A 60,948-nucleotide genomic window follows, 5' to 3' on the forward strand; every position below is an offset into this window, starting at 1 on the left:
TCGTTGGTTGACTTTTTTGATTACATTGGATGCCATTTTGTCACAGGAAAGATTTGCCTCTAGGATGGAACCTAGTTATGTAATTTCATCTTTCCTTGTGACAATATTGTCACCCACTGTAACTGAGAAGACGTCGGTCTTGCTGAGTTTGTTATTTGAACCGAAGAGAATGGACTCTGTTTTACCCAGGTGTAATGATAGTTTGTTATCAGCGAGCCAGGTGCAGATTCTGCCTAGAGATGGTATTTCCCAGAATGCACTGCAAACCTTTCGCAAATCTAAAGAAAAAGAAAATGGCGGTGCGGTACCAGTAATTTAGACAAATGGAAGTATTGATTTCTTCGTAATGAATCATTAAAAAAATATACAGTCAACTGGATTATGTTAGTTTTTTACACATATGTTGGATTATGTAATTGGTTTGTCATGACAAACCAATAAAAAATCGCGAATTAACCGGTGGTTATATTAACAGATTGCAGAATGGGTACAATACAGTACGGCTCAATACACACAATTTGGATGCAGACCAGAGAAAGACTTTCGTCTTGTTTACATCAGGGTCCCCCATTTTCAATTCATCATAACATTTATGACATACAGATAAACAGTACTGTTACATCCAGATATTTATGACAGACAAGATATACAAATGTACAGTACTGTTTAAGAGACAGAGTTTCTAAAAGCGAGTATATACATTTGAGGGGGAGGAAAATAGATAGCTTCTTGGCCCTGTTTCAACGCATGGTTGACAAAATGCCAGAACAATTCTGCCCTGTCAAGGCAGACCGCAGTAACTCAAAAAAAGTCAGAATTGAGTTATGAGTGAAATTGAACTTGTCAATAAATGTTTTATCTTGTGACCAAGTTTCAGATGTTAATGTCGCTCAGTTTTGGAGATATGGGGTTTTAAAAACTGCAGTAACTACAAAATCACACTCAAAAACCAGGCAGACCGCAGTAACTTCCAAACAGTGAAAAATGGCTTTAAAGTGTTTTGACTTGCCATCCAAAATGTGTTATAGGTAGATAGATGATAGTACCCAGATTTAACATGTATTAATGAAGTAATCTTTAGGCATACAAAAATATGACATAATTATTTTAATTAACCCCCAAAAAGCAGATACTGCACTCTGCTGCACAGTTCCCTTAAATAATTATACAGGTAATGTACAGGCAAAGTGCAGTAACTTCAAATACAATGTTGTTTTCCCTCCAGCTTTCATAACTTAACCTAGCCATTTTGAAAATGAAATTTAACACCTGAATATATTGGAATGATGATGATCCAAATAAAATGGCTAGGTTAAGTTATGAAAGCTGGAGGGAAAACAACACTGTATTTGAAGTTACTGCACTTTGCCTGTACATTACCTGTATAATTATTTGAGGGAACTGTGCAGCAGAGTGCAGTATCTGCTTTTTGGGGGTTAATTAAAATAATTATGTCATATTTTTGTATGCCTAAAGATTACTTCATTAATACATGTTAAATCTGGGTACTATCATCTATCTACCTATAACACATTTTGGATGGCAAGTCAAAAAACTTTAAAGCCATTTTTCTCAGTTTCACTTTTTTGAAGTTACTGCGGTCTGCCTTGACAGGGCAGAATAGTGTGGGTACTGTATTTATTCAAATGTATTTTCTACAATTGTTAATATTTGCAGTGGATTTGTATTCTCTTTACATATACATGCAAATTACTAGAATTTATATCAAGAGAACCTTGAAGTAAAAAGTTAATATGTACTACCACTACCAGTACCATGTAATAGACTGCAGTACTCTGTATTAAGCTGCAATACCATGTTGTACCCTGTACTACCATGGTCATATTCTGTATCATGTAGTACGCTATACTGCCATGTAGTACCATGCAATACCATGTAGTACTACTATGCTTTATTATAGTCTCACCCATTCATTTTCTATTTGACTGACATACTCTATGAATATAAAGAACCTGACTAACATTTGATTAAACTTGTGCTACAAAATAACAACACAAAATGTCAAGAGTTTGATACCAAAAACCTTTTTATATACAAGCATAAACACTGAAGACATTTGTTATAATTTACATGTTATGCAGAGAAAGCTTCATGGTCCTTCTGATGTAAGCTACCTGTAAGTAATGTAAACAGTCAGCGTGTGGGTGAGTTGCGTCATTACGCTGTCGGCAACTGAGTGCTAGTGCTGTCCCATTTCGTAGTGCAATTCACCCCTTGTGGCTCCGCTCTGAAGGGTGACTCGAGGGGTAGGGCCAAGGGGTAGGGCCAAGCCGTAGGGCCAAGGGGCGGAATGGGACGCAGCCATAGTCTTCAGTCCTCCTCAAGTATTCTTCACCTTGATTGACTCCAGGTGTGCACCCCTGGAGAGTGCAGGTGGAGGAGAGAAAGGGAGACAGAGAGAGAGAACAGGACACGTCCACAACCTGTGGGCAATAATGCACATGCAGGGCCTAGCCACACGTAACACTATCTGTTCATTTATAATCAATTACCCCAGTCTGCTCTAGCTCTTCACTTATAATCAGTCTGCTATGTTGTCAATATGCTGCAAACTGTTGGAATTTGGAGTCAGGCATGGGCTACCTGAGAGCCTGGGGCGTGAAGGTTCAGGGTAGAGCCGCAGGCAGAGTCCTCTGATCCACAGAATCAACAACATGGCATACAGTGTAGCGGCGACATACACCACCTGGAAAACATGGCCATGTTACAGTTCTCTCAACAAGTATGGGCCACTAATTAACATTACTAGGAATCGGGGGGGGGGGGGGGTCTGTTTGAAAGTCATTAAAATGTAAATTATTACAATAACTAGGATAGGCTTATCTCCGTCTTTTATTTAAATGACCCATCATTAGCTGGTTCGAGTGTGAATATATGAATAGCTAATTACAAGCAGTGTACAGTGGCCTACATAAGTGAGTGAGTTTGCATCACCCTGTCAAATACTGAGGATATGGAGCAGTAGCATACAATAAGCTCTGTAGCATTATTGGAATGATTTCTCCCAAGTCACCTTTACTCAGTTGAAGTATAGATTTGATTCAGGACACTTGACATTGTGATGAGATCAACTTTATTATCCCCGGGTCGGAAATAGTGTTATTGTCAAAAGCAGTTTTACTAATCTAAACAAGTGACAAAGACAGAATTTGACACATTTCTGCTTGAATGCCCAACCACAAACAATAGCTGGCATTCCAGTGTGTGACTCAGTTGCTCTAAACCGCCAGTCTCCTTGTCCCCATGGGTGTAATTTGTCCGCCATCTTGGTGCCTGGTTGACACCAGTGGGGCTATAGATTGGAAGTTTCAGAGCATTATTACTGCCCCTGAGAGCTCCTGGAGGTCACCCCCAACACTAGATCAGAAGGAGGGAGCTACAGCTAGACAGGCCAACCTCACCTAACCCCGTTCTATTTAAACAATAGAAGAGCCGCCCTGCCCCCTCTCTTTCTCTCTTTGTGTGTCTTGTCTCTCTTTCTTTGTGTGTCTGTCTCTCACACTGGTTGGCCTCCATGTTGATGTGTAACACATAATCACAGGCAGCGTGGCCATTTAACATTGTACCAGTTTTGCAAGATTTTGAAAAGTGACAGCGCTCACACTGTGTCTTTTAGAGTTGTCTTTGTTGCTGTGCAGATGGACAGAACACATCCTATGTACTTATTCAGGACCTTCATTCATGGCTTTAGACTGCGAGTAAAATAGTCACATATAAAACCTTTTTTTGGGGAGGGGGGGGTCATATTTGCCTTGGTGGCACTAGTGCAAGTGGGGGAGAAATCACATGGCGACTCATTAGTCAACGTCAAATCAGTTCTAACATGTTGTAGTACCTACTAAATAATTATACATCAAATAAATGGCAGTTGTTCCGCTTCAAGTGTTTTTATTCAATGGTAGCAGATCCGATTTCACTAACATTTTGTCTCAAATTTGGGGGACATTTGTAGACCACTAGAGGGATCTTTTAGAATGTTTGACAGGTGCCGGTCAGAACTCACAATGTGCCCAAATCAAACTCTTTATCATGGGCAGTATTTCTGAGATAGTGCCTATAGGAACCAGGTCTGCAGGATCCTTCAGGTTTTTTTTTTACACACTCCTCATCAAAAATCGTATACTTTTTTACTTTTACTTTAGTACTTTAGAGGACTTTTTCGTTTTCCCAGAGTACTACTCTATCGGGGCATTTCTGTCTTTACTTGAGACGGATGCGTGTTCTATTGGAGGAGGGGGCTGGTCCTGGTGGCGTCTATTCGAATAGATGCGTCCTGGTGTGGGGTGTAGAGGTTAAAGTCTGGAGAGACTCACTGAAGCAGCAGTGGGGGAGGTTAATTGACGCAGGTGTAGCTGGTATGGGTAATAATTACCCCTCCCTTTTATTCCACAGTGAGACTGGGACAGAGGAAGGCAAGCAGGGACTTTAAGTTGTACCTTTTGGTTTAGTTACTGTGTGAAGTGTGTAAATAAAGGCCACCACGTGTGGGCGTTACGCATCAAGCTTTGTCTCCGTGTGTTGATTTGGTCCGAACCCAAGGGGGTAGCGCCAACAACTGCACTTCCAATGTCTCTTTCCAGAAATCACGACACAGTGATTATTCCACAGACTTCGATGTGAACAGTTTCATTAAGAACAATTATGGTGGGTGAACTTTAATTTTACTTAAAAAATTGTTCCTAATGAAACTGTTCACACCTAGATTTCAAGTTCAAGTTCAAGTTCTTTATTTGTCAAATACACAACAATACAGGGGCATTGCAGGTAATGACATTTTTGTGTTTCGAGCTCAGACCCAACAGTGCACAATTAAGATTACCTTGCGTAACTACCATCTCTATGGCAGATGTCTCCAAAGCTCTTCAAATCACACCAAAACTATCTGGATGGATATATAACACTCCGGGTAAGAGGGGGGGGTGAACTGCGCCTTTAATTTGGATGCTCCAATCAGGATTTTTGGAGCTGATCACCTATCATTGAAAGCAATATCGGCCGATCACCAATCGACAGCTACATAACGGCAAGTTCTAGAAGAGTTTATATAACTGGCTTGCTTGGTTAAAAGGAAACAAACAGTAAATAAATACAAAGCAAAAATAGCATTTGAATGTCTCAGTCAGCTCATGGCAAAGTTATAAAGTTATAAGGTTCAGACTTGGTCCTTCTGCACAAGCACGACACTGCACCAGGCACCCTTGATGGTCCCCGACTGTAATACACTGGCTACAGTACATGTCACAGCTGGTCAAATTAATGTAGTGAGATGGACTTAGATCCCTCAGGTGACAGTATATCATATAATTTCATGATATGAATTTGACGTGAATTTCTTCAATTGATTGTCCAATTGATTTTGTAACCTGAAATATTGGCAAAATGTGTTTTTGAGTATAGAAGAGGGTATATGTTTCAGGATTTACAGGAGTACAATGTCATCTGTATATGATCTTATGATTAGTTGAACCTATGGTGAAACCAATAATAGAGTTTGCTTGTCAGATAACTAAAGCTACTGATTCAATGAAAATGCCAAAGAGGAGGGGTCTCATCCCATGGCAGTGCATAAAGAAACAAGATATTTAGCTGTAGGTAATTGGTAAATTTGGTAAATAAACTGTCTAGTATTTTTAGAAGCTTGTTGACCTTTAAAAAAAACAGCTTGGTCTTTCAGGTTTTCTTAATACCATCCTCTCAGAACTGCCCGGAACAGAGACAAATGTCAACGTCTGTAACATGTACTATTCTATAACCTTCAGATTTGTCTGAAGATGCTCGCTGTGTGTGTGTGTGTGTGTGTGTGTGTGTGTGTGTGTGTGTGTGTGTGTGTGTGTGTGTGTGTGTGTGTGTGTGTGTGTGTGTGTGTGTGTGTGTGTGTGTGTGTGTGTGTGTGTGTGTGTGTGTGTGTGTGTGTGTGTGTGTGTGTGTGTGTGTGTGTGTGTGTGTGTGTGTGTGTGTGTGTGTGTGTGTTTTAGTACTCGAGACCCACATTTTGTTGGTTTTGAAATCTACTGAATGTGTACTCTGTCTGGACTTGGTCTCAGACAGTGCAGATTCTAATGTTATTTCAACAGTCGACTGCTAGGCAGCCGGGTAGCACAGCGGACTAAGCGTCTGTCTCCCACTGCAGAGACACTGGTATCGAATCCGGCTGTCAGCGGTGCCTCCGGCTTGGCCCATACTGGCTCAATTGGCAGAGTCAGCGGGAGGGAAGCTGGTGGGTGGTAATCTGGTCGTTGTAAACAGCGACTCCTACAGGTCGGTCAGGGCGTCTGCACAGCGAGGGAGGGAAATGGTGAAGGTAGTGTGACCTCCCACGCGTTACACTTCACCAATGAGAGTCCTCGCTGCCAGGTGAAAAGAGGCTGCTGGCTGACTCCTATGTATCGGAGGAAGCATGTGATAGACTTCAGGGCTCCCTAGACCGACCAGTGGGGGGCACATGCGCGCAATGGCCAGGAAGGGGAGGGGGGAATTGGCATAAAAACGACTAAATTGGGATGGGAGGAACATACAGAAAAATAGGAGGAGAAAAAGTGGATAAAAAAAACAGTCGACTGTTATCATCATGATTAGATCCCCCCTCCCATATAATGGTGACTGACAGGCATTTTGTTAGTCAGTGGTTAGTTATTTGGGTTACCCCCCCCCCCCCACACACACACACATACAGTACACACATCTAATTGTATTGTTATGTTTCGCTTTTTTCATAACCAATTAGCAGAGAAATTGGGTCAATTTTGAGGTGTGTGTGTGTGTGTGTGTGTGTGTGTGTGTGTGTGTGTGTGTGTGTGTGTGTGTGTGTGTGTGTGTGTGTGTGTGTGCGTGTGTGTAGGTGTGTGTGTGTGTGTGTGTGTGTGTGTGTGTGTGTGTGAGTGGGTGGGTTTGTGTGTGTGTGCATGCATGCGTGCACACACAAAGGCGCACAAACACACACATAGGCAGACACAGTGTTCGTAGAAGCTATTTTAGTCTCTTTTCTGTCATCATATACTGTATACAAAGACTTCTGACATCACATGGACTTGGACGTGAATGTGAGTCTTTAGAAAGAGGGGACGCACACCTCGAAACCAATGTCGAAAGATACTGTATATTACAACAACACATGGGTTAAAAAAAAAAACACTGATGACGAGGATGAGGATGATCACGGCGGTGATGGACATCATCATGGTCGTCATCATAATTGTGGCGGTGAAGGTATCGTAGCCGCTGTCAGGTTGCCTTGCCGATGATGAGGATGCTCATGAGGAAGACCATGATGAAGAAGATCCACATGAAGAACCTATCCATCACCTTGGCGATCTTCTTCCACTCCGCTCCCTTGGCGTTTGTGGCTCTCTGCTCACGAAAGCAGTTGGTGATGTACTGGATGTTTTTCATTACCTGCAAACAGAGAGAGATGGATACAGAGCAGAGGGGGCTCAGGTTTGGGCCAAGTAGCCCCATATGCTCCCTTGTGCTCTACCAAACATATTATGGTCTTCCCTAGTCTTTATATGAATTTGGAGGTCGGAAATGTTATTTAGACTCTGGGGGGGGATGACATACGTACACCTTGCCGTTTTGGCCAGGGTTTTAAGTCTTTTAAGATTAACAAGCCTAAACAAGCTGTTCAGAGGTATTGCCCTTGGTGGTGTCACAAGGGGACACTAGCAAGGGATTAGCTTTGATTAATCAATTATCTGGGCTTTTTGGAGCCAGAAAACACTGCTTACCCCAGTTTGTAAACATTAATTAAAAATAAAATGTATTCTTGGGTGTGGGGTTTTGGCGCCCCCTATGGGTCATCTTTATGTGAACATGGATTATGAACATGTTATCAGTCCTGAACGAAGAGTCTGCTTCACTGTGCTCCTTCACTCACACATCTGATATTAAATGCAATTCTTAGTAACTCAAACCTGCTAGAATATGCACATAAAGATAGAAAGAGAGCATGCAACAAAGTGCCGTACTGTATTGTACCCATTCTGCAATCTGTTAAATAAAGTTTTCATTCATTCATTCATTCATGAGATAGAGAGACAGGCCTATAAGCATCAACATACTGTATAAGTGCTATTATTTACATGGGTAGAAGCAATAGATAGATTTGATCTAAATAAAGCTGTTAGAATTGGAATTAAGAAGAACTGCATTTGTTAATTAGATGCCTAAGTGAAGTAAAGGAGTATGCTGAGATTGGGTTGACATATGGATTCAGTTTTATGATGATTTGACAAACTGGTAATAAATTATGCCAATTTTGTACTAGACTACACACTTTCTAAAGTTGATCAGTTACTGGCGGACATACGATTCATCCAATTCATCTGACAATTTATGTGTGTGTAACTATATGGTGCTACTAAAGTTGGTGTTTATAGGGCAAAAGTATAATAGCTAAATGGTGGAAATGCAATAAAGCAGAGCATGAATGGTCCCAGTGGAAAAGTTGTAGAACAAAGACACTGGACATATTATAGTTCCATTTCAATCTGATTTACTGGTGTAAATATGAGTCTTAGCCCGTTTATTAATCAGCACAAATCCTTTACATTACCCCTGGCCATTTTCCTGAGCATAGCGTACTTAGAATAGAACAATTTTGCCTTATTTACCTTTTTTAAAGATGCAAACATTTTACTGTATATGTAATGTATATATAACATAACACATACATAAGGAGCAGCAGTGGCTCAGAAGGTAGGGCAGTTGTCTGGTAATTTGAGATTCTGGCTTTTATGTCGAAGTGTCCTTGATGCTTAAACCCCTAACTGCTCTCGATGAGGTTGTTGGCGCCTTGCATGGCGGCCTTTTCTGTCCGTGTGTGTGGATGTGGGGCACCAATTGTTAAGCAATTTGGGTGGTGGGAAAACTAATTGAAAAGCACTTTATAAAGTCCATATACCATTTATTATGGTGATAAACTACAGAATTATATAGAAGAAACCTACTCAAAATGGGAGCATGTCTATGTTCCCCGGGTCCTATGTTCCCCGGTAGCGATAGATAGTCAGACCACCAGCCCTGATTCCAAACTCTAACCTTAACCGACTTCGAAAGAGGGCCTAAGCATAACCAGTTCGAAACAAGGCGGACATTAATAATTAATAAAATAATAAAAATGTATACAATTTTCAATCAATCAATCAATCGGGGAACATAGGACCCGGGGAACATAGGGATGACCCCCTCAAAATGATCTCCTGGTCATGCTAACAAATTGGACGACTCGTAAACAAGTCATGCTTGGCCCATGAAGGTCTCTCTCTCTCTCTCTCTCTCTCTCTCTCTCTCTCTCTCTCTCTCTCTCTCTCTCTCTCTCTCTCTCTCTCTCTCTCGCTCTCTCTGCATGTCTACTTCCTTGTTTATGTTAAACTCACCGCTTTCAGCAACACAATACGAGCATTGATTTCTTTGACAAGAGGCCGCCGTGACCAGGGGATACATTTAACATAGGTATCATCCATATTGTCCATCACCATACCGGTATGGTCCTGTAAGCTGTGGGAGTTAGTCATTTAAGTTTGACATGTCATTATATCGCCGGCCTTCTGGTCAATATGAGTGTCTGGCCTCCTCGCTGAGTAGTGGCTCACCATGGGAGCACACCTTGTACATCTGGTAGCTGTGGGACTTATGGTTCCTGCACTGGTTAAAATAATGAGTCAGTGACTCAGTCAGTCAGTTACTGTCAGTCAGAGGACAGTTGTGTGTAAAGGCGGTGTTAAGTGTAAGTATTAATATTTGCATGTAACTGCACTTTAACTGTTCCACAGTAAGAGGGCGCTATAGGCGTAAGGAGACGCAGCTATTGTAGCTGACGTCAGGTATCAGGTATAAGGGATTGTTCCCTCCCCCTCTGTCTCTCTCTCTCTAGTGGTGCAATGTACATATGAAAATAAACCACGCCAGTTAAGGCTAAAGAAGACCTCGTCGTCATGACCAGTTATTGCTCCCCATGTGACTCTGTCAACAGGCGGCTCTATGCATTGTGAAAAGACAAGATAGAAAGTGTCTTAAAACAACAGTACATAGTAAGACGGTATGTTGTGGTGATTCACCTTTTTATGTTGAAGGCAGGTGCAGGGGCAGGCTGGCATGTGGTACTTTTCGGAGATGTAGGGCAGGCCCCCATTCAGGTGCTGGAGGTTCAGTAGTGGAGGGGCCTCGTAGTCCAGGTTGTCACATCCAATCTGGTGGTACCGTCGCGGGGGGCCCCTCTGCCCCTCACCGCCCTCCCCTCTAGAGGAGTGCTTGGGCTTGCTGTGGTTGTTGTGGTTGTTGTAGTGGTGGAGGCTGTTGTTGGCGTGGCCGTTGGCCTGACGAAGGTTGTCGTGGTTTTGGTGGTGGTTGCTGTGGTGATTATTGTACTGGTGCGGGTCATTGTCGTGGTAGTAGAGATTGTCATCGGAACAGTCGTCATACCCAAGGCCACCCATTGGTTCTTCAGAGTAGAGTGGGGTTCTCTCGCTCTCCGGTGTGGTGCAGTTCTCCCCCACCTCGTAGACGAAGAGGATCTTGGACATGTAGTCTATGATGAGCACTTTGGCCCAGCGGGGGACTGGCTTGGCCTCAGCACCACAAAAATGAATGTTCATGATGAAGATTGTGAGAGAGGTGGAGGCTGTGATCATAGTCATGGTGGCTATGTAGTACTTGCCTGAGGGAAAGAACAGACAGATTGGTGTTAGCCTACTTGAAGGAGGTAGATGGAGATGGATGCAGGCATGCACACACACACACACACACACACACACACACACACACACACACACACACACACACACACACACACACACACACACACACACACACACACACACACACACACACACACACACACACACACACACACACACACACACACACACACACACACACACACACAATTTCATATTGATATCAGAAGGGCCCCAGTTAGTCCCACTCCTGCTAGAATGCTCAATAAGCTCATGTGTTGGCATTGCAACAATGTAATGTTGCCACCTCCACTCTCAGAAGCACTTGGTAGAATAAGATCAAATTCTGGTATCGCCAACATACCATGTAGCCAAAATGAGGGATACTGAGGGCAAATCACAGAGCCAATTTTTTTTTTTTTCTTAGAAAGTCTTCTACTTCCGTTCGTAAGCACAGAATTTAGAATGTGTGCACGCACAAAAAAAACGGGATTTATCACACGTGCGTACACAGGTCCTACGCACACCTGTCTTGATAAATATCACTTTGATCCTACGCTGCGGCTCGTGCACAGTTTCACGTATTTGCATACAACAACCGCCCGTAATTAACCATATACGGTAATGGAACACCCCCATGAAATGTGGAAAAGTGGACTAAGCCGAGGGAAGCGTGTTATGGAGAAATACACGACAGGCTGACAGACATGTACATGGTGATGTCGGATATTAACTTCCTAAAAGACAATTGCTGCCTGGACACCGCAAACACTAATAAAGACCATTAACCACTGTTTTGCCGTTGCCCGTTGGTGTCATAATGCATGCTGGAATAAGAATGCCTTTCTTCATTTCTTTTTAATATTAATAATTATTATATTACAATAAAAGACAGCTCCGTCTTTTAATACACACATATATTGTACAGTAACGTCAAATAAATACGTACAGTCCCCGCTGAAATAAAGGTTCTGCACGCACGTACCAGCAGTGATCTACAGCATAAAAGATAGCCACTTTATACTATTCTGAGTAGATAATTCATCTGTATCGCAACAGAGTCACGGATCTGGTCGGGGCAGGTAGCATTATGTCGGGAAAATCTTTATGAAATAAACAAATGTGAATTAAAGAATTTAAAACAAAGTTTAGCATATTAAATCGTTTTATAAGCTTATAGCTTTTTTCGTGCTGATTTGAGAAGGGTCCAGCTGCAGAGCCGGAGAGCAACGCTCTCAGGGCCAAGATAGCACTTATACTATTTTGAGAGAGACAGCAGAGAGACAGACAGCAGAGAGACAGACAGACAGACACTGTTCCACAGTGTGTGTGTGTGTGTGAGAGAGAGAGAGAGTGTGTGTGTGTGTGTGTGTGTGTGTGTGTGTGTGTGTGTGTGTGTGTGTGTGTGTGTGTGTGTGTGTGTGTGTGTGTGTGTGTGTGTGTGTGTGTGTGTGTGTGTGTGTGTGGTGTGTGTGTGTGTGTGTGTGTGTGTGTGTGTGTGTGTGTGTGTGTGTGTGTGTGCGTGCATGCGTGTGTGACACACACACACACTGTGGAACAGTGTCTATCTGTCTGTCTGTCTGTCTGTCTCTCTGCTGTCTGTCTCTCTGCTGTCTCTCTCAAAATAGTATAAGTGCTATCTTGACCCTGAGAGCGTTGCTCTCCGGCTCTGCAGCTGGACCCTTCTCAAATAAGCACAAAGCTTTTGAAAGCTTATTTCCGCATTGAAACTAATGCATGCAACTGAGGAGCGCATATGCCGTCCGTCTGCAGTAACGATATTCTACCACCGGGCATCAGCTACGCATGCTCCGAGCTGTGCGTAGATATAAGCAGTGATGCAGTCGTAATATGGGCAATGCCCAAACGCCACATGCACGCGCATACATGTTCTCGGTTGCGCACAGAACAGATGATTATTATGCATAACAATGTTTTAAATGTAATTGTAGTTACAATTTCTTTAATTGAATTAACTTAAACTAGAAAAGTAAATACAAACTAAATTAACAATGTAACTTAGAGTTATTTACAGAAGGACAGTTTCCTTCAGACTGAAGCACAACTTGTCTCATCCTTCCAGTCGGGCACCAACCCCCCACCAATTGGTAGCCTACAGGGCTTGTATTTTGGTTTGGCACTTCTCGTTGATTGGTATCCTTCCTATTATTATGCAAAGTCTAGGTTATAAGTGCCGGCCGGGTACTTATCGCACGGCGCGACGAGTCCAGTGACAATTGTGAACGCATTTTTGTGCGCGCGTGCACATCATTGCGCGCACTTCTGCCTCAGTGACCTACACCTAAACGGCGTTTAACCGCATTTGTGCACGACTGCATGCCTGGATATAAGCACAAAGTCAAGCACAGCGTTGCGTTGTTATTATGGGCTGAGCCGCCACGCAGGATAATGACGCCGCGCGCACGCGCGCGTGCACACGCACGCGCGGCCCCGCGCGCATGCGCATATGTTCCCTCGCGCACAATAATACACTTTGTTTGTATAGCCTTTCATACAGAAACTGCAGCTCAAAGTGCTTCACAACAGAATTAAGACAGGCATAAAATGAGCACATAAAGTGCAGACATATAAAATCAGTTTTTCACATTAGGATCTAACATCCCAACAGGCAACCTTGTTTATGGTTTGATTCAGTTTTAATATAAATAATAAAAATAAAGAGAAGATTAATTAATTATCTACTCAGTCCCGAAGTTTGTGATGTAGATATGGAATGTCCCGGGTTGCTGCTGTTTGCAGAGTGTGTTGTTGTCCGGGGGTGAGTGGTGGTGGGTGGGGGGTTGAATCAAAACAGTTGTCAATTCGGAATTGACGGCTGTTTTGATTTGGCCCTTCGTTCGCCGTCGTTCACCTTTGGACGGCGGTGCACTCTGTGGGCAGCGGCAACTTGGGACGTTCCATATTTACATCACAAAGAGTCCCAGACTGGTTGAAGACACCAGCCTATAGCGGCTATTGTTATGATAATGCGAGGTAGCGCCGCAGGTAAACACAACGATCCGAGCCGAGCGCAGCGCGTTCTCGCGAGCGCGTGCATGTGCGTGCACGCGCTTCTGCTCAAATCTTTAATACTCAGTGAGGTACCACTGAGTGGTACCCCGTGCCATGAACAACGCATGCCTGGTCAAGCACAAGTTCAAATTGATAAGTCCCACACTTTGCTTAGAAATGATCGTACGCACGGGTTAAGCACATATCTGTGCGTACGCAACATTGATAAATGAGGGCCCTGGAATGAGGGCCTGAGAATAAGTAAAATAAAGTAAAAGCAGCCTGCAACGAGTAAGTAGATGGAATAACACAATTGAATCTCAATTCTGCTGCCTTTATAGATACAAGGCTTTGAATCTTAATACACCAGTCTTTATAGATACAAGGCTTTAAATGTCAATACTGCAGCCTTTGCAGATACAAGGGTTTGAATTTCAATATTGCAGCCTTTATACATACACATCTTTAATAAAAAATGTTGGAGCCTTTATAGATATTTATTTGAATCTCATTAATATACTGCAGCCTTTACAGATACAAGGCTTTGCATCTCATTACTATACTGCAGCCTTTATAGACACAAGGCTTTGAATCTCAATACTGCAGCCTTTATAGATACAAGGCTTTGAATCTCAATACTGCAGCCTTTATAGATACAAGGCTTTGAATCTCAATACTGCAGCCTTTATAGATACAAAGCTTTGAATCTCAATACTGCAGCCTTTATAGATACAAGGCTTTGAATCTCAATACTGCAGCCTTTATAGATACAAGGCTTTGAATCTCAATACTGCAGCCTTTATAGATACAAGGCTTTGAATCTCAATACTGCAGCCTTTATAGATACAAGGCTTTGAATCTCAATACTGCAGCCTTTATAGACACAAGGCTTTGAATCTCAATACTGCAGCATTTATAGATAAAAGGCTTTGAATCTCAATACTGCAGCCTTTATAGCTACAAGGCTTTGCATCGCAATACTGCAGCCTTTATAGACACAAGGCTTTGAATCTCAATACTGCAGCCTTTATAGATACAAGCAGGGGCGTAGCTGGGGGGGGGGGGGGGGGGGGTAGCTTAGGATGATTCCAAGGGCCCAGCACTGGGCCCCCCCCCAAAAAAATTATTTTTTTTACTAGACATCACTCAGGTGTATTATTGATGCTCTCATTGATACTATGTTTGTTTCTGAAGTGTGTGTGTGTGTGTGTGTGTGTGTGTGTGTGTGTGTGTGTGTGTGTGTGTGTGTGTGTGTGTCATGTGTGTGTGTGTGTGTGTGTGTGTGTGTGTGTGTGTGTGTGTGTGTGTGTGTGTGTGTGTGTGAGATATATAGAGAGAGAGGGGGGGCTTTGGTAGACTATTGCATTGGTCCATTCATTGAAGATGAACGCAATGCGACATCCTTTACTAGGCTCACCCACCAACAGTGCAGGTGCTGAACTGCTGATCCGAATGTATAGATAAAAACCATATTATGCGTTTTCATCAATAAAAAAATGGCCAAAAAAATGTCCGCTTACGCGCGCTCGCATTCACTAGGGGCCTACAAATACATTATTTCATGGGGCCCAGAATCTGGAGCTACACCCCTGGATACAAGGCTTTGAATCTCAATACTGCAGCCTTTATAGATACAAGGCTTTGAATCTCAATACTGCAGCCTTTATAGATACAAGGCTTTGAATGTCAATACTGCAGCCTTTATAGACACAACACACAAGGCTTTGCGTTCACCTATGTAGGGCACGTTCTCGGAGGGCGGCATGCTCTCGGCCACCATCAGCTGGAACACGGTGAGGGCCAGCAGCACCGTGACCCCCAGGGAAACCTTTTCCCCCGAGTCGGCGGGCAAGTAGAAACCCAGGGGAGCGAGGAAGGAGATGAGGAAGCAGGGGAGGAGCAGGTTGAAGATGTAGAAGGCGGAGCGGCGCTTCAGGTGGAGGGTGTAGGTGATGTCTGGGTAAGGGTCGGAGCAGCAGCCGTACATGATGACGTTCTTCACCGCCGGCATGCCGTGGCACTCCCACTCAACGTTCTCCACGAAGTCTGACAGCTCCCCGCTGGGCATGCCCATGGCTATATCCACCTGGGGAGAGGACAGACATAGAGGGTTGTTCAATTGACATATTTCAATCTCCGCCCTCTTTTCTTGATCCTCTAATCGCAACTGTTGGTTCCCTTGGACAAACCTTTTTTGTCAGAGGAAAGCAACAGTTGTGATTGGAGGATCAAGAAAAGAGGGTGGTTTTGAGATACAGTAGGTCAATTGAAATACAGGAATGCACACATACAGTATATGATATATATATATATATATATATATATATATTAATATGCAATATATAATATGCATGCACACACACACTTTTACGTTCCCCATTATCTTAGTGTATGTGTGTGAATATATGTATTTGTGTGTACATATGAACAAATGTAGTGTGCAATGGTTAATAGATAAAGTGTTGTCAGGTAGAATCGGTAATGCCATCCAATAGTGATCTCTAGGCAAAATAGTCCCTTTTGGTATTGCACTTTGTTTACATTCTTTGTTTTGATCTGATGTGTGGGTTGGAGTTGCTGGCCACACCTTAGGCTCTGCCAAGATAGGTCTGGAAAATACCTAGTAAAATAAGTTACTATATTGATATATATATATATATATAAATACTATATAATAGTAATATAGTACTGTAACTTATTATACTGTGCATTTCTACAGAGGTGTGGCCAATCATCAAATTTGCTGATGACACAGTAGTGGTGGGCCTGATCTCTGCCAACGACGAGAGGGCCTACCTGGAAGAGGTAGAGAATCTGTCACAGTGGTGTCAGGAGAACTGCCTCTCCCTGAACGTCAGCAAAACAAAAGAGATGATTGTGGACTTCAGGAGGTCGGGGGTCAAGGATTACAGCCCCCTCAGCATCGACGGGGCACCGGTTGAGAGAGTGAACAGTTTCAAGTACCTCGGAGCCCACATATCCGAGGACTTGACATGGACCACACACATTGACAGTGTTGTGAAGAAGGCACGACAACGCCTCTACTTCCTTAGGCGCCTAAGGAAGTTCCAATTCAGTCAGAAGATCCTTAAGAACTTCTACTCATGTACAATAGAGAGCATCCTGACTGGCAACATCACCTCCTGGTTTGGGAATAGCACTGCACAAGACCGTAGCAGACTACAAAGAGTGACACGTTCAGCCGAACGCACAATTGGAGGGGGGCTTCCCACCCTCCAGAACATTTACAACAAGCGGTGCAGGGGCAAGGCTAAGAGAATTATCAAGGACTCCAGCCACCCGAACAACTGCCTCTTTGAACTACTGCGGTCAGGCAAGCGATACCGGAGTCTTAAGGCGAGCACAGAAAGACTCAGAAGAAGCTTCTATCCCCAGGCCATCAGGCTGCTCAACGAACAATAAACACTATGCAACAACCATCAAATGCACACAGCACACACACCCACACGCACACACTCACTTAAACAAACAACACACTGCAGCACCCACTCTACACACTTTAGATCACCTAAACACACTTTACACTTTATATTTATTGGTAAAGGATTTGCACTACAACTCGTACACCAGGGGTGGGCAATTATTTTTCCCGGGGGGCCGAATGAGCAACTGAAAATATGTTGGAGGGCCGGGCCAAAATTCCAAACTCAATTATGCATAATATACATTTTATTTCTATATAAAAAGCAGTAAATGGCATTGTTTTGACCCCTGGTAAGAGTGTATGTTATTATTTGGCAATTAAAAGGTGAGGTTAGCTTTCAAAAATATCATTTATTCAAATAGAATTTATTTCCAAAATGATAAAAAAAAATGTGAAACATTAATAACAAAGGGCATGTATGAAAAAGTGCTATACAAATAAAGTTATTATTTTGAGTTTCATATACTATTGAAACAAGGATTTTCTTAGCTTTCTAAAGACATCACATCATCTTATAGCCAAAATAAACAAGACATGTCACTGAACTGTGTAAAGAAAAGTGTCCCAGTAGCCTTTTTTACTTTACATGCCTATATTAAACATTTAATGTTTTCAGAACTGTGCAAAAAAAATATATCAAGTGTCCCATTTCACTTGTTATATTTCCACATTTTAGTGTTCTTCAGCTCTTTTTTTTTTCATTCAGTGTGATAAATCCAGTCTCTGTTGAGCTTTAACAAGTCCATCAAAGTCAGGTTGCATGTCTGAGGTGGAGATGCGAAGCACAGCTGCCAGATGTTCATCAGTGAGAGAGGATCTGTACCTGGACTTGGTAAACGTCATGACTGAGAATGTCTGTTCTTCACATATAGGTGGATCCAAAGAGAACCAAGATCTTCTGAGCATGTCTCCTCATGTTTGGAAAGTTCTCCTTGAGAGCAGAGTAGAACTCTAGCAGTGATGCTGACTTAAAGTGCTCTTTCAGTAGTGAATCAGACTGCAGGTCAATGAGTTCAAGCTGAACATCAGTGGTTGCACTATCAACACTGCAGGTAAAGGGAGAGGAAACCAGCTGCATTTTTTTTTAACACTTTAACCGCCGCGGACAAGAATACACGTCATTCGGAGCCATGCTCATTCTGCCGAAGACGCCGTAACTCGTCTTTGATGTCAATATTTCAAAAATCTGTCATCTTTCTGGAGCCCTGAGATGTACTGGTGAGCTCCACTCAACTGTCTAACGGTTCGAGAGCGCCATCTGGAAGTGCCCATCCATATGTGCTCTGGGCACTCGCGATCGGTAGCCGGACTCCATCTCAACACACTGGATGATCAATCGCTCGCCCTAACTCAATAAACAACGTTATTTGGACGTATATAGTATTATACAACCTGGAAATGGTTCATCAGGATCAACATCCCATAATCGAAAACGGTCTACTCCACGCTGATCGTCCAACGGCGCGAGGAACATATGGTAAGATTCAGCGTTATTTTCTAACCTATTCCATATAAACTGCTATGATGAACATATGACCCACTCTGGATGAATCATCTAACGCTGCCCACGGAATTATAAACGATCCCCCGCCCATCCGGTCATCATCAGATCATACGTAGATCATTCTAGAAGTACGTCCAGTTGACATTTTTCATCTTGCGCCGATCGCTACCAAACTGTATTTCATCATCAATATAATGCATTTAGGGCTATAAATCACGTTCTGAAGAAAGCTGCAGAAAACGATAAAAACATACTTATACTTCAGACCATATTTTAGTATGAATATGTGAATGAAAAAGTTTAACGTTGCTACACCCTGAACAATACATATAGGACATTGAATGGGCCATAATAATGGCAATGTAGCAATAGAATTTAACAAGTTATAGCCCTGCAAAGAAGGGGAACTTCTCCATAGACAAATAGAGCTGGCGAGGGATGGTACATTATGAATTTAACCCATGGCGATCAAAGTGTTAAAAAAAAAATTTATTATCATGTAATCTTTCGCGGGCCGGTCAGAATCATCCCGCGGGCCGTATCCGGCCCGTGGGCCGTACAATGCCCAGGTCTGTCGTACACCTTACTGTAAATTGTACCTAAATTGTACCTCATCCCATTTCTGCTCTGCACTATATAGTATTGTATATTAGTACATTGCATAGAATATTGTATATTGTATGGTAACTCAGTTACTTCTATTCTGCATCGAACATTGTACATATGTCTATACTGAACACTGTGACCTTTTGTACTTCTATTTTACATGCTATACCATTTTATTTCATACTATCTTGTCTAGCACAGTCTCTGGAGTGTAACAGTAAGAAGCATTTTGTATAAAAGTATTCTGTACTTCTGTATGACAACTATTAAAGAAACTTGAAACTTGAACTATAGCAACCCCATCCCTATCCCCATTCAACTCCAACCCAAACATCAGACCAAAACAAAAGAATGTAAACAAAGTGTAATACCCAGCGGGGCTATTTTCTCGCTGTTTGACACTATTACAAATTCTACCTTATAAATGTGCATGTAAATTGTGTGCTGTGAGAGTTGTCTGCCCCTCTGTCTATATCTGGAGATGCCTGTAGACATGTCAGCATGTAAATATAATCCTGTGTTTTCTCTTATCTCATATCTTAAAGCATACAACCAAATATCAAGTGAACTAAAAACAATAATAATGATCTACACTGAATTGTTGATAAATGAGGGCCCTGGTCTTAAATCTTAGAATTCTAGGACTCTATAACTTTCAATGGCCCGTAGCCATCTTCGAGACATCCTAATTTCTCAAAATTCGAATCACACAGGTGAAATGCCCCCTTTAACAATGGCGATGGGTAATAGATTAACTGTCGTCTCGTCTTATATTTTCATAATATAAGAACACAAGAGGGATGCTTGTAAATATTGGTTCTGTGAGAATGTTAGCATGCCCAAATTATGGTAGTGACCAAAACATTAAAACATTATGGAAATACCACTTTTTCGCAAGGGGTGTGCAGACCTGGTTGCCGTTGTAGGTCCAGGAGCCGAAGGTGAGGTTGCACTGCTGCCAATCGAAGGGGAAATAGGACACGTCCACAACACAGGAGCTCTTGGTGATGGCTGGAGAATCCCAGGTGATCTCCCCATTGTAACGCAGCACCACGTTGGTGTCGGCAGAACCAGATGACTCCTCGTCTGCCCTGTACAGAGAGAGAGAGAGAGAGAGAGAGAGAGAGAGAGAGAGAGAGAGAGAGAGAGAGAGAGAGAGAGAGAGAGAGAGAGAGAGAGAGAGAGAGATTGTATACCATGTATTGAGGTGTATCCATAGGCATGTGCATCATTCTAGTCACAGACGAATAGACATAAATACACTTCATGATTGCATGCATACACATAAACACTGAGTGCATACATATATACACACACACACACACACACACACACACACACACACACACACACACACATACACACACTACTTCACATACACAGGTTAAAGAATTATACTGGTGTTTGCAATCGTTGACATTAACTGTCTCTTTCACTAATTCATGGTGGTGTCTGCACACAGGCAGTGGTTTTGGAGATATCACAGTGTTTCCATGCCTCCGGAAGAAGCCACTCATTCTTGTACAATATGAAAAACAACTTCCACAGACTTGAAGATTGAGTTAGATAATCGATCACATCACAGTGAACATGACTTTGAACTTTGTTATCTCCACAAGGCTACAGTATGAGGCTAATCTATTCATGAGGCTGATTTTGGTGACCCGCATATAGTAGTGCTAACATCAGGCCAAATCCTTCTGTCTGCCCATGATATATCTATATATCTCGACAAATCATGACCGCTTTCCCATTAAGTTTGCTGTGCACATGTATGACCCCTAGAGGAAGAAACCTGTTGACTTTGGTGACCCTGTTACCTTTCCTCTAGCGCCACCATCAGGCCAAGCCTTCCATTTTCATAGCACACATCCACTAGTTATGCAGTCACACATTTTGTTGTGAATATTGATGATCCCTGGATGGATAAACCTTTTGATTTTGGTGACCCTGTGACCTTTCTTCTACTGCCACTATTGTGGCCTGGGTCTGTTGAGACTGGCAATATCTGCAACTCTTCTGTTTCTGTCATCTACCCAGTAAAATGTTGCATGTGAAAGGTTTTTCCATATACTGTAGCTTGCTAGCATTTATATTAGCTTGCTAGCATTCAAAGACCTCCGATTGGATTTATTGTCTATAGCGAGCGTTCAAAGCAAACACCCCCCCCCCCCCCTTTCATGTCTTGTGAACCATTTGTCGTAGAGACTTGCGGGGGGGCACCATTGGACTCAACAGGGAGATGATTTGTTTGCCCCGTGTCCTACTCTTAGGTTGGCGGCATTTGTAGTTGTTTAATATTAAAATGTTCTTTTGTTTTCTTTTGTTCATCATCTCTCTCTCACTCTCTCTCCCTCCCTCCCTCTCTCTCCGTCACTGACTTGTTGTAGAGGACGATGTCGGGCCTCCAGACCAGGTCGCTGGGGATGCGGATCACCTCCAGGTCGTCATAGTCCTCCTTATTCCACTTCAGGTTGGCATCGTGCCACACCTGCCTGATCCACAGGTAGGTGGTTAGAACCTGGTTCCTCTCATCCTGCATACACACAAACACAGTGTTTTTTTTATTAATTCATTCGTTTTAATTTTTATTCTGTTCTGTTTTCAACAAAAAAAATATTTTTTGTTTGTTATTGTAATATCGATGGTATGTCAGGGGCAAGATTAAGACGTTCTGAATAGGTATTGTGCATGACTCACAGTCATGCACACATCCCAGTCTCAATGAATATAATGCATCAATGCCTCCTCGTGCTTGCTGTGTTGACAAATTTGACCAAATTGACAAAGACTAAAACTAAAGAAATGTTCTGTATAGTTTTATTTAATTTTTGTTTGTTTTGTAAGTACACAATACTTTCAGTTAGTTTTCATTTTTTATTTCAGTTAGCTAAAATGTTTAGTTTTTTCACACCTAGTTTTAGTTGACTATAATAACCTTGGTTAATATAAGACTCAGAGACACTCACACATAGAAAGGTAAAGTTACATGTGGGAGGTACAGACTGAGGCACGGCTGGGTAGCATAGTGGACTAAGCACTCGCCTACCACCGCAGAGACTCTGGGATCTAATCCAACTGTCAGCGGTACCTCCGGCTTGGTCAGTCGTCCCTACTAACACAATTGACGGTGTTAGCGGGTGGGAAGCCGGTGGGGTATGTGTCTTGGTCGTTGTAAACTGCGACTCCTACTGTTCAGCAGGGAGGGGATCTGGGGGAAATAGCGTGAACCTCCGCACGCGTTACGTTCCCCCAGTGAAACTCCTCGCTGTCTGAAAAGAAGCGGCCGACGACTCCACATGTATGGGAGGAGGCATGTGGTAGTTCTACACCCTCCCCAGGCCGACAGTGGGGCAATGCGCGCAGTAACCAGGAAGGGAATTGGCATAACGACTAAATTGGGATGGATGAAAAAATACAGAAAGCCCAGGCTGAGACAAATAAGAAGCAACTGGCAACTTCTGTCATCAGCTCTGGAAAAATATGCAGACCTAGGACTATACGAAATTAATGGAGTGAGACATAAAATAGTTTATACCAGTAAAGGTAGAGGTGGCTTATTTGATTAACGATCAACTTTGCCATGTTTAGGGTCTTAGAAATGTATTACAACATGAGGTGCTATTCTTCAAGAGGCCAGGAAACACCCTCCAACCGTGGGTAATCATACCCTCAGATTCGCCGCGGACTTCAGCGATTACACCGCCAGGCATCGCAGGGCCTTCTCTAAGGCTATGAGATACGCTCGTGAGAAGGGCATCAATGTTTTCCTACTCTACCCTGCAACTTTGAAAGTCAAGATGGGCCGCGGAGTTGTTTCCTGCAACCGCCTGTTCACGTCGCCGACCGAGGCGGAGAGCTTCCTTCGACGCGGCTTGATGGCCCCCCCGGCCGATGGGGGCAAGCCGGCCTCGGCGGAGCAGGCTACGGGCATCGGGGAATAACAAGCCCCGGAGCCTTGGTGTGCTAAGTACGAGGCGTGCTTATTTTCCGGCTCTCCAAGCTAACACTGACGTTACCACTCGCCTACCGCAGCTTTTCAGACCAACAGAACGGTAACGCTCATGGTTTATCTACGCTGTATTATTTCAGCAACGGGTATGCATATTGACTATTTTCAAGTGTAATTCAGACGACCTGTGTTTATAACGTATTTGCTTTTTATCGTCTGCACATTGAACTCTGCATTGAACTTCACATATGTAGCACCCTGAATATGTAGCTATTATTCAGAAGTGCTGACTTGCCTTTTATCTCCCCTTTGTGCACAAAGACATATTAACTAGTTTCCATGGATATTCCCTCGAACAATGACGCAAGTTTCCCCTCCTCTCACCGGCTGGAATATGGATTATAAACAGTAAACTAAATCATATTCTATCCACTCAGTGCTTCCTGTGGGGCTAGTTGGTGGTCCAGCAGGGGGCGGCGGTGGCAGGCAGAGCGCACAAGAGAGAGACGGAGAAGGAAGCAAGTCAACGGGAACGGAAGTGAGGAGGAGCGCTCTCTTCGACAGTGGACTTGGACCTGGTCGGTCGTGTCTTGACAGAGCCCCCGTTGTGGACCACACGGGGTAAACGTATTGAACTTGAGTATATGACGGGTTATCCTAGAAGTATCCGTGATAGTGTGTGAGTAAGAGAAACCGAACCCAAGGACTAACGTCCATAGATAAACGTGTTATAGTAGCAGTGTGTGCGGTGTATTAGCTTGCTGCTAACGGCTATATTGACTCCAGTATACTACCGGGCGCGAGACGCTGAAGAGACCGGTGGTGTAGCCAGCCACGTTGCGTTAGCAGTATAACCGAATAGCAGGAGGGCTGTCTGGGACCCACAGAGTAGCTTCAGTTAAGGTAGGGCCAGAGTATTGTCGCGCGTTGACCCAGCGCCGGCCGTCAAACAACCAGTCTTCGCCGGCGTTCGACATCTGCTCTGCACCGGCTGTCTTCAGCCCAGCACGGGAGTTCGTCCCGACCAGCCGAGGTCGCCAGCACCCAGCACGCGCTCTCAGCCCGCTACTGCTCCCTCTGCTCCAGCCCCGCTTGCTAGCGCCCGTGACGAGAGCGTTCGACGCCATCTTGCTACCCGGACAGTGGTGGCGCGGCGAGGCCGCCATCTTGGTTGAGTACATTAGGGCTTCGGTGCCCAGGATCTTATTGCACAGTACACAGTGTGATGCGGCCTACGGGTGAAGCTAACGTTGCTAACTACAGTTCATAGGGGTACCCCATAAACATTACATGCCGGCATTAGTATAGGACTTTTGTTTTGGTACAGTGGGCCCACCTTTTCATTTTCTTTGAGTGTGATAACGTGTTTGTTCTTTAATAATATTTTCCCATCTAATTAACCCTTTCTCTGTGGGGAGGTTACAGACCTGTTGTATCATAAGTAAAGCCTTAGAGAGGTATTATCCCTACCATATAATTAAAGCCTGAGAGAGGTATTATCCATGGTACTAACCCAGACGTGGGTGATGAGTCAAGCACATTGAAGTATATTATCCCGGGTACTAACCCAGAGGTGGGTGTATAATATAAGTGTCTATAAGGTATTGAGTTACAAATTGAGTCATAGTAGGACTTCATTCTATTTGACCATTCCATTAAATCTTTGTAACTGAACAGTACAATTAACATAAAGAATTAGATGGGGTTCTGTGTGCGTGTCCATTCCTGAGCCTATTATTAACTCTTTTGGTGTGGGTAACGTTAATACAATTAACCCTTTCCTATCCAACTTTCCCCTTTTCATTATAAGGTTTCTAATGTCACTGAGGGAGGGTACTGCTTGCGGGGGGAACTAAGTTATTTATTTACAATTCAGTCACTAGAGTGTGGGAGGGTTAAAGGAGTAATTGGGGGAAGTGAGAGCGAGTTGGGGAGTACTGCTGACCGCCCTGGAAGGGAGAGGAAGACCAGAGTACCAGACCAGGTTGGTAAATCCCGGGCCCCATCCACTCCCACTGCCGGCCTCCAGTTGATGCTCCAGACCCAAAGACGAAGGTGCAGTCAGACGGAGCTCTACTGTGTCTCGCTACCCAGTGGCTGTGCACACCCGTTCCCACGAAGGAGGGATAATCCACCCTGCTACACATAGATTGTTTTTATGCATATTGTCTTTTTTCAAGTTTCACTCATACGAACTGTGTTTTACAAGTTTCACTCAAACGAACTGTGTTTTAACGTATCTGCCGGCCGAGGGTGATGGACCCTGCTCGACGGAGCTGTCTACGTGAATCAGGGTATAACAGGCCCTGAGCCTGATTATGCTAAGTTCAAGGCGTGCTGGTTATCCAACTCTCCTAGCTAACACTACCGTTACCACGCGCCTACCATAACTTTGCGCTCCAACAGAACGGTAACGCTCAAGGTTTATCTCCACTGTATTATCTCAACGAGGGGTATGCATATTGCCTTTTTTCAAGTTTAACTCAGACAAGCTGTGTTTTAATGTATCTGCTTTTTATCGTCTGCACAATGGGCCTCATGCATGAAGCGATATAAGAACAGATTTCGTTCTTAACTAGCATTTCCTCTTACTTTGTTCTTACCTGGGATTCAGCAAAGTTTTCTTATTGTTGCTTTTTTCTCAGGCAAGAACAAATTATAAGAGTGGTCGAGAGCACTCTTACCGAAATAAGAAACTCTTACAAAAAAAAAAAAAATAGGCATACCATTGGTTAATTGCCCCCAAATACGATTTTAAAAATACAGAACTTTTCAATAATAATAATATTATTATAACTTATTGCGTGCATACTATCTGAAATGGATTATATATTGCTGTTAGAACAGTTATGCTCTGGCCGCCCAAGCCATTGATTGATTGAAGATTTTATTAACAGATTGCACAATGGGTACAATACAGTAGGGCTCAATACACACAATTGTTAAGGGGATGCAGACCAGAGAAAGACTTTTGTCTTGTTTACATCAGGGTCCCCCATTTTCAATTCATAATGACATTTATGACATACACAACATACAGATATACAGATATATATCATGACATTTATGACATGACATACAGATATGCAGTACTGTATACGTAGCATAGAACGCATATCGCTGCTGGTGGGACAAAACCTCATAAACCTCCAAAAACCCCTCTGTATTACTGCTGAATGATGTTTTTGAGTGTGCAGTGCATCCACAGCTAAAGAGATTGGTTTTATCGGGTATCACAGTGGCTAAAAAGCTGATAGCATCACGATGGTTCCAACCGGAAAAAATTTGCCGAAAGGTCTGGATTATTACATATCTCGATGTGATTTATCAAGAAATATCTACAGCAAGAATTTTGGGTCTCAATGAATCCAAAATGACAATGTGGTTAGAAGTGGTGGAGAGAATAAAAGCTAGCATATAATGGTAGTGTCTGGTTAGGAGCGAGGGATAATGGATGGATTATCCAATGGGGGGTACGAGCTGGAGCATATGTGTGTAGGGTATTAGATAGCAGGTATTAGGGGTATATCCTGTATAAGACATTTAACTAAATGGTGATTTCATTGGATGTGCACTGTTAATAATGCTTGTATATCTTATCGTGTGTTGTCATGTGTGTTTATACGTTTGTTTAAAAAATTATAAAAAAATAAAATACAAAAAAATAACTCCAAAAACCCAACTTTTCAGCAGATGAAAAAAACTAACACAGATTTGGGGGCGAATAGAGTTACGAGGTTTAGACAGATGATTGGTTTAATGCTTTCCCATTGTGTAGACTTTGTAAAACCACACACACATGAAGGATGATCTACTGAGTTGATAAAAAAAAAATATATGGAGTTAGGATGTTTTGTCCCGCCAGCAGCGATATTTAGAGATCGTCTATATCAGTGGTTCCCAAACTTCTGTTTTATGCGGACCACTAGATTGTTATCAAGAACATTTGCGGACCACCTCGTATGCAAACAGTAAAACATAAATAAATAAACAACTGACTTAAACCCAGTAATACACCCTCTTCTTGGACCAAGTAAGGTTTCGTCGATAATCCAATGTACAGTTACCCCCACCCGCCTACCCATCGCCCCCCACCCCACCCCACCCATCCACCCACCTCCAATGTACAGTCCCCCCCCCCCCACACCCCACCCCACCCAAAAAGTGGCTGGCGGCTAACGTTCGGCTAACTAGCTCTGGTGTTGTGGTCGTGGTAGCTACATGCTAAGCTAACGTTAATCACATCATATCGAACCGATAGGAGTTTATCTTATCTAATCTTACGTGGTGGTACCACGTGTGCCACTACCCGATCAAACATCCACGTAAGATTAGATAAGATAAGCTCCTATCGGTTCGATATGATGTGATTAACGTTAGCTTAGCATGTAGCTACCACAACCACAACAGCAGAGCGAGTTAGCCGAAAGTTAGCCACAGCCACTTTTTCCTCCGTGATGGTATAAAACCTTCGATTTGGATTTCTGTTTTTGTCATTAGTACAACGCGTAACACAGCAGCTCTTTGGCATTGTGAAGGACTGAAGAAAATTCCGCTTGATTGTCTTTAATTTGCCGCTTTAACAATCCGTTTCTGCACTAAATTAACCGTACACAATGTACCAGGCTGGGCAGTTTCCCCCCACGCTGCAGTTGCGTAGCAACAACAGGCAGGAAGTTGACTTCGAGAATAAAAAAAAACCTGGGTAACACCGGTTCCTGACAGGCAGCGAGCGAGCGAACTGGAGACGAAAACGCGCGCGACACTGTCCTGATATGGCGGCGCTTGTCCGAGTGTGTCTGTGTGTGTGTATTTACCTTGAAGCACAGGGGCAAAGCAGCCTGCGATTCTCGACCAATAAAAAGTGTTTAGGGGCGGGACTCAGCCGCGTAATCGCTCAACTATAGACACAGCAAGCGAATATTTGAGGGGGGAGCGACATCGCCGCTCAGTTCGCTGTCGCTCGCGGTAGGTCAGGATAGTCTGATTGAAACAAATACATTTTAATCATTTTCGCAATCACGCTCGCTCGCGTCGCTCCCTGTCAGGAACCGGTGTGAGGCTATGTGTCCACTAATAGCCTTTTTTTCCGAGGCGGACCGATTTGAAAAAAGAAGAAAAGTTACATCGATGAGTTACATTGATTAGCGTGCTGCTTTTCCAAAAGTTTAACTAGTTTCAACTTTATGAGCTGGGAGCGCTCCGCCAAAAACGCTGCCATCGAGAGCTCATAAAACGCGAGGCGCGGCTCTGGGAAGAGGAGCGCGCCTGACGCTTCTCCAGCATAGAAATGAATGACAGAAAGGAGCTGACAACTCATAAAACGTCCGCTGTGGACACATAGCCTAAGAACAGATTTGGACTTTAACACTTTAATCGCCATGGGTTAAATTCATAATTTACCATCCCTCGCCAGCTCTATTTGTCTATGGAGAAGTTCCCCTTCTTTGCAGGGCTATAACTTTTTAAATTCTATTGCTAAATTGCCATTATTATGGCCCATTCAATGTCCTATATGTATTGTTCAGGGTGTAGCAACGTTAAACTTTTTCATTCACATATTCATACTAAAATATGGTCTAAAGTATAAGTATGTTTTTATCGTTTTCTGCAGCTTTCTTCAGAACGTGATTTATAGCCCCAAATGCATTATATTGATGATCAAATACAGTTTGGTAGGAATCTGTGCGAGATAAAAAATGTCAACTGCACGTACTTCTAGAAGTTTCTACGCATCATCTGATGATGACCGGATGGGCGGGGGATCGTTTATAATTCCGTGGGCAGCGTTAGATGATTCATCCAGAGTGGGTCATACTGTATGTTCATCAGATCAGTTAGTATAGAAAACGTTAGAAAATAACGCTGAATCTTACCGTGGCTTCCTCGCGCCGCTGGCAGATGAGCGTGGAACAGATTTTTTTCTATTATGGGATGTAGAAATGCCCGATCCATTTCCAGGTTGTATAATAGTATATACGTCCAAATAACGTTGTTTATTGAGTTAGGGCGAGCGATCTATTATCCAGTGTTTCAAGATGGAGTCGCGGGAGCTATAGCGAGTGGCCGGACCACATATGGATGAGCACTACCGGTTCAAAGGTTAATATCCGGTTGGCGATCTGCCGATCGGCCACCAGATGGCGCTCTTGAACCGCTAGAGAGTTGAGAGGAGATCAGCAGTGTGTCTCAGGGCTCCGGAAAGGAAATATGATTTCGATGACAGATTTTTTAAATATTGACATCAAAGACGAGTTACGGCGTCTTCGGCAGAATGAGCATGGCTCGGAATGACGTGAAAACTCGTCCGAGGCGATCATAGTGTTAAGGATGGCTTGATGAATGTGGCGGTGGCTTTTCTTATTGTTCTCTTAACAGACAGGTAAGCAAGAATATAAGAAAAATAATAAGAGAGTATTGTTGAATGAGGCCCAATGAACTTCGCATTGAGCTTTGCATAGATTTCTTCTCTCTGTTGAGCGAAGTGGGTTCCTTTTTCAAAATTGTTACAATATACCTTACATACCTTACTTTTTGGTATGGTTAAGTTACATACTGTTGTTGTGGTTGCTATGCTCGGTCATAGTGGCCAACATAGTATTCTGATGGGGGGAGGGGGGAGGGAATGGGGGGATGCGTTGCTTTTTGTTTTTCTTTTCATTCGACTCGCTCTATTTTATTTTTGTTTTCATGCTCATGCTCTGAACTCAATAGGACCTTAACAAGTGGATATGTATCTGTTCTAATGCTTTACTCCAAACGAATTACATTCAATCATACTGCAGCCCTTTTAGACTATGGCTAATTTAAATATCTTGATCTGGAATACAGGGGGTCTTAATCTACCGCATAAACGCACAAGTGTACTAACATGGCTAAAAAGGAAGGAAGTGGACCTTGCTTTACTGAGTGAAACGCACCTTTTATTGGCTGATAACGCAAGACTGGCAAATAGATTTTAACATAACATACGTTATTCTTCTTTTAGCACCAAGTCCCGAGGGGTAGCCATAATAGCGAAGCTAAATTTGAATATTAAACACTGTTAGATGTGTGGTCTGATGCAGATGGACGAATTACTATTGCTAAAATGGAATACTCTAACCGGAAAATTGCTCTGATCTCTGCATATGCCCCTAATTTGTATGACGCTAACTTTTATGCTGTACTCACTGCAGCTATGTTGAAACTACCTGATTACTCGTTTATAGTAGGAGCTGATTTTAATGCAGTATGGGATCCATTGATTGATAAATCAAAACACACTGAAACCTTTGATCAGAAACAAGCTACCACAGCCCTACAGGCCTGGTCTAAGGACACAGGGGTAATTGATATGTGACGTTTGCTCAACCCATCCGTGAGAGATTACTCTTTTTTCTCTTCGAGACATAAGACCTTTTCCAGAATTGATTACGGTATGTTTTTTCTTCCCCACATCTCTTTGATAGCTTTGATGTTGACTTATTGCCCATTGCAGTTCTTCCTGAGGAGACTCAGGTCCTTCAATGTGTGCAACAGACTGCTGCAGTCATTTTACCAGTCTGTAGTGGCCAGCGTCCTCTTCTATGCTGTGGCATGCTGGGGAGGCTACATCAACTCAAGGGACACCAACAAGCTCAACAAGCTGGTGAGGAAGGCTAGCTCCGTGGTGGGAGTCGAACTACCTAGACTAGAGGTGATGGCAGAGAGGGGGATGATAAGGAAGCTGGCTGCCATCATGGAGAACCCCTACACCCCGCCAGTATTCACTGACATCTTCAACCTGTCCTTGGAACAGGCCGTCATCCCCACCTGTCTGAAGAAGTCCACCATCATCCCTGTACCCAAAAAATCTACGCCCGCTTGCCTCAACGACTACCGCCCTGTAGCCCTCACCTCCATAGCCATGAAGTGCTTTGAGAAGCTAGTGAAGGGCTACATCTGTTCCTCCCTCCCCATCAACCTGGACCCTCTGCAATTTGCATATCGCCCCAACAGGTCCACGGAGGACGCCATAGCCCATGTGCTGCACACAGCAGCATCACATCTGGACAAGAGGAAGGGGAACTATGTGAGAATGCTGTTCATCGACTACAGCTCAGCATTCAATACCATAGTCCCCTCCAAACTCATAGCCAAGCTCAGGGACCTGGGCTTGAACTATGACCTGTGCCAGTGGGTCCTGGACTTCCTGACGGGCAGACCCCAGGTGGTAAGAGCCGGCAACTGCACCTCCTCATCCATCACGCTCAACATAGGGGCCCCCCAGGGCTGTGTTCTGAGCCCCCTCCTCTACTCCCTGTACACACATGACTGCGTAGCACAGCGGAACAACAACACCATCATCAAATTTGCTGATGACACAGTAGTGGTGGGCCTGATCTCTGCCAACGACGAAAGGGCCTACCTGGAAGAGGTAGAGAACCTGTCACAGTGGTGTCAGGAGAACTGCCTCTCCCTGAACGTCAGCAAAACAAAAGAGATGATTGTGGACTTCAGGAGGTCGGGGGTCAAGGACTACAGCCCCCTCAGCATCGACGGGGCACCAGTTGAGAGAGTGAACAGTTTCAAGTACCTCGGAGCCCACATATCCGAGGACTTGACATGGACCACACACATTGACAGTGTTGTGAAGAAGGCACGACAACGCCTCTACTTCCTCAGGCGCCTAAGGAAGTTCCAAGTCAGTCAGAAGATCCTTAGGAACTTCTACTCATGTACAATAGAGAGCATCCTGACCGGCAACATCACCTCCTGGTTTGGGAATAGCACTGCACAAGACCGTAGCAGACTACAAAGAGTGACACGTTCAGCCGAACGCACAATTAGAGGGGGGCTTCCCACCCTCCAGAACATTTACAACAAGCGGTGCAAGGGGAAGGCTAAGAGAATTATTAAGGACTCGAGCCACCCGAACAACTGCCTCTTTGAACTGCTGCCGTCAGGCAAGCGATACCGGAGTCTTATGGCGAGCACAGAAAGACTCAGAAGGAGCTTCTATCCCCAGGCCATCAGGCTGCTAAACGAACAATAATCGCTAAACGAACAATAATCACTATGCAACAACCATCAAATGCACACAGCACACACACCCACACGCACACACACACTCACTCAAACAAACAACACACTGCAGCACCCACTCTCCACACTTTAGATCACACAAACACACTTACACTTTATATTTATTGATAAAGGATTTGCACTACAACTCGTACACCTACTGTGAATTGTACCTAAACTGCACCTTGTCCATTTATGCCTTGCACTATATAGTATTGTATATTAGTACACTGCACAGTATTGTATATTGTATGGTAACTACGTCTACGAACATTGTACATATGTCTAAACTGAACACTGTGACCTCTTTTTTTTTCTTCTAATTTTTACTATGTTTTTATTTCATACTTATCTTGTCATGCACAGTCTCTGGAGCGCAACAGTAAGAAGCATTTTGTACAAAAGTATTCTGTACTTCTGTATGACAACTATTAAAGAAACTTGAAACTTGAACAACTGGCCCACTGTGTGTTACCAAGATGGCGCCGCTACGTCCGGCCGCCTGTCTGTGCGCTCCGTCGAGACTGTGCTTACTTTTGCTAATATTTATAGTTTTAAGAGTTTTGTCTGTACCAACAGTAGGTGCATTTAATGTGTATGACCGTCAGTCACTTATAGACATCGGATTACGGGAAACTTACCGACTAGATTACTCCCTGGATCAGCTTTCTGAACCGCAGCAATGGCCTGTAGAGATCCTGAGGACATCAGGACCAGGTCTCGACCCCAGGAACAAAGGAACCATCAGACGGCGTGGGAAGAGAGCTGGGATCCGTAACAGACTGAGAACCAGACGACACCGAACGCCACTACCCAGTATATTGCTAGCCAATGTACAATCGATTGACAATAAACTAGACGACATCCGAGCAAGGATTAAATTCCAGAGAGACGTTAGAGATTGTAATGTTCTCTGCTTCATTGAAACGTGGCTGTCGCCAGAAATCCCAGACCACGCCATCCAACCGGCCGATCACTTCTTCATTCACCGCAAGGATAGAACAGCTGAATCCGGCAAACAGCGCGGAGGTGGTATCGCCTTCATGGTGAACAACAATTGGAGCGATCCAGCCAACGTGAAGGAATTATCGAACCACTGCTGCCCCAACCTGGAATATATAACCATCAAGTGTCGACCTTTCTTCCTTCCGAGGGAGTTAACGGCGATCATCCTTGTCGGAGTGTATATTCCACCGCAAGCCAGCGATAGTGCCGCGCTCTCCAGGCTTCACAACGAAGTAAACAAACTCCAAGCAGCGAACGTTAACGCCGCCATTGTAGTAGTGGGTGATTTCAATAGCGCCAATCTGAGAAAGGTTTTGCCTGACTTCTATCAGCATGTGACTTGTAACACCAGAGGCGGTAACATTTTAGACCACTGTTACACGCAATTCAAGGGTGGATACAAGGCTCATTCTGCTAGTGGCTTTGGGAAGTCTGATCATGCGGCCATCTTTCTTTCTCCAAAGTACAAACAAAAAATCAAGAGCACACCTGTAGTCTCGCGAGAGGTGCAGAAATGGGATGTGACGTCAGAGGAGACGCTCCAAGCTGCGCTTGAGTGCACAGACTGGGGTGTGTTCCGCGACACAGATAACATTAATGTCTACACGGAGACAGTGCTAGACTTTGTTCGTACTTTGGTGGAAGAAACAATCCCCACTACCACAATTAGAGTTTACCCAAATCAAAAACCCTGGGTAGACAAATCCGTCCGTGAAGCTCTGAAAGCGCGCACCAAAGCATACAACGACGGCCTGGTGGCAGGCAACATGAATGACCACAAGGTGGCGCGATACAACATAAGGAGGACAGTAATAGAGGCAAAACGGCGCTACAGGGCTAAAATTGAACTCCAGTTTGAACAGGCCGACTCCAGAGCTATGTGGCAGGGGCTCAAAACGATGACAGACTACAAAGGCACCTCCCTCAAACTGAACAGTGACATCTCCTTAGCAAATGACCTCAATACCTTCTATGCGAGGTTTGATGCTGGTAATAACAACACCAGCCCACAAGCCACGGCAATGGGGGGGGGGGGGTCTGCTGCTGATGGAGACTCAGTGTTCAGGGTAACAGAGCATGAGGTGAGGCGGACCTTTAAAAAAGTGAATATCAGGAAGGCAGCAGGACTGGACGGCATCCCCGGCCGCGTCCTAAAAGTCTGTGCCGACCAACTGGCCCCGGTATTCACTGACATATTTAACCTGTCCTTAGAACAGGCTGTCATCCCCACCTGCCTGAAGAAGTCCACTATTATCCCTGTACCCAAGAAATCCAAGCCTGCTTGCCTCAACGACTACCGCCCTGTAGCTCTCACCTCCATAGCCATGAAGTGCTTTGAGAAGCTAGTAAAGGGCTACATCTGCTCCTCCCTCCCCATCAACATGGACCCCCTGCAATTTGCATACCGCCCCAACAGGTCCACGGAGGACGCCATAGCCCATGTGCTGCACACAGCAGCATCACACCTGGACAAGAGGAAGGGGAACTATGTGAGAATGCTATTCATCGACTACAGCTCGGCATTCAATACCATAGTCCCCTCCAAACTCATAGCCAAGCTCAGGGACCTGGGCTTGAACTATGACCTCTGCCAGTGGGTCTTGGACTTCCTGACGGGCAGACCCCAGGTGGTGAGAGCAGGCAACTGCACCTCCTCATCCATCACCCTCAACATAGGGGCCCCCCAGGGCTGTGTTCTGAGTCCCCTCCTCTACTCCCTGTACACACACGACTGTGTGGCTCAGCGGAGTAGCAACACAATCATCAAATTTGCTGACGACACAGTGGTGGTGGGCCTGATCTCTGCAAACGACGAGAGGGCCTACCTGGATGAGGTCAAGGTCCTGGCGGGATGGTGCCAGGAAAACAGCCTCTCCCTGAACGTCAGCAAAACAAAGGAGATGATTGTGGACTTCAGGAGGTCGGGGGTCAAGGACTACAGCCCCCTCAGCATCGACGGGGCACCGGTTGAGAGAGTGAACAGTTTCAAGTACCTCGGAGCCCACATATCCGAGGACTTGACATGGACCACACACATTGACAGTGTTGTGAAGAAGGCACGACAACGCCAACGACGAGAGGGCCTACCTGGAAGAGGTAGAGAATCTGTCACAGTGGTGTCAGGAGAACTGCCTCTCCCTGAACGTCAGCAAAACAAAAGAGATGATTGTGGACTTCAGGAGGTCGGGGGTCAAGGACTACAGCCCCCTCAGCATCGACGGGGCACCGGTTGAGAGAGTGAACAGTTTCAAGTACCTCGGAGCCCACATATCCGAGGACTTGACATGGACCACACACATTGACAGTGTTGTGAAGAAGGCACGACAACGCCAACGACGAGAGGGCCTACTTGGAAGAGGTAGAGAATCTGTCACAGTAGTGTCAGGAGAACTGCCTCTCCCTGAACGTCAGCAAAACAAAAGAGATGATTGTGGACTTCAGGAGGTCGGGGGTCAAGGACTACAGCCCCCTCAGCATCGATGGGGCACCGGTTGAGAGAGTGAACAGTTTCAAGTACCTCGGAGCCCACATATCCGAGGACTTGACATGGACCACACACATTGACGGTGTTGTGAAGAAGGCACGACAACGCCTCTACTTCCTCAGGCGCCTAAGGAAGTTCCAAGTCAGTCAGAAGATCCTTAGGAACTTCTACTCATGTACAATAGAGAGCATCCTGACTGGCAACATCACCTCCTGGTTTGGGAATAGCACTGCACAAGACCGTAGCAGACTACAAAGAGTGACACGTTCAGCCGAACGCACAATTGGAGGGGGGCTTCCCACCCTCCAGAACATTTACAACAAGCGGTGCAGGGGGAAGGCTAAGAGAATTATTAAGGACTCGAGCCACCCGAACAACTGCCTCTTTGAACTGCTGCGGTCAGGCAAGCGATACCGGAGTCTTAAGGCGAGCACAGAAAGACTCAGAAGAAGCTTCTATCCCCAGGCCATCAGGCTGCTAAACGAACAATAAACACTATGCAACAACCATCAAATGCACACAGCACACACACCCACACGCACACACTCACTTAAACCACACAAACACACTTTATATTTATTGATAAAGGATTTGCACTACAACTCGTACACCCACTGTAAATTGTACCTAAATTGCACCTCATCCCATTTCTGCCTTGCACTATATAGTATTGTATTAGTACACTGCACAGTATTGTATATTATATGGTAACTCAGTTACGTCTATTCTGCATCGAACATTGTACATATGTCTATACTGAACACTGTGACCTCATTTTTTTTTTACTTCTAATTTACATGCTATACTATGTTATTTTATTTCATACTTATCTTGTCTTGCACAGTCTCTGGAGCGTAACAGTAAGAAGCATTTTGTATAAAAGTATTCTGTACTTCTGTATGACAACTATTAAAGAAACTTGAAACTTGAAACTCAGCATCGACGGGGCACCGGTTGAGAGAGTGAACAGCTTTAAGTACCTCAGAGCCTACATATCCGAGGACTTGACATGGACCACACACATTGACAGTGTTGTGAAGAAGGCACAACAACGCCTCTACTTCCTCAGGCGCCTAAGGAAGTTCCAAGTCAGTCAGAAGATCCTTAAGAACTTCTACTCATGTACAATAGAGAGCATCCTGACTGGCAACATCACCTCCTGGTTTGGGAATAGCACTGCACAAGACCGAAGCAGACTACAAAGAGTGACGCGTTCAGCCGAACGCACAATTGGAGGGGGGCTCCCCACCCTCCAGAACATTTAAAACAAGCGGTGCAGGGGCAAGGCTAAGAGAATCATTAAGGACTCCAGTCACCCGAACAACTGCCTCTTTGAACTGCTGCGGTCAGGCAAGCGATACCGGAGTCTCAAGGCGAGCACAGAAAGACTCAGAAGAAGCTTCTATCCCCAGGCCATCAGGCTGCTCAACGAACAATGAACACTACACAACAACCATCAAACGCGCATAGCACACACATCCACACGCACACACTCACTTTAAACAAACACACTGTAGCACCCACTCCCCACACTTTATAGCACACACTCACTTTAAACAAACACACTGTAGCACCCACTCCCCACACTTTATAGCACACACTCACTTTAAACAAACACACTGTAGCACCCACTCCCCACACTTTATATTTATTGATAAAGGATTGCACTACAACTCGTACACCTTACTGTAAATTGTACCTAAATTGTACCTCATCCCATTTCTGCTTTGCACTATATAGTATTGTATATTAGTACACTGCATAGTATTGTATATTATATGGTAACTCAGTTACGTCTATTCTGCATCGAACATTGTACATATGTCTATACTGAACACTGTGACCTCATTTTCTACTTCTAATTTACATGCTATACTATGTTATTTGATACTTATCTTGTCTAGCACAGTCTCTGGAGCGTAACAGTAAGAAGCATTTTGTATAAAAGTATTCTGTACTTCTGTATGACAACTATTAAAGAAACTTGAACTTGAAACATACCACCCCCTCTACGACGAGCTAGTCAAGATGAGAAGCTCGTTCAGCCACAGACTCATTCCCCCCCGACACTCAACTAACCGCCTCGGACAGTCCTTCATACCAGCGGCCATCAGGCTCCACAACAGTGGGCAGCGACTAGCAGCCTCCAGGCTCCACAACAGGGGGCAGTGACTGCTACCAGACATTGACCTGGGACTTATAGGAACCCAAGGAGGACAACCTACACTACCTTAGGCATACTGCACCTTATGTGGATACTGTGATACTGTGAATAATGTATATTTCAGTGGATACTGTGATACTGTGAATAATGTATACTCAGTAGATAGTAAATTATAACACTACCTTATGCATACTGCACCTTATGTGACACTGTGAATAATGTGATTTTTTTTTTCTCCAGCTAGTTAGATAGTAAATTATATTGACCTGATTGAACTAATTGTTTACACTGCCTGTGTTGTTTTTACTACCTGTACCACCCCCCCTTCCCCCATGCTGCTATGATGCCTGAATTTCCCCAAGGGGATCAATAAAGGAATATCTTATCTTATCTTAATCCCAAAAAGATTATGATACATTTCGCTCTTTTTATTCCAACCTGTACAAGAGGTGGTCTTTGATCATACTAAGCTGGAGGACTTTCTTAATCAAATCAACTTACCACAGGTCTCAGAAGATGACGCAGTTAGCTGCACCTATCACACTAGATGAGCTTAGGGAGGCGATTGCTGATATGCAACAGGGCAAGGCTCCCGGTTGGGACAGTATTCCACCGGAACTCTGTATCTTGCATTCTGGGATGTACTCGGTCCCTTATTACTTTCAATGATTTTACACTCAATCGAAGAAGGCAATTTTTCCAGAGATGTCAATATGGCGCTTATATCTGTTTTACTCAAGAAAGATAAGGACCCCACCGAATGTGGCAGCTATAGGCCCTTAAGTCTCCTCGGAGCCGATCTTAAGCTATATGCCAAGGTTCTAGCCACCCTACTTCAAAGACATATGACATCTCTAGTTCACCCTGATCAGACCGGCTTTATAAGAGGCCGCCTGGTTACTGACAACATCAGACAGTTACTGCACGTGATTGATGCCAGCAAGGATGTCGCAGTTCCTACAGCTGTCATGTCCTTGGACGCAATGAAAGCCTTTGACAGATTGGAGTGGTCTTATTTGTGGGCAGTTCTTAGAAGGATGGGGTTAGGTGAGGGTTTCATTCATATGATCAAAGTTCTCTACACAGGGCCTTCAGCCATGATCTTAACAGGGAAGTTCTGCCCGCCACTCTTCTCTGTCTCGCGCTCTTCTAGACAGGGTTGTCCTCTTAGTCCCGGACTTTTCGCCTTATCCCTCGAACCTCTAGCTCAATAAATTATATCTCCTGTTTCAATTCAGGGCACACTTCACATATCAGCTTATACGCAGATGATGTACTCTTATTTATGCAAAATCCCGCCATCTCTCTACCTCATCTTCTCAGCGTATTAGATGAGTTTGGCAGCCTACCCGGCTTTAAGATCAACTGGCCAAAATCTGCCTTTCTTCCACTTAATGAGCCTGCGAAGGCTAACATCCTCCCTGCAAACATATTATTGCTTATGGTGGAGCACTTTAAATGTCTCAGGATTGAAATATTCCCCGCTATTAGCCAGACGGTGAGGTATAATTACTCCAGCTTGAGTGACAGGATTACGAATGACTTCAACAGATGGTCCAAATTGGGTGGCTAGGTGGTGCAGTGGGCAAGGCACTCACCACCAATGCTGGAGACGCTGGGTTCGAACCCAGCTCTCCACATTGTTTTCAGTTTGGCTGGTCGTCCGTACTAATACAATTGGCAGTATTAGGGGGAGGGAAAACTGAGGGGTGGGGATCGGACGTTGTGGACAGCGACTCCTACAGGTCGGTTGGTGCGCCTGCGCAGTAGAATCAAGAAGCGATGGGGGCGGCGTCCCTCCAAAGCGCAGACCCCTGACGCTGAAAGATCGCGCCGCGCAGGTGAAAAAAGATGCGACGGCTGCTACTTCGAGTATCGGAGGGGATTCGTGCTATGTATGGCTTCGTCCACATTGCAGCCGGCTTGTGGGAGGCAAGAAACAGCGTTCGAGACAGGGGAGAGTTGAATAGGACGATACGAAATTGGGATGGGAGAAAAATTGAAAATGGGAGAAAAAGTGGATAAAAAAAAACAGATGGTCCAAATTAAAGAATTCATTACAGGCCCGTGCGTCAATAATTAAAATGAATATTTTACCCAGAATTTACCTCCTCCTGTTGGTTACTGGCAGAAATTGCACTCTGCCTCATATAAATTCGTCTGGAACAACAAACACCTGCGCTTAAAGAGATCCACTGCCCATAGGAGTAAACTCGATGGGGGTTTAGCATTTCCAGACTTCAAATATTATTTTCAAGCTTTTTCTTTGAGACCTCTGATCACTTGGTTTGACGCTCAAGTAGCCATGTCCTGGCCACCATTGGAGGAGAAGATAGTGTCCCCATATAGACTTCAGGATATTGTGTATACCAACCTTTCAATTAAGCAATGCAAATTACGATTTGGCCCTCTTATCACACATGTGATCCAGACTTGGCAGGACACCCAGAAAGTGTGTACTAACCGCCATCGGTGGCACACGCTTTCCCCTCTATTTAATAATTCAAGGCCCTCGACCTAGCATACCGTGCGGCAAAGGGAACCGCTCCCGCCTACCTCCGGTCAATGGTCTCTAACTACACACCCTCAAGACCCCTACGCTCTGCATCTTCTGGACGCCTCAGACCTACTCCTATCCAAGCTCCGGGAGGGTCATCAAAGAGAAGCCGCCTATTCTCAGTCCTTGCCCCACAATGGTGGAATGAACTACCCACCCCAGTTAGGACAGCCGAATCCCGTCCAATCTTTCGCCGTCGACTAAAGACGCACTTCTTCAACCATTATCTGAAATAATGAGAAAAGAAAATAATAATAATAAAAAATCTAACCCTAACTAACCTTACTGTCATGCACTTGTCCTAATAAACTAACCTACACTGTAACACGCAACACTTTGATGAACATTGTTAACAGACTAAGAAATGACGTAAACTCCATGATCAAAACAGCAAAAAAAAAATCATCAATGACAAAACTGAGGAAAACAAAAACAAACCATGTGAACTTTGGAAATTACTCAATAATCAACTAGGCTGCAGTAAAAAACTTAAAACCAGATTCTCAAACATAAACATAAAGACGGACAACACGCTCATCACAGACAAGCTGGATGTAGCCAATTACTTAAACATTTTCTTCACAAACATAGCCACAACACTGGTAAACAAACTACCCTCCCACTCAGGGCATTATGGGGTAGAACACATAGTAGCATACTACAAGAACCTAGGGGTCCACAAAGACGACTTCAAACTGGAAATGGTAACAACAGATGAGGTACTCAAAAAACTAAGTGCCCTCCAACCTAACAAGGCCACTGGCCATGACAACATCCCCTCCAAATTCCTCAGAGACTCAGCAGCCGCCATCACCCCAGTCATCACACACATAATAAACCTCTCCATAAAACAGGGACACGTCCCCAAGGACTTCAAAATTGCGAGAGTAACACCCCTGCACAAAAAGGGCAGTAAATTAGACCCAGGTAACTACCGCCCTGTTTCTATCCTTACCTCCATCTCGAAAGTCATGGAAAGAAGTATACGAACAGGTCAAAAAGTACCTTGCGAAAAAAATCGAATCCACGAATTCCAATCTGGCTTCAGAACATCCCACTCCACTGACACATGCCTTCTCTATTTAAACGACCACATCAAACAAGAGGTGGACGTGGGCAAATACTGCGGCATGGTCATGCTGGACCTACAAAAGGCCTTCGACACTGTCAATCACACCATTCTGATTGACAAGCTAAAAGCAATTGGTTTTGATAGTCTATCAGTGAGCTGGATGCAATCCTGCCTGGAGGGGAGAGAACAGATGGTGGAGGTAAACAGTACCCTATCCCCCCCCCCCTCACAGTGAGCTGTGGTGTTCCACAAGGAAGCATACTAGGACCACTACTGTTCCTAATTTATGCAAATGACATGTCGTCAGCTTGTGACTGCAACTTGTTCCTGTTTGCGGACGACTCAGCCCTGCTGGTCTCTGACAGGAACAAGTTACAGGTTGAAAAAACCCTCAGCTCGGAACTAGGCAGGATCTGCATATGGCTCGCTGATAACAAACTATCATTACACATGGGAAAAACAGAGTCCATTCTCTTCGGTTCGAATGACAGGCTCAGCAAGACCGACGGCTTCTCGGTTGCAGTGGGTGACAATATTGTCACAAGGAAAGAAGAAATTACCTACCTGGGTTCCATCCTAGAGGCTAATCTTTCCTGTGACAAAATGGCATCCAATGTAATAGAAAAAGTCAACCAACGAACTCGGTTCTTGTACCGGATCTGCTCACTGGTAAACAAGAATACCCTGAAGACTCTGGCAGGAGCACTCATTCAAGGGTACTGCGGCTATGCTTGCGCCTCATGGTACCAAAGCACCTCAAAGGCGCTAAAAACAAAATTACAAACATCTCAAAACAAACTGGTCAGACTACTGCTTGACCTTACTCCTAGAACCCACCTCACCCCTGCCCACTTTGACAACCTAGGATGGCTTAGAGTAGACGACAGAGTACAGCAACTTGCAATGGGCCTGGTCTACAAGATACACTACACGACCAAGGTACCCATGTACATGTCAAAATACTTCCCAAAGGTCAGTGAATACCACGATCATAACACCAGAGGGAGCTCCACAAATCATGTTAAACCCAGATTCGGCTCAAACAAGGGACTAAACACGTTTATTATGCCACATCAATGTGGAACGCCCTACCCAAAGCTGTAAAGGAATGTGAATCACTACCCACTTTCAAAAACACTCTCAAAGAACACCTACGGGAGACTGCAATTCGAAACTGGCCCCTGTAAATGTCCTAACCCAGTGGTTCTCAAACTTTTTACACCAAGTACCACCTGAGAACGTAGCTGGCTCTCCAAGTACCACCATATGACCGGCGTTAAAATACAGTCTATTCAGCTATGCACAGTTCACGCAGGAGGCAAATGTATTCCTAATACCATTATTTATTGTTAACTTTTGTCAGACAGCCACAATGTACAAAGGGATAGCACTAGAACTAGCAAACGCTTCCACACAACTCATACAATGCAAGGGGCATTGAGAACATAATAACTAACATTCTCACATAGCAAGTGAGAAAATTAAGAACAACTGTATTTCAGCTAATGTACTTAATTCTCTCTCTATCTCTATCACACAGCAAGCAATTGTCATTCTCTCTCTCACACACACACACACACACACACACACACACAATTATTTTGTTACAAAAGCATTCTGGTGCAGGAATTTTTGAAATTTTACCCTTTAAATGCTAGTTTGTGTGATGGCATCACAAATTATTGTTAATAAAAAACACAAAAAGTAAAATATTTTCAATATATCAAATGCAAAATGGAGATGATGGGTGCTCAGGTGGTCTCGCCTTATGGTGCAATAATAGGGGTATATATATATATTCCTTTCATTTATATATTTAGTTTATATATGTCTATTTTGTTTTTTCATTGTTCTAATTTGATTGATGGTCTTGTCATTGTTGTTATTGTTGTTGTTATTATTATTATTGCTATTGTTGTCCCTTGATGTCTTGTTTATTGGTGTTGTTACTGTATTGTGTTGTCTTGATTCATGTTGAAAAAAGGAAAATAAAAAAGATTTGATAAAAATTTTTAAAACATGGGAACTCTCTGTCCCCAACCCCCCCATCTCCCCATCTCTCTGAGTGGTTGTCTCATAGTGTTGACCAAGGTGGTGGATGTCTCGGGGTATTGGCCAAGATTGCAGTGACTGTTCTACATGCACCACCGAGGCAGTGGATCAGCTTCTTACCGCCTTCTGTCCATGGTCTGTCAACGTGGTTTAGACCTTGAGTTCATTGCTGGGTTAAGTACTTCTATTCTATTCACATAATATGCTTACTACATATATCTATTCTATTCACATATATGCTTACCACATGTATCTATTGCTATGTCCGCCCCCATCACAATCACGTGAACTGTCTAACGCCTGTCCCGTCTCCCTGTCTCCCTGTGAGTGGTTGTCTCATGGTGATGACCGGAGTGGTGGATGTCCTGTGATGATGACCGGGAGGATTCGACCCTCTCTGCGCCGCCCCCATGCCTCAAATAGATCCGCCATCAGCTTTATTTTTCAATCTTTCAAAATGTTCAGTTGCTATTGCATGCACTTATCTGTGTTTCATTACACATATGTGTGCATGCTTACCAACTGTTTCGCCTGTTTTATTGCAACACTACTATCACCGGCATCTAAGAAGGGAGATCCCCCCTTGAACGGCCCTTCTAAGGTTTCTCTCCTCCACATTGCCTGTGGTGCATTTTTTCCTAGTGCTAGGTTTTAGTGAGTTTTTCCTTACCTTCGCGTGGGGAGTTTGCATTAATGTCTGGGAGTGTTGCATTAATTTTTTTATACATTTTTTGGACTTCATGGTGTTTTTGTTTTGTTCTTGATTTATTGTGATGTTTCTTCTTGACTTGTTTAAAGAAGACGTGTCCGGCCCATGGGGACATTAACGTGTGTTGTCGGGCCTTACAAATAAATTTTACAACATTATTTCCAATATTAACCTAAATGTATCTTGTCCAATGCACTACATTTTAGTAAAAAGGGAAAATAGAGATGTGATATACATTTTTTCAGCTTTTTTTGTCCTGAAATAGAATCAAGATGCGTTTGAATCTAGGCGGCTGGGTGGCGCAGCGGACATTGTGCTCGTCACCAACGCAAGAGACACCGGGTTCAAATCCGGCTGTCGGCGTTTCCTCCGGCTTGGGCCGGCCGTCATACTGGCTCAATTGGCAGAGTCAGTGGGTGGAAGTCGATGGGTGGTAATCTGGACCTTGTGGACAGCGACTCCTACAGGTCGGTTGGGGGACGCCTGCACAGCAGAGACAGGAAATAGCGGGGGTAGTGTGAGCCTCCCACACGTTACACCTCGCCAATGAGAGTCCGCGCTGGCAGATGAAAAGATGTTACAGGCTGCCTCCTCGTGTACCGGAGGGGACACGTGATGCAAGGCTTCTATCCTCCCTACGACCGACCTGTGGGGGGCATATGCGAGCAACGTTCAAGACAGGGGAGGGGAGAATTGGAAACAGCGAAATTGGGATGGGAGAAAAATAGAAAAAAAATAAGGAGAAAAAGTGGATCCATTTCATTTGTCTCTATATGTTGTTAATTTAACTTCAAAAGTGATGCTGTTTTCTTCTTATTCAGGTTCTGGTTCAGGATAGCTGTAATAAAGGGTTAAAAATAAACCCCATGGGACATTATTTCAACCTGTTAGCCCGGCAGAATCTTAAAATAGACACTTCAAGGGTTAAGAAAAAACTGGTGGTGAAAAAAAGAAAAACCTATGCGCGTGGACCTATGTTTCCATCTGAACTAATACTAGCTACTAGTCCAACCAGCAGACTATCCAACTACCACCACATATTTATATAAAAATATACAACGATTGTACAAATGTAAACAGTACATAATAAAAGCAATATTCACATATGGACTCAGCAGATGAGATTGGTGAGATATTATCTACCATTATATCCTTCCAAGAAGAGTCAAACAGTACATCAAATGCCGATTCAAATGCAGCTTCAAATGATGTGCTTTGGAAGATGTTTTTTGATGTAGACCTGACTTTGCAGCAGTTTTAAAAGTTAGTGTCATTGTCTGTGAAGATCCAACAGTTGCCTTCTGACTTGGGGCAGCATAATAATAATAATAATAATAATGCAGGACCTCTTTAGAGACGTCTTTTTTTTTTTTTTTTTTTTTTTTTATCTTTCTTCCCCTCCTTTTTCCCGATTTCCCCCCCATCCCACCCTTCCTGGTTGTTGCGTACTTTCCCCTACTGTTGGTCCGGGAGACCGGAGACTGTCACATGCTTTCCTCCGACGCATGTGCAGCCTGGGGCAGGCCAACCTGGCCGCGCAGATTCTCACCGGGGAGAGTGTAGCGTGTGGGAGGCCACACTATCTCTCCTTAGTTCCAACCCTTGCTGAGCAGGCGCCCCGACCGAACTGTAGGGGTCGCTGTCCACAACGCCCAGGACCCACCCTTCAGCTTTTTCCCACCCCCTGATACAGCCAATTGTATCAGTGTGAGAGGCCAGCCAAGCTGATAGCAACGCCGGGAGCTGGATTCGAACAGGCGAATCCAGTGTCTCCCGGTGTTGGTGACGAACGTAATCTCCGTGCGCCACCTGCCCCCCCTTAGAGACGTCTTTATTCGGCATGCAACGACATGGGACATGCAATGGGCGGCACACACACACATGCTCACTTTTATCCTGCGACCCAGTCAGTTGTCTTCCCGCATCCTAAACCTCCAGTCTGCTAATCTGTCAGCTAAACCCCAGCATCCTAATCTCCAGTCTGCTAATCTGTCAGCTAAACCCCAGCATCCTAGCCTCCAGTCTGCAAACCTGTCAACTAAACCCCAGCATCCTAACCTCCAGTCTGCAAACCTGTCAACTAAACCCCAGCATCCTAACCTCCAGTCTGCTAACCTGCCAGCTAAACCCCAGCATCCTAGCCTCCAGTCTGCTAACCTGCCAGCTAAACCCCAGCATCCTAGCCTCCAGTCTGCTAACCTGCCAGCTAGCCCCCAGAATCCTAAATAGTAAATGGTGCATTTATATATCGCTTTTATCCAAAGCGCTTTACAATTTGTGTTCCTCACATTCACCCATTCACTCACACATTCACACACTGATGGCGGAGGCGACCATGCAAGGTGCCTGTTCTTCACCCCCTGCCAGCCTAGCCTCTGTACTTCCTTTTCACAATGGACCCAGTTCTGCATCTCAGCCCAGACCCTGGCTCACTTCACTCCAAATCTCCCTCAGTAGATAGTAGTAATATAGACATAGTAGTAGTAAGACATAATAGTATAGACATAATAGATGGTAGTAGGCCTATAGTTCATAGTAGGTAGTAGTATAGACATAGTAGTATAATTCATAGTAGTATAGACATAGTAGGTAGTAGTATAGCCATAATAGTAGAATTCCTAGTAGTATAGACATAGTTCATAGTAGTATAGACATAGTAGGTAGTAGTATAGTTCATAATAGTATAGACCTACTAGTATAGTTCATAGTAGGTAGTAGTATAGTTCATAGTAGGCCGTAGTAGTATAGTTCATAGTAGATAGTAGTATAGTTCATAGTAGGTAGTAGTATAGTTCATAGTAGGTAGTAGTATAGTTCATAGTAGTATACTAGTATAGTTCATAGTAGGTAGTAGTATAGTTCATAGTAGGTAGTAGTATAGTTCATAGTAGGTAGTAGTATAGTTCATAGTAGTATACTAGTATAGTTCATAGTAGGTAGTAGTATAGTTCATAGTAGTATACTAGTATAGTTCATAGTAGGTAGTTGTGAGGTTTTGCCCGCTGCTCACTACCTTTTCTCTGTCTTCTTTAAGCCTACTGTTAGGAATTCCCTATTCTCTGTCTTCTTTAAGCCTACTGTTAGGAATTCCCTACTCACTCTCTCTAGCCCCCACCCTCTCGTTCCTTACCCTTAGTGGCCACACCTGTTTGAGATTCTATTATCTCTCGCACCTGTGGTGGCAGGCTAATTAGTTCCCCTGTGGGCTTTAAATACGAGGGCGCTTCCCCTCGTTTCGGCGTGGGGTCGTGTTGTATACTTGCCGAGTCATATTCTCTAAACATCTAGACTCTTTCGGGAGATCCTCTGTCTGCCTATGCTGTTCCATTCTCCGGCGTCGAGATGTTTGCTCCAGCCTTCGCCAGCTGTCGCCGTTGCCTGTGGGGGAGACTGGTCTGCGCTCCCTGTACTTCCACGGGAGGCACCCCAGCGTTCCACTGCAGACCCCCGCGCAGCTGTTCGTCCTGACGCACATCCAGACCAGCGCAGACGCTCTCCAGTCCTCAGCGCGCAACGCGCATCTTCCAAGGACGCTCGAGCTTGGCACGCTCTCCAGACCAGCGCGCAACGCGCATCTTCCAAGGACGCTCGAGCTTGGCACGCTCTCCAGACCAGCGCGCAACGCGCATCTTCCAAGAACCCTCGAGCTTGGCACGCTCTCCAGACCAGCGCGCAACGCGCATCTTCCAAGGACGCTCGAGCTTGGCACGCTCTCCAGACCAGCGCGCAACGCGCATCTTCCAAGAACCCTCGAGCTTGGCACGCTCTCCAGACCTCAGCGCGCCGACGCGCATCTTCCAGACCTTCCTGCTTGGCACACTCCTCCTCGCAGACGCACCCCGATGCGTCTCTCTGTTCCGACGCGCACACCAAGGTGTGGCGCGCCACTCTGTTCCTCGGCTCCGACAGCGGCTACCCGGTGGACGACGCCCTCGCCACCGCCACTGTTCCGACGCGCACACCAAGGTGTGGCGCGCACTCTGTTCCTCGGCTCCGACAGCGGCTACCCGGTGGACGACGCCCTCGCCACCGCCACTGTTCCGACGCGCACACCAAGGTGTGGCGCGCACTCTGTTCCTCGGCTCCGACAGCGGCTACCCGGTGGACGACATCCTCGCCACCGCCGCCTGTTCCAGCACCACTCTGTCCTCGGCTCGGACAGCCGGCGCCCCGGTGGCGACGCTCTCGCCCCGCTGCCTGTTCCTGCACCACTCTGTCCCTGTACCTTTACGCATACGCCTGGGTGAGTTTTGATTGTGATGTCACTCACTCAGCGTAGTGCCCTTGCCCCCGTTCCCGCTGCTGCCCCTGTACCTTTACGCATACGCCTGGGTGAGTTTTGATTGTGATGTCACTCACTCAGCGTAATGCCTCTTGCCCCCGTTCCCGCTGCTGTTCCTGTACCTTTACGCATACGCCTGGGTGAGTTTTGATTGTGATGTCACTCTCCCAGCGTATTGCCTCTGTTAGTTAGTTTGGACATTTCATCTCCCAGCGTATTGCCTCTGTTAGTTAGTTTGGACATTTCATCTCCCAGCGTAATGCCTCTGTTTTTGGTTCTCACTTAGAATAGTATTTTTGGACTTTACATCTCCCCCTGTGTGTTTGTCACACGAAGATATTATTACTTTGTTCACTTTGTTTTTTGGACTGTTCTGCACCTGCTCTGTTTTTTCCCTTTTGTGCATTAACTCTCTCCTCTGTCCTGCAGAGCGGCCCAGATGTTTTCCCACCAGTCCCCAGTTCCTCCCTGTACCCCAGCCCGCCTCCGCGGGCCTCAGTCCCCTCTGTTTCTAGTTCCACCTAGTTCCTGTCCCAAGTTCTCCCCTTCTAGTTCCAGCTAGTTCCTTGTCCCTTGTTCTCCTAGTCCCCAGTTCTCCTTCCCTAGTTCTCCTAGTCCCTAGTCCTCTTTCCCTAGTTCTCCTAGTCCCTAGTCCTCTATCCCTAGTTCTCCTAGTCCCCAGTTCTCCTTCCCTAGTTCTCCTAGTCCCTAGTCCTCTTTCCCTAGTTCTCCTAGTCCCTAGTCCTCTATCCCTAGTTCTCCTTGTCCCCAGTTCTCCTTCCCTAGTTCTCCTAGTCCCTAGTCCTCTTTCCCTAGTTCTCCTAGTCCCTAGTCCTCTATCCCTAGTTCTCCTAGTCCCCAGTTCTCCTTCCCTAGTTCTCCTAGTCCCTAGTCCTCTTTCCCTAGTTCTCCTAGTCCCTAGTCCTCTATCCCTAGTTCTCCTAGTCCCTAGTCCTCTCTCCCTAGTTCTCCTTGTCCCTGGTTTACCTAGTCTCTAGTTCCTCTGTCCCAAGGCGTTCCCTTAACCTTCCCTTAGGCGTTCCCTTACTTTCCCAAGGTGTTCCCTTTTCCTGCCCGCCTCTTAAAGGCACTTTACCTTCCCCTCTTGTGTTTCCAGTGCTTTGTGTTTTCTCCCTTAAAGGGACAGTGCCCTTTTTTCCCTGTTCACAATAAATATCTGTTTCTTGGCAAACCACCATACCTGTCTTGTGTTGTGCGATTGGGGTCGGTTACAAACCATAACAGTACGACCCCACCAAATCGACGACCCCAGCCAGCACAGACGGTGTATGTTGAGTTTGCCTTTTTTTTTCTTGTTCCCTCTAGCTCCCCTGTTAGCCCTGTTAGCTCCCCTGTTAGCTTGTTAGTCTCCCCTCTAGCTCCCCTGTTAGCCCCGTTTAGCTTCCCTGTTAGTCCTGTTTAGCTCCCTTGTTGGCCTGTTACTCCCCTATTTAGCTTGTTAGTCTCCCCGGTTAGCTCCCCTGTTTGCTTCCCGTTTTGCCCTGTTTGATCCCCCTGTAGCTAGCCATGCCCTGGCGGCTAACCCAGTCCCTCAGCAGAGCCCCGGTCTGCTAGCTTGGCCCCGGCTGTTAGCACAGCCTCTATGTTAATGCAGCCTTGCAGCTGGCATAGGCCCTGTAGCTAGCCAGGCCCGAGCAGCTAACCCGGTCCCTCTGCATGGCCTCCACCTTTTTGTGTAGTTTATCCCACTGCTAGGACTGCCCTTTCAGCTAGCAAGGTCAGTTTTTCTCACACAGCTAGGACTGTCCTTCCAGCTAGCTTGTGCTCTCATGCTGGTCCAGCCCTGTCTGCCAGCCTAGCTCCGGCAGCTAGCGCAGCCTCTATGTTGATGTAGCAGTACAGCTAGCATAGGCCCTGTAGCTATCAGTGCCCTGGCAGCTACCCTTTCCCTCTGCTAGCCTGGCTCCGGCAGCTTGCGCAGCCTCTATGTTGATGTAGCAGTACAGCTAGCATAGGCCCTGTAGCTATCAGTGCCCTGGCAGCTAACCTTCCCTCTGCTAGCCCTTTCCCGGTGCTTCCATGGTTACCCCTTTGCTACCCTGCTTGCCCCTCAGTTCTCTAGACCCAGTTCCTCTAGACCAGTTCTCTAGACCAGTTCTCTAAACCAGTTCTCTAGCCCGGTTCTCTAGCCCAGTTCTCTAGACCCAGTTCCTCTAGACCAGTTCCTCTAGACCAGTTCCCCCAGTTGCCCCTCTGCTACCCTAGTTACCCCTCGGCGACCCTGTTTCTTTTGCTAGCCCCACTCTTGTGGTGGCTTCCCCTGCTGGCTTGGCCAGTACCTCTTGTTTTGCCCCCTGCCACTCTGTCTGTATTTGTTTTGGGTCGCCGGGTGGCTCCCGTTGGAGGGGGGGATACTGTGAGGTTTTGCCCGCTGCTCACTACCTTTTCTCTGTCTTCTTTAAGCCTACTGTTAGGAATTCCCTATTCTCTGTCTTCTTTAAGCCTACTGTTAGGAATTCCCTACTCACTCTCTCTAGCCCCCACCCTCTCGTTCCTTACCCTTAGTGGCCACACCTGTTTGAGATTCTATTATCTCTCGCACCTGTGGTGGCAGGCTAATTAGTTCCCCTGTGGGCTTTAAATACGAGGGCGCTTCCCCTCGTTTCGGCGTGGGGTCGTGTTGTATACTTGCCGAGTCATATTCTCTAAACATCTAGACTCTTTCGGGAGATCCTCTGTCTGCCTATGCTGTTCCATTCTCCGGCGTCGAGATGTTTGCTCCAGCCTTCGCCAGCTGTCGCCGTTGCCTGTGGGGGAGACTGGTCTGCGCTCCCTGTACTTCCACGGGAGGCACCCCAGCGTTCCACTGCAGACCCCCGCGCAGCTGTTCGTCCTGACGCACATCCAGACCAGCGCAGACGCTCTCCAGTCCTCAGCGCGCAACGCGCATCTTCCAAGGACGCTCGAGCTTGGCACGCTCTCCAGACCAGCGCGCAACGCGCATCTTCCAAGGACGCTCGAGCTTGGCACGCTCTCCAGACCAGCGCGCAACGCGCATCTTCCAAGAACCCTCGAGCTTGGCACGCTCTCCAGACCAGCGCGCAACGCGCATCTTCCAAGGACGCTCGAGCTTGGCACGCTCTCCAGACCAGCGCGCAACGCGCATCTTCCAAGAACCCTCGAGCTTGGCACGCTCTCCAGACCTCAGCGCGCCGACGCGCATCTTCCAGACCTTCCTGCTTGGCACACTCCTCCTCGCAGACGCACCCCGATGCGTCTCTCTGTTCCGACGCGCACACCAAGGTGTGGCGCGCCACTCTGTTCCTCGGCTCCGACAGCGGCTACCCGGTGGACGACGCCCTCGCCACCGCCACTGTTCCGACGCGCACACCAAGGTGTGGCGCGCACTCTGTTCCTCGGCTCCGACAGCGGCTACCCGGTGGACGACGCCCTCGCCACCGCCACTGTTCCGACGCGCACACCAAGGTGTGGCGCGCACTCTGTTCCTCGGCTCCGACAGCGGCTACCCGGTGGACGACATCCTCGCCACCGCCGCCTGTTCCAGCACCACTCTGTCCTCGGCTCGGACAGCCGGCGCCCCGGTGGCGACGCTCTCGCCCCGCTGCCTGTTCCTGCACCACTCTGTCCCTGTACCTTTACGCATACGCCTGGGTGAGTTTTGATTGTGATGTCACTCACTCAGCGTAGTGCCCTTGCCCCCGTTCCCGCTGCTGCCCCTGTACCTTTACGCATACGCCTGGGTGAGTTTTGATTGTGATGTCACTCACTCAGCGTAATGCCTCTTGCCCCCGTTCCCGCTGCTGTTCCTGTACCTTTACGCATACGCCTGGGTGAGTTTTGATTGTGATGTCACTCTCCCAGCGTATTGCCTCTGTTAGTTAGTTTGGACATTTCATCTCCCAGCGTATTGCCTCTGTTAGTTAGTTTGGACATTTCATCTCCCAGCGTAATGCCTCTGTTTTTGGTTCTCACTTAGAATAGTATTTTTGGACTTTACATCTCCCCCTGTGTGTTTGTCACACGAAGATATTATTACTTTGTTCACTTTGTTTTTTGGACTGTTCTGCACCTGCTCTGTTTTTTCCCTTTTGTGCATTAACTCTCTCCTCTGTCCTGCAGAGCGGCCCAGATGTTTTCCCACCAGTCCCCAGTTCCTCCCTGTACCCCAGCCCGCCTCCGCGGGCCTCAGTCCCCTCTGTTTCTAGTTCCACCTAGTTCCTGTCCCAAGTTCTCCCCTTCTAGTTCCAGCTAGTTCCTTGTCCCTTGTTCTCCTAGTCCCCAGTTCTCCTTCCCTAGTTCTCCTAGTCCCTAGTCCTCTTTCCCTAGTTCTCCTAGTCCCTAGTCCTCTATCCCTAGTTCTCCTAGTCCCCAGTTCTCCTTCCCTAGTTCTCCTAGTCCCTAGTCCTCTTTCCCTAGTTCTCCTAGTCCCTAGTCCTCTATCCCTAGTTCTCCTTGTCCCCAGTTCTCCTTCCCTAGTTCTCCTAGTCCCTAGTCCTCTTTCCCTAGTTCTCCTAGTCCCTAGTCCTCTATCCCTAGTTCTCCTAGTCCCCAGTTCTCCTTCCCTAGTTCTCCTAGTCCCTAGTCCTCTTTCCCTAGTTCTCCTAGTCCCTAGTCCTCTATCCCTAGTTCTCCTAGTCCCTAGTCCTCTCTCCCTAGTTCTCCTTGTCCCTGGTTTACCTAGTCTCTAGTTCCTCTGTCCCAAGGCGTTCCCTTAACCTTCCCTTAGGCGTTCCCTTACTTTCCCAAGGTGTTCCCTTTTCCTGCCCGCCTCTTAAAGGCACTTTACCTTCCCCTCTTGTGTTTCCAGTGCTTTGTGTTTTCTCCCTTAAAGGGACAGTGCCCTTTTTTCCCTGTTCACAATAAATATCTGTTTCTTGGCAAACCACCATACCTGTCTTGTGTTGTGCGATTGGGGTCGGTTACAAACCATAACAGTAGTAGTATAGTTCATAGTAGGTAGTAGTATAGTTCATAGTAGTATACTAGTATAGACATGGTAGTAAAGACGTTTCCTGCACTCCCACTTTGATCTGTGCCAGAGTGAGCTGTGAGTTACAGTGGTACCTCATCTAATCAGTCATGTCATCTAGGGCTAGAAAGTCTTAGTTATATTTTGTGTCTTCTATAGATGTGCTTATAATTTTTCATGAAATAACTCATGGGGAAGAAAAATAAAGACTTACATTTTAAATGGGTTAAGGAAGTTTCAAAAAGCATATTTTTCATCTACAAATTAAAGTCTTCATGAATGTCACGTGAATATACATGTTGATATTGGTCAGAAAAATCACAGATTGGGTCTTTAACTTGGAAGTAAACATCTATGGGTTGTACATCTCCTGTGCTCTGCCATAGTCTGTGATACTGTAAGATGCATGTTTCCTCTACTCACCATATCCTTGATCTGTGACAAGGTGACCTGCAGGGTGACGTTAAGCGTCTTGTCTGTGTCCTCTACGGGTCTCAGAGCTTTGGTGTAGCCCTCCATCAAGTCATGCAACAACTTCTGGGCGTAAATACCCCGGGCACCATGAGATACTAGAGAGAGAGAGAGGGCAGGCAGACAGAGACAGACAGAGAATGTGTATGAGAGAGAGAGGGAGAGAAAGACAGCATGAATGAGAGAGAGAAACAGATAGAAACAGAGACAGATAGAGAATGTGTATGAGAGAGAGGGAGAGAAATACAGCGTGAATGAGAGAGAGAAACAGACAGAAACAGAGACAGATAGAGTGTGTATGAGAGAGAGAGAGAGGGAGAGAAAGACAGCGTGAATGAGAGAGAGACACAGACAGAAATAGAGACAGAGTGTGTATGAGATAAAGAGAGAGCATAACGGAAGACAGATGAGACAAAGAGGAAGAGAGATGGAGGGAGGAGAATAGATAGGTGTGGAACAGAGAAATAAAGAAAGGAATACAACAATAAAAAAGATTGATGGACAAGTGACAGATAATGGTACAGTACAGACCAAAAGACAAAGCAACAGGAAAAGAAGAGCACAGCAAGCAACAGAGTGGAGTGTTTTGTTTTTACAAAGAAGACAATTAGAATACAGATAGAGACAGAGGGAGGGGAAGACAAACAGAGAGACAGACGGTTAAGACAGATAACAATATTAGCCATTAAATACCACAGTACACCACACACTTTACCTATCAAGGAATGAGTGGATATCAACCTGGTTCCATTGTAGAGCACTGACCTTGTACCAACAGGCTGATCCCCAGCATCAGAACGGCCTTCCTCATCTTCATCCAGTCCCGAGCTGACAGGATCAATAATTCAAAATAAACCAGCAAACCAAGACTACCTGGTTCCAATCCACAATGTCACTTTTATCGGAGTCCCATATTGTTCCAAGGTTGCGGCCATGACCACAGAAAAGTCTAAAGATTTGACATCCTGTCAGTTCGCTGAATGGCTCCACTAGTTGTTATTTGCCACTCCTTCGTCATAATTATCCCCTGTGCGCTCGCTGTCCTGGAACAAGACCGCCGGCTAGCACACACACGCACACTGACACACACACATACACACATACATGCACCCACTCGCACACACCACGAAGGTATCACATCACACAGAGGGATAAGGTGAAATCCGATGCCTGCAGGCCTAGCTGCTCATGTACACGGACACAAGCTGCATGAAACACACACACACACACACAGCACCTTACTGCATTATCCAGGCACTGACAGCTGCCATTCACACTCATCAACAGGCTTTGAACAATTGGCCAGGTCATCCGGGATGTCCAACACATGTGCCAAATACACGGACACAGCTACAAGTATCACGTGCTACACACAGCGATGGACAGGGGCGCAGATCTGGGATTGGATTTCACGCTGTAAATAAGGCATCTTTGCAGTAAAGGCAGTAAAGCGCAACAATAGATCTATCAGAGTCGATTTCACCCTGCATGTATCTGTAGGTCATTAAAGAGGTCAGTTACCAAGGAGGAGGGACTAACGAAAGGACAAACCTCAGAGTTAGCCACTGCAGCAGTCAAAGAACAACATAAGAACAACCTAGACCAGGGGTCAGCAACCTTTTTGATACAAAGTGTCATTTTAAAATGTTCTTGTTAATCTGTGTGCCATATCAACATTAAGGTTAAGATTAAGTTTAATTATGACACCACATCAAAATGTAAATCTCCAACAGATCTGTAATTCTATTCCATCCATATAGGAAACGTGCATACTGGAGCAATAGTTTTAATAACCATTTTCCTCTCATAATTATACAGTATAAGAACGCTATACAAGAATGCTGCCATCTTCATGAGATGCTTGCTTGCCATACCTGGACACATTCAGCCTTGTCTGCTTACTTACTTTACTTACTTACTTAGGCCCATCGCTCCCAATGGAGCATAGGCCATCTACGACTATTCTCCATCCAACGCGGCTTTGGGCTGTGCTTTCTGCCTCCCCCAGCTGGTTCCTTGTCTCTTGAGCTCCGCCTCAGTGCCTCCAGGTGTTCTTAGGCCGCCCTCTCTTCCGCTTCCCCTGGGGATTCCAAGTCAGGGCCTGGCATGTAGTACTGGTTGCCGGTTTCCTCAAAGTGTGGCCTATCCATCCCCACTTTCGTCTCAGGATCTGCTTCATCCTTTAAAGTTTTCTCATGTTTGGTCTCAAATGAATGAATGAATGAATGAATGAAAACTTTATTTAACAGATTGCAGAATGGGTACAATACAGTACGGCTCAATACATACAATTGTTAAGGGGATGCAGACCAGAGAAAGACGTTTGTCTTGTTTACATCAGGGTCCCCCATTTTCAATTCATAGTGACATTTATGACATACACAACATACATGACATTTATGGCATAGGGACATACATGACATATAGTACTGTTACATTTGTGACATGATATGCAAATATACAGTACTGTTACCCATAGATCCTGACAGAGAGTATATACATATGATGGGGAGGGGACTGTACATTAGGAGGGGGTGGGTGGGTGGGAGAGAAATATACATACGGTGGGGAGAGAATATATACATACGGTGGGGAGGAGACTGTACATTAGGAGGGGGTGGGTGGGTGGGAGAGAAATATACATACGGTGGGGAGAGAATATATACATACGGTGGGGAGGAGACTGTCTATTTGGAGGGGGTGGGGGGGTTTGGACATTGGACAATGCCGTTTAACACTCAATGTTCGGGAAACAACAACAGAGGCTCTGACCCTGAAATATCCCTGATATATCAGTCAACCTACCATAAATAACAGGCTGTGCAACTACCAATGGCTGTGAAAGAGGTTGGTATGGGGATGAGAGGACACTTCAACATTTCTAAAAAGCTTCCTCTCTTACACATTTGCTAGCGCGCCATTGGTTTAGATACCGCATGCCAATGGTGGCACAATGGTGGCCTAAGGTCGCTGACCCCTGATCTAGACCCTCAAAGAACTATATTTTTTATTTATTATGTATCAGAATTATTTTATTTTAATTTAAATATTATTGATGTGTTCAGCAAACAAGAATTAATTAATTCTCTTTTTTTTCATTCTTTGATGAAATCATGCTGGAATTAATATTGCTGTATTTCTACAATGACTATTGTGGCAAATAGGCAAATATATATTACAGCAATGGAGCTGTACGATGCTGGGCATTGCATTACCGTTTAGGAAAATATCCCAGAGAGCAGGTATTGTTAAAGGCCCAATCTGTAATTAAAATGTATATACAACTGTTAGCCCCACCATGAACTAGTCAAGTCAAGTCAAGTCAAGAGTTTTATTTGTCACGGCATACAAGTATACAATGAAATGCGGGGGGTCTTGCCCGCAACGATGTGCATAATACAATAGTAATATATAATAGAATCCAATAGAACGACATTGTGCAATAAACAAGTAAACAAAGTAGGGCATATCGGTATATGTACATGAGTTATTTACAGAGCATGGTAGGACATGCTAGGTCCTGTAGTGCAATACACTGTTAGCTACGGATGAGGCACTGGGTCTTTATGTACACTGCTATACAATGCTATATTATACAATCTCAAGTTATACTATACTATTCTTAAAGTGACCTTTCCTTTTGTAAAGTGACCATAAGTGTGAGCGTGTGCAGCATGAGTGTGTGTTTGCTCATGTTAAAGTGGCTGCTAGTGTGTGAGCGTGTACTGTACAGTGTGTGTGTCGTGTGTGTGCTCATGTGTGCTTGTGTGTGGAGAGTTCAGTGTTCAAGGCTCTGATGGCAGAAGAAGAAGCTGAGCCGAAGTCTCTCTGTCCTAGTAGCTGGTATTCGCAGGCGTCTGCCTGACCGCAGCAGCATGAACAGGCTGTTGTTGGGGTGGTGAGGGTCTTTCATTATTCTAGGAATGGAGATCTGTTTTCATTCTCTGGTTGTTTGAGTTCTTGGCACAAGGATTAACACTAAACAACAGGTTACATGTTTTTTTGAAAAAGGTCTGTTTACAATGGGTAATATTTTTAAACACTGGAGTCTAACAGACCTATTTTCCAATATACAGTTGGTTAAAAATAAATATATATATATTTCATGTCTGCAGACTCTTCAATAATGTATGTGAATAGCTTGTACCCCCACATACATGTGACCAAACAAAACAATGTATACAGATTAGACTCTTAAAGAATGTATCTTAATATACCATACATGGATATGGTCCTAAAAGCCTGATTGGGGCTTTAAATATTTTATTCAGTCCATGACCCTAATTGAGTAAATGTCCTGGGATTATGAGCTCACTGAGGAGCCATGAGAAACAGGTTGTGAGTTGTGACCCATTTGGGCTCCAAAATAGTGTTAAAAAGCTAACAAAATGTGAAAGAGTTCAAGTTCAAGTTTCAGGTTTTATTTTATTTGTCACGTATAAAGTACATGTACATTACAGTGAAATGCTGGGTTCTGTATGAGCCCCTGAGAATGTGCTTCACAGTAAAAAAGTAAAAAGAAGAATAAAGTCCCAACACTATACAAATATACAAACTAAAGTAAAGAGATGGACAAACTATGATTGCTATGATGTATATATCTATCTATATATAATTATATGTTGAATATAATTTTGTGATTTTTATTTTGTATAACTTACTGGCAGATATTATTTACTATTCGTAGAATTCATTCTCAGACATCTTGGTTGCAAACCACAGGTAATTTTAATCAAATAGCAGGTGATTGTAAAACACATAATGAGAATACTATGAATACTGTATGTTGTGATTAAATCTTTTCCTTGGTTTATTTCGATAAAAAAAAAATTTAAGTCTATTTCACAAATAAAAAGGTGAGTAAACTGAATTCAGTTTAATATAGCCCTCACTACATCCCTGGTGTGAACCTGTAGTTTAAAGATGTATTTATATTTAGTTTTCTTAACATCCTTTTATCAATGCTATGAGACTATAAGGTGACATTTAGCAAATACTTTGGTAGCAACTTCAGACTGATCAATTTGATCATTATTGTAATTATTGAAAAAAATAACAGGACTTTTGTTTTAGTATTCTCATTTATACATTAGATACATATTTTAAATAACAAAAGGATTAATTTGTTTTATTCTGACAAGGGAGATAAGAATTCCCATAATTGTGTTTCTTAAAACAATTAACCACTGAGCCCAATGTTAAATTTTTTATTTGACAAACATTTAACAGAAAATGGTAGTAGAAACCAGAACATGCATATGTTTTTAAATGTTTTACATATTTGGATCAGTGCTTGGGTCTAACAGAATTCAAAGAAACAAATAAGGCGCCTGTAAATCTTCCATTCTAATCATCTTAATTTATTTGGTATTATTTAGCTCTATAAGCTCTATAATATTCTAACAAAGCTATAGGGTGAACAGCTGGAGTGTTGTTCTATAGCGCTGTGCACTGTGGCTTTTAATGTGTCACACAGCTTCTGTGGTTTTGAACTATCACCGGTGTTTCCTGTGTGTGTGTGTGTGTATGTGTGTGTGTGTATGTGTGTGTGTGTGTGTGTGTGTGTGTGTGTGTGTGTGTGTGTGTGTGTGTGTGTGTGTGTGTGTGTGTGTGTGTGTGTGTGTGTGTGTGTGTGTGTGTGTGTGTGTGTGTGTGTGTGTGTGTGTGTGTGTGTGTGTGTGTGTGTGTGATAGAGAGAGAGAGAGCGAGAGAGCGAGAGAGAGAGAGAGAGAGAGAGAGAGAGAGAGAGAGAGAGAGAGATAGAGAGGGGAGAGAGAGGGCAGGCAGGCAGACAGAGACAGACAGAGAATGTGTATGAGAGAGGGAGAGAAAGACAGCATGAATGAGAGAGAGAAACAGATAGAAACAGAGACAGATAGAGAATGTGTATGAGAGAGAGAGAGGGAGAGAAAGACAGTGTGAATGAGAGAGAGAATGTCATGGTTGTATAAGAGAGAAGAGAGAGAAGCTTGTGAAATTACAGTTAGTTAACACAATGAAAGGCTGGGAACAAGAGACAGGGTTGTTGTATGTACAGTAAACATTTATAATGTTACGATCATGGTGATAAGCACAAAGTTAAACTAGGAACTATAAACAATGACTATATAACTATGAAGACACATCATTTCTCCAGGATACACACACTGTAACTGTATGGCTGCGTTTATAGTGATGGCTATGAACACAAGACATTCTGTATACTTCAAACAATAGTTTGATAGTCATAATAGTTATTTTTACAGTTATCATCTCAGGTGTGAAGGGGCCATCACTTGGTGTGTGCAAGGGAGAGAGAGGGAGAGAGAGAGAACAGAAAAATAAAACAGGGAGGTGGAGAGTCAGAAAGAGAGTGAGAGACAGAGAGATAATCAAAGAGGAGAGAGAGAGAATCAAAGAGGAGAGAGAGAGAATCAAAGAGAAGAGAGAGAGAGAGGCAGACAGAGAGTGGCAGGGATGGGGCGTGTGCGTGTGGTGGCTTGTGGGGAGAGAGCTCTCAGAAGTACAACTCGAGAGCTGCAACCACACCAGGCAAACAGCCACTCCACAGGTAGTTTCTCTTCGTGTCTCCTATAGAGAAGTCAACAAGATAGCAACGGGCATATGTAGACATTTTGATTTCATACCATAAGATAATATAATCAATATAATAACTGATGTGTAATGTAATGTAGGTAAATATTAGCTCCTTCATACATTATTAACCGTTATTAACGTTACGTCTTGAAAAGGTCTGTCAAAACTGGCAGTGCAGTAAATATATTTAGGCTAGAGTGAGTGAGTGAGTGAAGCGGTTTGTGCATGTCCTTAAAACCATGTTGAACTCATGATGCATAATTGGTGGATTGAAGTGAGGTGTTGAGTGAGTGTGTGTCTGTGTTGCTTGTTGGCAGTGTTGAACTGAGATGTGGTTACCTGGTTCTCATCCTTAAGTCACCATCT

At 44.8% G+C, this 60,948-nt stretch overlaps 1 protein-coding gene across 1 annotated transcript; it reads right to left on the reverse strand.

The window, feature by feature from the left end:
* Positions 1 to 7,242: 7,242 nt before the first annotated feature.
* Positions 7,243 to 54,906, reverse strand: chrna9a (cholinergic receptor, nicotinic, alpha 9a; the record flags this gene model as incomplete). The annotated part of the gene is made up of 7 exons (XM_084319032.1): positions 54,772 to 54,906; positions 53,959 to 54,104; positions 21,643 to 21,797; positions 20,172 to 20,352; positions 15,441 to 15,792; positions 10,077 to 10,675; positions 7,243 to 7,413 (listed from the first exon to the last, which is right to left on the reverse strand). Exons 1-7 carry the CDS (start codon positions 54,821 to 54,823, stop codon positions 7,243 to 7,245), a joined length of 1,656 nt encoding a protein of 551 aa, XP_084175158.1. The 5' UTR covers positions 54,824 to 54,906.
* Between the last annotated feature and the right edge of the window lie 6,042 nt (positions 54,907 to 60,948).

The sequence above is a fragment of the Notolepis coatsorum genome, assembly GCF_963971535.1.
Source record: "Notolepis coatsorum genome assembly, chromosome: 7".
Taxonomy (NCBI): domain Eukaryota; kingdom Metazoa; phylum Chordata; class Actinopteri; order Aulopiformes; family Paralepididae; genus Notolepis; species Notolepis coatsorum.